At 39.2% G+C, this 71554-nt stretch overlaps 3 protein-coding genes across 3 annotated transcripts; all 3 read right to left on the reverse strand.

Annotated features, from left to right (window-relative positions):
• Window positions 1-403: 403 nt before the first annotated feature.
• LOC116785941 (general transcription factor IIE subunit 1-like) lies at window positions 404-4049 on the reverse strand. The gene is made up of 4 exons (XM_032686145.1): window positions 3533-4049; window positions 2015-2216; window positions 1166-1386; window positions 404-783 (listed from the first exon to the last, which is right to left on the reverse strand). Exons 1-4 carry the CDS (start codon window positions 3996-3998, stop codon window positions 404-406), a joined length of 1269 nt encoding a protein of 422 aa, XP_032542036.1. The 5' UTR covers window positions 3999-4049.
• A 9041-nt stretch (window positions 4050-13090) lies between these two features.
• On the reverse strand, window positions 13091-31228 carry ASAH1 (N-acylsphingosine amidohydrolase 1). The gene is made up of 14 exons (XM_032685433.1): window positions 31089-31228; window positions 25628-25674; window positions 25345-25435; window positions 24003-24089; window positions 23036-23114; window positions 22068-22142; window positions 21182-21227; window positions 19657-19801; window positions 18452-18506; window positions 18153-18234; window positions 17386-17517; window positions 17040-17163; window positions 16413-16469; window positions 13091-15747 (listed from the first exon to the last, which is right to left on the reverse strand). Exons 1-14 carry the CDS (start codon window positions 31164-31166, stop codon window positions 15658-15660), a joined length of 1188 nt encoding a protein of 395 aa, XP_032541324.1. The 5' UTR covers window positions 31167-31228; the 3' UTR covers window positions 13091-15657.
• A 2417-nt stretch (window positions 31229-33645) lies between these two features.
• FRG1 (FSHD region gene 1) lies at window positions 33646-41431 on the reverse strand. The gene is made up of 9 exons (XM_032685434.1): window positions 41305-41431; window positions 40959-41026; window positions 39231-39353; window positions 38204-38261; window positions 37905-38019; window positions 37418-37522; window positions 36579-36670; window positions 35464-35574; window positions 33646-34813 (listed from the first exon to the last, which is right to left on the reverse strand). The coding sequence occupies exons 1-9, from the start codon at window positions 41364-41366 to the stop codon at window positions 34777-34779; spliced, it is 771 nt and encodes a 256-aa protein (XP_032541325.1). The 5' UTR covers window positions 41367-41431; the 3' UTR covers window positions 33646-34776.
• Window positions 41432-71554: the final 30123 nt, after the last annotated feature.

Consider the following 71554-nt stretch of genomic DNA (forward strand, 5'->3'; position numbering starts at 1 on the left):
GTATAGAGCAAAACCAAATCATACTGGACTTGGACTCATCTTCCCTACTGGAAGTAACTGCTACTTTTGAGAGGAAGGTGGAATAACTGATTTCTTACAATAGATTGCATCACTGCTTTTGAAATGTTATTTTAATCAGATCCCAACGTGTCCTAAAATGATTCATGCACCAAAACTAATTACATCACTTACAAAGTCTAAGCATTAAGACAACAGAAAAGACATAGTAATTTTGGGTTGCTGTGGCTGCAATGTTAGTATTTTGAACTGTAGTACCTACTACAGGATTACTATCTTGCATAGCCAAGAGTTCAAACAAAACACTTCAGTGGTAAAGTTTAAAGAGCGTGAGTTAGAAGCCTTCACCCATTCTATACAAGTGCGCATATTCACACAGTAGCATTTACTCAAAGACAGACCGAAACATTTCTTGTCCTACTTTTATATAAGCTTCTCTCTCTTCTTTTGTCATAAGAGAGACAAGCTCTGGATTTTCACTGACTTCACCATATGCATGTGGTTGTCCAGCTACCATTAAAATAGGACCTAGAGTTTCCTGTTCCTCTTGTTCAGAGTTGCTGCCTGCTGCTTTCATTCCTGCTCCTCTTGAGCACTTGGCATCCTCTTCAAACTCGCTACTATCACTGCCTGATTCATGTAGTTTACTTTGGACAACAGGAGCCTGATGTGTGCTAGATGATGACTTCAGTTCATGGATCAGAAGAGTCTTGAGGATTTCATTGTTGTTGACAGTTTCTTCAATTTCTTTAGAAGCATTTACTCCTAATACACAATACGAAGTATTAGAGGGGTCAATAGCTTATAGTTACCACAGACATCCTACATAGATGACTTTTTCTACTCTAGATGTTTTCTACCCACACTACAATTCTGCTGAAAGTACAGACATTTCCAAGAGCTTCCCACTGTAAAGATTACCACTCATGTTATTGCATGGTTAGAGCCAGAAGCTTCAGGACCTGGTACCTTTAGGAATACTACCCCAGTCAGTCTAAAGGCTAGTTTTTAGAAACTCTGATAACCACTAGTGTAGAATTGAAGCATTATTCTATTTTCTAAACCAAGCTCACTAGATTTTCAAAAGGAAGGCTATATTTAAATGCACTTAGGCTGATGAATTTATTTGTTAATGCTTAAAACTTACCACTGTTGTTGCTGGCTATTGTTGCTCCTTCCATGGTGCTCTGTGACAACCAGATAGGTTGCTCTGTAGTTGTTTTTTCTCTTTTCTTTTTGCGCTTTGAGTCTTGGACATCAATAACTACATTTTGGGTGTACGTAATGCTGAAAGAGGAACTTCTGTATGCCCATTTTTCAGGGCAGCTGCAGGATTCCAGCGCACTTGAGCCCAACTTCTGATCAAAGCTAAATGGAGGGTCACATTTTGAACGGGTAAAATTCAGGGAAGAACACCCTCAGTTCCCATAAAAAAAAACCCAACAAAACCCAACAACAACAACAACAAAAAAAACAAACAAAACCCCACCACCACCACCACTAAAAAAACCAAACCCCAAACCAACAACCAACAACCTCAAACAAACAAAAATAACCCCAAAAACATGTTTTGTCAGCAGACTAACAAGTGCTCTGGATTAAAACAATTTGCATTCCCTGTTACCTCATCTCAGAGGCAAGCGGTTCTGAACCATTGATTTTTGCAAGGTTTTTTCAGTAGTGCATCTCAAGATGAAGCACACTGATAGAGCAATGTTACTTTCTCATGGAAAGAGCTATATAAGCACTAGCTGAAGGAGAAATCTGGAAGATAAATCACTTAAAATAAAAAAGGTAGCAAAAATGAAATTATAAATGCATAGCAATAATTTAGAATGCCTTAGATATTACAGACTTCTTCATTAAACAGCAGACTGTACAGAGCAGAGCAGAATGGAGTACAAAGTAGGCTGCAAGTTGAGTATTTCAAAGATTTTACGCTGGAAAGTTGTTGGGGTTTGCAGTGATCAGAAGTTCTAGAGGGTTATGTTTATACCTTTCTGATAATTCTGGTATTTCTGTTGGCTGAGGCTCCAGCAAGTCATATGGCAGAACAATATCTTCAGTCTCACGCAGCAGGACAAAGACAGGTTCCATCTGCTCATTGAACTTCGCTAACAAGGTTTGAGCATCATGCTTTGGAAATGCTGAGGCATCTTCCTCTACTTCAGTGTTGCAGTAAGTGCAGTGGAAAGTCTCTGCAACATTTTGCAAATTGGAAATTCTCATGCTCATAGGATGCAAAAAGATCAGCAGTACTTTGCTAAGCAGTCCACAGCCTGGACAAGTACCAAAACATTGCGGCTTTATTCGTTTGTTCACATTAACTAGGTGAACTCAGTTTTACAGGCAAACTTGAGACAAACTGATATTCAGACACTTTCTATGCAAGAGGAAATGTCTCAGGAGAGAAATTTAAATTTACTAGACATGGACTATCATCAGATAGTAAGGTTTATTTTTTTATTCTCGGATCTCATCTCAGTTCTTAATGTAAGAAAAAAAAAGACAGTTGCAAGCACAAATAGCATCTGGTTTTAGTTCAAAAAGAGTAATTTAGAATCAAGGCATATGCTAAACCCCTATATTTATGTCTTCAGGAAAAACAAAAAAAACCCCAACTTTAAGCTTATTCTATTAAAATATATCACCAGCCTCAATGTTTGCATTTCAGTAACTTGACCGAGTCCCTCCATTTAGAAGAAAGGGATGCTTACTGGCAGCACACTAATTTCACCATTGACATTTCAGTTTAGTCATATAAAGTTCATTCTCCCTGGCTCTGACATCCTTTCCACGACCCAAATGTCAGCACAGTAGCTGCACTTAATGTATTGTACTATGATGCCATTTTAACTCATTTTGAAAATGTACTCTCTGTTTAGTTATTTTCATTTTAGAGAAGAAAAACCGACAAGCTCTGACACCATTTCTATTGTGGATGTGTTGTGTTGACCCGGGAGGAGCTTGAACTTCCCAGCCCAGGAGTGACAGAACTCCTACTGCTGAGCTGCAAGACACTTATTACAGTAGGTGACTGCAAACAGTCTTATCCATCTTGTCCAACTCTTCCATCAGAAGAAGTGAACACACCAATGCATTATCTAACACACTCAAACTAGAGTACTGAACACACAAATGGATTAACTAACACACACCAGGGTAAAGCCAGTACTGTGTTCTCATTCCCATATGAGGGAGTGGGACTCACAACACTTGGATGAGTAATCTTAAACCAGGTTAAGAGTCTTACTAAAAGCAAAGCTGAGGCCTGAAATCTGATTCCCGACCCCAGCTCATATATTCAAGATTATTCTTCCTTTTACTTGGCCTGTACAGCACTTTCTCTGCCACTGACATCCCAGCTTCTCAGGTCCCAGACCCTTGCCCACCAGCAAACAAGAAGCATATCCTAACAAACATGCTTTTATTGCAAAGTTTGCCTAGGAGACAGTTTTGTGTTATCAGAGTTATTCTCTAAGATAACAGCAAATAAACAATATAAGTAATATACCTGTAAATGCATCAAAGAGCTGATTGACTTCAAGGTCTGTGTAAGTGCTAGAGCAAGATGGACATATAAAAGAGGACCTGGTAGTTGAATCCCGCTCATCCGCTTCTATTTTCCGGCGCACATGATCTAGTTTGTATTTTACCACATCCACCAGCACCTTGTAATTGATGTAATAGTAATTGTGCCTTGTGCTCTTCCCACTAGGCCCCGTTTCAACTCTCATACGCATTTTCACCAGCTTGTCTGCCTTGAGCATGTTGAGGACAGTACGCAGCTGTTTACGTTCGTACTTGAGCAGCTGTAACAAGTCATCCTCTTTCACACAGGAGTAGTGGATCAGTATATCGAGGGCCAGGGCGTACTCTACACCATAGAAACCACGCACTACATACTTGGCCAGACGCTTTAGGGCTGCTGGGACCTCTGTGATAACATTTTGCTCCTCCATCAGGAACTGAACCACCATCAGAATGAGAAGTGCTGTATAACAAACAGAAGGGAGGGGAGCTGCAGTGAACCTTTCTTAGTCCTCACAGGCAGGAATAAAGCATGTCATTTGCTGTGCTATGCTTTTGCAACAATCTTCACTGAATAGATTAATGTAAAATCCTTAACCTGCACCTGGGGATTGGGAAGGTATCAATAGATATCAAAGACTGCCTAAACTTGAAGTACAGTGACGACACCTGAAATATTTATGTCCTCTTGTGGAAAAATTCACAGAAGATATCTAGGAAAATAGGTTACAGAAAGCTCATAATAATCCTCCCTACAGAATACAGCACAGTTAACTGGCATGTCTAGGTCTGCCTGAAGTATCTGTTTGCACTCACATCCAGACAGTAAAAGTAAAGCCTTCAAAAATAAAGCTCAGGACAAGAAATCTTTAGCTTAGTTCATAACACCATGTGAAATAGACAAAACTGTATCTGCCTTTGTGGCAAAGCCACAAGAAGTGTTTGAGCACCTGTTCAGGGATTTTTCTGCTGGCTGCTGTGGTCAGACAAAGGCCTTGCAAAGGGGCACAGGACGCTCCAACTTATCCGGCCCTCACTCAGCACAGGGTGTTTGGGGTACCGTATTTTCCTCTTTAGTGCTCTTCTGCCCTATAGAAGAAGGGCTTCTGTCCATAACCAATTCCTAATCCCATTAACTGGAATGTAACTAATTTGCAGCAATCCAACTGTCATAACTGTTTCTTATTTGTAAGGAGTGGAGGGAGAAGAAAAACCGAATTGAGGTGTGTTTCAATAAAGCTACATCCCAATTCCCTTCTTTGAGGCAAAGGAATACATTAGTATTTGATGCTGCAGCCTTTAGCCAGACTGCTTTGCAGAGAGCCATGCAACGTGCAGCCAAATAGTGCTGGTCAGAAGGTGTGCTGGTAGCAGGATGGCATATTATGACACAGTACATTGCCAGGCCTGGCACCCACTGCAGGTGGTGGTAAAGCAATTGCTTGAGCCCAGGTGATTGCATGTTGCTACACAGAGCTTCCAGGAAACCAGTGGCTTATACTTAGCAGTAAGGAAGGATAGACAGTGTCCTCAGCCAGCTCCAGCACCAGAAATGAGGAGCATGGCTTTGAGCTTCCTCAGGGAAGTGCTCTGGAGAGCACTGAGCCTTGTCCTACCACACCGTGGGCAAAGAGCCCTGTGGCCTCCAGTACAGGCCCAAAGGAAAGCAGCCATCACACAATGCTGTAACTCAGCCCAGCCCCACTGAGGAGTGTCCAGTGCAGCCCCAGACCTCTGTTGGAAGCGGTGCCACTCATGTACACTGGTCTGGGCTAACATCTCAGACAGTGCCAGGGTGCCCTCTGTCTGGGTCAGTGTCACATGAACTCCAGTTGGATTATGGCACTGTTAAACAAAAGAACAAAACCATTTCTACATCTAGTCCTTGGCTAATATGGGCAGAATGCTGACTCTTAAAGGACTTGTATTAGGCACAGGTCTCATGACTGTTTCTTCTTACCCTAAGTCAAATACAGAATTAAATTATTTCAAAGGGAGTGTGATAAGTAGATAATATCGTTAAGGAAGAAGTAGGACCTGAACTGTAAGCGTGAGGTTTGCTGACCTATCAATTCTCTGGATGACTCCTTATCTCAACTTGTACTGCCTACTTGTACTTGCGTCTCTAAAGCAAGCACTACTCTGAAGTGCTTCCCAGCACCTTGATGTTAAAAGCTTGTTAGGTCCAGTCTTATAACCATGTCATGGAAAGAAAAAAAAACAAACTCACAGAATTCCCACAAAACCCAGAAAAACACAAACACCCCCCCCCACTACAGTCACACAACAGAACCTCACCTTCCCCCCGCCATGCATAAACACCTACTTTAAATATCATGAACACATCCTGGGAGACAAGGGAGAAGCCTTTTTCAAGAACAAATCCATAGAACCCACTGCTCATTTGCAGGGGAATTTTAGATATGCAAGCCTCTGATTCAATGGAAAAGGAGATGTCTTTCTTTTACAAAAATGACTGAATTCAACCTGAATAACAGACATTCATGGAAAACACAAACCCCTCAAGAAATTTTCCTTTAAGCTACAAAAGAATCGAAATTGTATGTATTTTATAAAAAAACCTACATAAAATCAAAGCAGGGGGGAGCTTTCTCTACTGTGCTCTGCTATATTTGAGGTTTTATTTCTCCACTCCACTTTGAAAAACCTCTCCTGACTTACAAACACCAAATCTGAAGTCTTGCAGTTCAGAAAAACTATGGATTTTTAAAAGTTGCTGTGTAGTTTTCAGTTGACAGACAGCATTTCTCTTTTAAGAGAAGCTGGAGACCACCACTACTAAAGAAAGAAGGAGGAAGTGTAGTAGCTGTTTGCAGAGAGAAGGTCTTTAAAGAGAAATCTGCTCTGCAGTTCAGCTACACTCTATGTTAAGGAGACAGGTATTTTACTACTCATGTAGATTTTTTCCCTTTTTTTTCCCCCAGCTGATGGCATGTATGGACAAGATATTCTAGAAGTCACAGTTTAACTTCATCTGCTTTTAAAGTACTTATTTTTTATGAAGATAGGAACTACTTTTTTATTACATTGATTATTTTTAAAATTATTCAGTAATTTAGATGTTTGAGTGGCCCTATAGTTAATATGGAGCCATTATAGCCTTTATCAAAGAGATAAAGGCTATATAAAATGCAATACCTTGTCTGCCCCACAAGCAGAAACTGCCTTTAGGATCCCCTTTCTTGCTTTGGGAAACCTACACAGAGTTGCTGCTTGTGCCAGCAGGAAACTATTAAAAGCAGAATTTCAAGTTAGGAGGCATCACAATGAGCAAGTTCTGCAAGGTTTCTCTGAAGCCACATGCTTAATTAACATTTTCTTTGAGCTGAGTGAGAAGACAAGTACCCATCTCACAATTTAAAAGGCACTAAACTAGAAAGATTTAGTAGCATTTTATCAGACTTCATATAACCATATCACTTGCAAATCAGTTAAAAGCCTTATCATTACCTCTCTTGTGTGGGCAGAAAACTGCAGGCTGATATTGCAGAAAAATTGCTCCTTTCTTAAGAGCCCAAAGCAACTGCAAAACAAGCTTAAGTATTTCCCAGCCTTTTCCTAGACCTATCTGTGATAAGCCCTAATCATTACCCAGCTGGTGCAAGAGTCCCCAGATCACATTTCATTAGCAACTAAATGAGTTCAGCCTTACATACATTGCGTCATGATAAAGTTATAAATCTTATTGCTCAATGAAATCCACCTACAACAGGCAAGGACTCAAAATGTAGTGACTGCAATCTTTGATTAGTGTTTTCATTAGCATAACTTTAGAAGACTAAAAGTAACATCATCATTAATTCTATTTGTTGTTGTTGCAAACCAAGTATTTAGTATAGATAATTTACACATTTTGCTTAGAAGCTTTCAGAACCAAACCAAACTGGAAACTAATATCTTAAAAGGAAAAAGATGGAATTTATATGTTTAATAGTTTCTGTATTTTTACTTATTAATTATTTTAGGTGGTTTATGTCTTCAAAAGGAAACAAAGATGATTTTTTCACTATACTTCTCTGGAAGATAAAGTTATGGATACTAATATTTTATGGGTTAGACATCTGTGTTTAAAAACAATGTTGAAATAAAGTTGCCAAACACTATACAGTCCAGGGTTAAAATACTAAATTCTATTAGGACTGCAATTATCACATTCCATCTCAAATCTCTGCCTCTTTCAGATTTTTTTATATATATGGGCAGTGGAGGCTGGTGTTTTGCAGTGACGTGACTTACGTCTCCTTGGTACATGTTGCAGCATGCATTGTGGTTTTGTTACAGCTCTGTACTGCTGGAACTCTGACTCTCTGGCTTACCTGGTACATGGGTCCATGGAGAGACCCCAGGTATGGGTGTTTCTCTGCACAGGACAGGTTGTGGGACTGGCATTTATAATGTCACTACAGAAGTCAGTGCCTCAGAAATAGTGGATGCCAGAAAAAAAATCCCTCATATTTTAGCAGCTGTATCAGGAATTTAGGTTTGAAAACATTTGTAAGGTTTGAGACTGCTGCTTAGAAAGTGCAAGAAGTGACTGTAAAAAAAATCCATGAGATTAGCTCTGCTCTTGCTTATGATTTATAGTAGCAGGGATTGGTTTCATGCCTTATTGTGGGAAAACCCTGCTGCTACTCTTTTTTTGTTCCATTGATAAGAAACCATTTGGCAGATACTTACAGCTGAGAAGTATAATTGGCATGAACCTTCAACTATAAATTTAAAATGTCCACACAGGTAAAATTAAACACACATACTTCATTCCATATTGTGGTTCTCGAGCATGCTCCTTCGTTGTCATGTTACACTGGAAAACACAGAGGAGCAAGACTACTTGCTGGTACCTGTTGGGTTTAGTCTGTGGGAAGTGTTTACAATAAATAATACCCGTGGGTTTCCTCACCGACTGTTTTGAACAGGGAAAGTGTCGCGTAACCTCAGTGCTGTTATTCCTGTTACAGCCCTCAGCCTGTGTGTGGAAGTGTGGAACCAAAACACGAGACACGAAACAGCTTTCTAAATTAAGAAGAGTGATGGTGTGGCTGGTAACAGTGCTTTCAGAAACAGGAAATGGCAGTCCACCTGTGCAGGCTGTGGCTGACAATTCCAGGGTTGTTTGGCAGGCACAGCCAACCCCCATGTAGCAGAGGTGCTGGCTCAGCTCTGCACGCTCGGAGTAGGAGTGAAAACTGTAAAGCCAACAAAAAGAAAAAAGTAAAATGTGGTCTGAGAAGGCATTTCAGACTGCAGGTAGTCCTGGCACCAAGGGCCGTGGGAAGCAGGATTTGTGCCAGTATGTTGTTGTGATGTTGTGTAATAGAGACATTATTGAAAGTGGGAGCTTGAGACGGGGATAGGCAAAGTCACCTGGCTCAGTTCCAAACCCATTTGGGTGGCTGGGATGTTTATCTGGAATGGTCTGGGCATGCACTGCACTTGTAGGCTACTTGATAAAATGAAAGCAGATAATCAAATGAGCAGTCTCGGGAGAAATAAATATAGAGTCTGATCAGAGGTTGAAGGCAAAAATTAGTGGGTTGCTGTTTTGGGGGGCAAAGGTATTATGAAGATCCTCACAGAGCAAATAGAGTGTGCCTGGCCCACTGGCAGAGCAGGAGCTGGTGTAGAAGGCCTGGTGGGAGGTTGTGATGCACACCTTGAGTAAATGGGATCTGTGTTAAGTTTCTTTATTGTCCTCTCTGGGCTCAACATCTGCTGCCTCTTCTCAGACAGAGAGGTGGAAGCTATGTTCTGCTGTATATTATGTTCATCTCATCAACTGATACCCAACCTTCAGTTTCAAAAATAAAATCTCTAGCTTGTAAATTCAAGCACTAAAAAATAAAAAACCACCAGGATTATATTAAGAACCTGTATGTAACCTGCTGCCCTGTGCACACAGGGCTCTTAATCACAGTCACCTCTCTTCTTCCCCGTGCTGGCCCTTTAAAGAAGTCTCTGCCTCAGCTAACATGGGAGGTGTCCATGTTCAGCACTCAACATGTGACCCTGAGCCCTGTTTATTTTATGAACCATCCAAACCTTGCATTGAAATGACTCATTTTCTTATCAGTTTCCCTATGGTGCTCTCCCTGCATTACTTACTTCCATGATCCTTGAAGGCCTGCTGGGTTCAAACTAAATCAACTTTGTTTGAGGGCTTTAGACTTTTTGCATTAGTTTATGTTTTTGTCTTCCTGATATTGAGAAAGATCAGAGAATTCTGTGCCTGTGTTACATATGGAGCTCTGAGGTACAGAGTTCAAAATGAAGATTTCTGAATAATTTTGAGAGCCTGAACTGAGAGGTAAAATATTAGGATTCACTTCACAGTACTTTATATGATTGCAGCATAGCTCCCTCTGTCTTGATTGCCTTTGTGATCAGTACTTCCAAAATACAACCCCTGGTATCACAGACTGGGCACCAGCCAGACACCACAATCTACTGGTTTGCCTGGGCAGCACGTGGCAGAACTGGGGTGAGAATTTAGTTGTCCCAGTAGGTACTGAGACCTGCCTGGTCTGTAACACCACCCTTTCTTTTGCAAGGCATTATCTTATTTACTGTCTTGAAAACTGGAACAAAGCAGAAGCCTTTCGCCTTTGTTATGCCATCCTCATTCATCACAGGAACACAGCCTGTCCTATGCAGTGAGTGAAACAAGGGATCTCTGTAAAAGGAATTTTGGGATCATACAAAGAGACTGTATCTGATTCAAAAAGGAAGGGGAATGAGTGGTTCCTATGCTTCTTGGCTTCTGGCTACTTCACAGCCTTAGTATATTTCTAATGCAACTTATCTTGCTTGTAAATCTGAAGAACAGTTGCTTGAGATAACATGTATTTTTAATTTCAATATTCTTTTCTTAGAGGATCAGTTTAGAGCTACTGTCTCTCAGCATAATTTGAAAAAACATCTTGCTGCAGATGGGGAGGCCCAGGCTCAGGCTTCAGCTGACAGGAAAGGAAGGGTCAGTAGAGGAGCATACTGCAGTTCATAGCCTGCCACTACCGTGTCTTCTTGTTCTGTTTTACTTCTCTTTCCTCTGACATTTTCTGACACTTTGGTTCTTGCTTCTCTCTCTCTTTTTTTTCCTTCTCTGTTTTCTCCTCTCCCTCCCGTCACTTCTACTTTTTTCCCACCTGGTTCATGCAGAAGGTTCATGGAACCGGACACAGCTGTCTTAACAGGGGATGGTGCATGTACACCTCTTGCAGGAATGCAGATATAACATTTGGGGGACTAAGTTGATGCAAATTATACGTAACTACCCAAAGGTTTAAATACTGGTGTAATTCAGATAGTGAGTGTAGCCTGAGAAAAGACTATGTCTAATCCAAACTTCTCTAGGTACCTGAATTAAAGTTCTGCTTTGAAAACATGATGGCAATGCAGCACTTTGTGATCTAATTTGCTTTACTACAGAAAAAAAAATATTGCTCTTACTGAAATACAAAGACGGAAAAGCCTAGGGATGAATTTTTTTCTACATTGTGTATCTGCTGAATACAGACAGATTATCAAAATTAAAAGAAAGACAAAGACTAACAGTGGAAAACCTTAAAGCAAACCTTATGACTGGAGTTACCTTCAGTGCAGAATCCCCAACAGAGGCAGTCTTACTACTGGGATCCTTCTATTGCTCATGCATAACCCTTGAGCTAGGAGAACAAACTTTGCAAAACAAATTAGACTGAGATTGTCCCACATGCAATTAATGTAATTCAGAGCTGATTCACCATAGATCAGAAAATGTCCTGAGTACAGTGCTTCTTGGTACGTAAACAGGCTAAGTCCTTTATAATTATTGTCCTCTCTTCTAAGACAGCGTGTGGGAGCAGACATAGTTACAAAAGACCTTTGATTCCACAAATTATGATCCTCTGAAAAACTCGTAAGCAGATCTAGAGGGAACAACTGCATGGTCTGCTTGCTTCTTGATCACAGCTTTTGGTCAGTGGGTATGTTGTGTTTCCAGATTCTCATAACAGTCAAGGCAGCTTCTTATAAAATGCATAAGTATCTGGAGTTTTCTTCCCAAGGCAAACTGTGGCTTCTGCCACTGCTTTGATTGAGCATTACTCCTTCTGGCTCATCTTGTTCTTCTGGTGCAAAGGAGAGGTTTTACTGCTCAGAGAGCTTGGGTGTGCCTTTCTCACCAATTCTGGTCCTCCAAAAAGAGAAGAGTCCATCTGATGATCCATGCCATAAGCAGGTAGTTTGCCTGCTGTTTCCACTAAGATGAAATCCAAACTTTTGAGCTTCTTCTTTGCATTTCTTTCTCCTTACACCTGTAACCTAAAGAGCTAGCTGTGTGAAAGTGGAACGCGTGTTTGTGCTGGGGGGAAAAAGTATTTCACTGATAGCTGTGGAGCCTGCCTAAAGCTCTCAACTGCTCCCTGCTTGTCCACTCTCCATCATACCTGCTCAGTCCAGTGAAAGTCTTTTATTTACTCTTGCTGCTTTCCTTGCAGGTACCTGCGAGGACATCCATGAGCACTGCTCTGGAGTTTTGCTTCTAAGCAAAGCCTTAACATGCAACTGACTCTAATGCAAACTCATTTGCTTGTGTGTCCCAGAACTACTGCTTGATTTTGATAAGATTCAAATTTTTGGATTCTCCTGTCCTCATTAGCTGCAAAAATTTTGTTTTTTAGCATGGGAGATGCCATTCTTTCTTCCTTTTAAATGATATGGGGCTGCACTGCATGGATTCCTGAAACTGTAGAGGTGTAAAATTTTCTTGGCAAACTTGACATATTTTTTTGCATTTAAATGCCAATGCCCAAACAATAATTCATCTTTCCTGTTATACCTTAATCGAGTTTACAGTAAACTGGATTAACTCTTTCTGTTTACATCTGCTAGAAGCTAAAACACTGTGGCTGCTTTTCCTAGAACTACACTATGCAGCAGTAACAAAAAAGTATGTTTGTCTTCTTGCTTACATATGCAGGGGTTTTTTTTGAAACCATTTGATAAATATCTGGAGTTTTTCACAACAGAACTAGGAAAACTGTGTAAATCTCTTATGTAAACTTAAAGAGAAAAATATATATGGCTGCTTTCTTGACCTGGGGAAAAAAAACTAAAAAGAAGTAATCAGACCATCCTCCTGGTGTTTGTGAGGTACCTCAAATATGTGTACAGCAAATTAATAAGAAGAAACACACCTATTTTCATTATTTGTGTCTTTCTCTTTAAAAAAAAGGGCAATTAAATGAAATCCTAACGTTGCAAGTAGCTGCAAACATTTCTTCAGTGAAATAGTCTTAGCTTCCATCACAGTGCCTAGGGCAGCAGAAGCAGGGGGAAGGCAGTAAACTGACATTAAAAATGGTTGTAACAAGAGCAAAGAAATCTGTAAAAAGAGCAAATTAAGCTTTTTGTCTGGCTTTAGAAAACCTTCAGAACAAGTGCTTTCAGAGTTGACAGATGAAGGTTAAATCAATAAGCAGTTAATCACATTCATCACTTTTTGTATATTAAGACAGACACAGTAACACATAGTTGTTGGGGGTTTTGTTTTTAAACAGCTTTGTTTATTTTAGTCAATAGCAGGCATATGCATTCAAGCTCTGGACAGACATTCATGGGATTCAGCTGTGCTTTTGCAATTATAAAGCCATTTCCAGTGTGGAAATGTAGATTTGTCTTGCACAAGGGACATACCAAAAGATTATTAGTTAATGACTGTAAATAGTCTACACTGCCTTGCTCTACATATGCTAAAGTGGGACAGGACTAATTAAGCACGTAAACTTATTTTTAAATTACGAAGTAATTTGATTATGGCTGTTACACAACTTCATTCCAAATAAATCTGAACAACCCCCTACCAGGTTAAGGTCTGCACTCAGAAGCATATGATGTGTTCTCCACAGTACAGACTATAACATCTGACTTGGTTTAACTGTTACATACGAATCAAGTGTCCCAGGAGCTGTGTTTCACACATGCATTTTTCGCCTAATTAAATCATGCTGTTATTTTGATTTTGTTTTACATAGGTTCAATATTCAAAAATGAGATTGAAAATGGACTCTGGTAGTACAATCATGCTAACACACTTCTGCTTGCATACTTCAGTTAAAAAAAATTAGATGTACAACTAGACTGGCCCTTTTTAACATCAGTTTACATAGGGGGATGTTGATTTCTGTGTGTTTTCAATGTGCCATTGTTTTACATCCCTCTGAATTGCTTCTTGCTGTGCTACTACAAGCATTGTTCTAAGGCCTAGAATATCAGTGCTTCATTTTCTTCAACCAGAAGCCATGTTTCTTTATCAGCTACTTGCCCAATAGTATTCCTGCTGTCCCTGCTTCTTCCAATGCTGATGGAAGGAGAACCTCTAATGAGAACAGAGTTTGCAGTAAGATGTAACCTGGCTACTGAAACAAGGGATGATGAAAGGTTGTCTTTTAACCATAAAATACCAGGCTGGAATAATAACGATAATCCGGTCCAACCTTTTTGTCAAAAGCAACAGTCTAGACAAGATGCCCCAGCACCCTGTCCAGAAGACTCTTGAAAGTACCTGGGGAATCCACCATTTCCCTGGGGAGATTATTATGGACAATCACTTGTTTTCCCTTCTCTAGATTTCTTAAATTTGTAATTATGGGGGAAAAAAGTTGTAATATGCTTTAGTGTTTGGAACAGGAAGCTGTAGTATCCTGTGTTCTCAGCTTCTGCACTACACTAATACTGTTCTGCATATCCCATTGTGACTGGATGTCATGAACTTGCAGGTTTTAATCGGAGTGCCTTATGCAATACTGTCTGCAGACACCAAAGAGAGAGCTAACACTTTCCTTACACCAACGGCAACTTAAAATTCCTGGATCAGTGGGACTATGAATATCAGCTCTTTCCTAGGGCGGTTAAGGAAAGATTACAAGGGAACTACCATATATACCAGCCCCTAAGCCTACTCTCCAGTGTCTTCTCTTTGCGTGTTACAAAACACAAGAGCTGGCACTGGAAACTAGTGCCAGCAATGTAGCCAGTGACACAGATGAAAATACTGCTTCCTTATCTGCTTCCTAGGGTATTAGGGTGCTACTACTTCTATTTCCAAATGACCTTTACTTTCTTAATTTGTATTCTGGCCAATGGTGCAGCCTGACCTGGCTTCCCTTCCCCACTTTCCAAAAAAACAATCAAACAAACGAAATCCTTCCAAAGCAACCCAATTACCCTATTATGGTAATAACTTTAACTATCAGTTTAAGGAACAAATCAGTTTTTCAGACACTGTTAAAATCAGTCTATTAAGAAGTGAAAGCCCTTTATGCCACGTGATATGTAACGTGCACAGTGACTTACACTGAAGTATGAAATCAGTGCATGTGTATTTTGGTCAAAGAAAGTAGTTCTTCTTTATTGTATTAGTATTTTTTTTTTTTTTTTTGAGAACAGAAAATTCTGTATTAAAAAAAAATAATTTGTTAACAGGCCAAGAAAGAGCTTCAGCAAAAGAGCTTTAAATCAGTGGCAAGACATTTTTGGCTCAGATCTAATTTTAGATATTTCCCCAAGACCTTGTTTCTGTGACTAAACATGATACTTGCTAGGTTATTTTATAACAGGGTATATCAGACACATCCTCATATTAGACCAGATGCAATTCATCTTAAGTGCTTACAAAAGAATAACAGAACTGTATTGACCCAGATGGTCTTCTTGTACCCAATTCTTTTTCATACTTGGTAGGTGCTATTTTAACTTGTGTGCTTTAGAAGTATTTTAATCTAAATAAACCAAACCAAACAACAAAAATTAACAAACCCACAACCAACAACAAAACAAGAATACTGTCAAGACTGAAGAGATCTAGAGCTAACTGCTGAACTCATTTGGCAGAAATGGCTGAAATCACACCAGACACTCAGAATACATTTCTTGTCAGCAGTACTGCTGTTAGAAAGCAAGGAAGTCCGCTGTGAAAAAGGGTCCTTCATTGTTAGAAGCTCATTGACATTTCTATATAGCCATTAGATTTCTGAAGAATGGAGTTAGACTGACGAATCTCTTTCCAGAAATATTCAGACAAGCAGCTTCCAACATAGGAAAGGTACAGGACTACCAGGGACTACAGGGATCTGGGCATTCCCGCAGGTAAGTCTCTGTATGACCATTATACACCTCCATCAGCGTTGTGCACACAGTCAGCTAACAGGCAGTGGGAGGAAGAAAAAAGAAAAAATTCTCATTACAGCAACTAGTGAAAACCTGTCTCTGATATCAGCTGAACAGTTCAACTAAAATGAGCATTTACCTTCTTTAGTCAACAACATGCAAGTATAAATTGCTTGTGTTCTTAGTCAAAAATGCTGCCCCCACTAAACATAGTAACTAAACTTTATAATCCAAAACCTCTTTTCACTCCTTCCTTCAGTCTTTTTTTATTCTAAACATAAAAACTGCAAGTTCAGACTAAAATGTCTTCTGTTACAAGATGAATGTGCCTGTAGTATGCCTAAACCATGAGGTATATTAACTTGTTTCATGCTAATTACAAAGGCATATATCACAGATTAATTCAGATTAGAAGGGTGCTCACAATGTCTGTAGAGCAACTGCTGCCTCAAACCAGAGCCTGCTATAAGGAAAGGGCTCAGGCTACTCGGAGTTTTAAAGCTGTAGGGCCTTCGGAAAATTGCTATTCCAGCAATTACATTTTGCATTTACAAAGTAACGTGAAATTTGTTTTGTTTTTACATCCATGTTTTCCCCTAAAAAAACCCTGAATGTATTGCTGTGACCTGCTCCTTAGATGTACAGTAATTAGGGATCTGCCCCGTATTCTAAACTTTCTGCAAAAATAGAAGCATTACCTTATTGAGGACAGGCTTTGTGGAGAGAACATCATAAATTGCTGGTAAGGAGAGGTTCTGAAAGAAAATTATACACTGATGTTAAGGAACGTTATCCTATTAGTGTAAATGCTGAAAACAGTAACTTTTTTATGGCTCATTACATAACAAGATATAGCTATAAGAGCACATGATACCCATACACCTTGAGATCAGAAGAATGTAGGCTGCAAAAACTTGAGCAGACCAGATCTCAGTAGAGCATGGGACACTGGACTATATTTGCTGCCTGACAGTGTGTGTTTGAATTTCACTGATGTAAAACTGCCCAAGAAACACTGAAAGTCTTTCTCAAAGTATCTCCAGGTTTATCCCCTGCATATGCAGCTGCTGAAAATACTTGCAGGAAACCTGCCTAGACAAAGAGAAAGCCCAAAACCGGGGGAAAAAAAAAGAAAAAGAAGCATGTAAAGGGCCAGCTGGCACTTTTTACCAAGAAGCAGAGACACGTTACCATAAAACCGCCAACCACTTCTGTCATTACAGCTGTGCTTGAAAATAACGCGAATACTCCTGGCTGTGTCAGGTCAGTACTGTAACGTGGGAGTTTCAAAACAGCAGGATAGGACATATTTGGAGGATTTTTACCTCTTGTGTTGTGTGGTTCAGGCATTTCATTGCAGGTCCTCTACGATTATCCAATACTAGTGGAGGCTTCCAGCGATCGTAGTTTGTTTCTAACACATACCACGTGCCTTTCTTGATATCAAGGCTGGAAAAGACATCTCTGTTTGTGTTTTGCTTCTCTAAGTATATAGTAAGTACATATATACAATAAATACTATATACTGTTTTTTTTAGGCTTGCTGGGGTATTTTTCAATAATGGTAAAGTTTTTGTACAACAGAAGTCACAAGAAATAGCGGACACTATTATTGGTGGAACCTGTACTCTTCTGGAAGGCTGAGTCGGGTGTCAGGTCAAGCATACTCACTCCCAGATATCCAGAGCAGCTGTCCTGGAACGAGTTATCACACATCCTTCTCCAGAATTTTTTCCACCCAGTATAAAGTAAGCTGGAGCCAGCAGTCTTGTTTTGGCCAGTTTGTCTTTTGCATCCTGGTAACTGTGGATAAAATAGTGTTGGACTATTAAATGCTATAAATGGTTCAAGTACTGAAGGACAAGTTACACAGACGCAGGAAAAGTTTGGGTTGTTACTAGTTTGGTCTTTCCTCCCCCTTCTTGTACATATGAGGAGACAGGACCACAATGAAGGAACACATTTAAGCAAAGTATCTCTACTCATTTTGAATCTAAAGTATGGTTGTTTAGAGGTGCTCTTTGTACTTCTTCTATATTAAACATGAATAAAATGATGATGACATACGGTGTCATATTCCACTGAATTAATTAATTGCATGACAGCTTTGTTTCTGCTTACTTCCTATATATACTATATACTTCCTTTAATATAATATCCAACTACCAGTTGGGTGTGTTTTGATGCAGAATGCTGTTATGCTTTTAGATACCTGTGTACCAGGTTCATTAGAAAAAAAAATCTGAGAAAAAAATTGGAGGGATCATGTGTGACGTCTTGGCCCCCGCTCCAGAGTACCAGCAATACCAGAACAATTTAATGCTAGGGCCACTAGGAAGGTATCTGTATCACTGGATACAAAGCATAGATCCATAGATCATGCTAGTTGAAAGCAAAGCAAGTTAAAGCAGTAGAATATTTAGAGGGAGGGGAAATACCTTGTAGCATTCTCTAATACTGTTCTTGTGAGAAAGCCCATCCACATACCGTCTCTTCTACCAAGAAACCATTCGAAGATTCCTGCCAAATATCACTGGTTACTAATTTGTTTTCACACAGTTCACTCAAGCAATTACAACTTTCACAGCTTTTAAAACAAGCTGTGTGTTATCTCACTCATCTGGAATCTATTCATCATTTTTATTAAGGTCAATATTTACTATTTATTAAGGTAATTGGTATGCCCAAGTTCTGGAAGACTTGTACAGAAATAATAAAAGAAATGAGCGTTACTCACCCACATAACCACCATCAAGACTGAAACGCTCATTCATTGTCAGTGTGAACAAGTTCTGAAAAGCATTAAACAAGCCTTCATCCATTGCCAGCTCACTAGTACCAGTAATAAACAAGAGGTAGCACTGCAATTTAGATGTCAACTGAGCTTCTTGTTTGTTAGACTCTTCCTCTTCGAGTAATAGACTGCAAGATCAATCCCATGTAGAGAAGAACCTAATTTATCACTGCTTGAATAAGCAGAAATGATAATTCATAGTTTTCTGACCCGGCCGAGCAATCAGCAAAGCATGTTTTTATGCTAAGCAAGTCAAGCCAAGCCAAGCCTGTGGCCATTTTTTCTTTTGGTCTGTGTTGCATTACTGAGTTACCAGTTTTCCTTTCCCTGCTGTATGTCACCTTCTTCTCAGACCTGTGCGTACTACTCCAGTTTAAGTCCCAGTGCTAAGTACGCCCTGATACGTTACTGGTATTCACGTGGGTGTGCAGCTGCACTTGATTCAATCCATGCTACTTGCAACATGCAATTCAAATTCAAATTCTTCTAATTGTTTCTTTCAGAGAAAAATGGAATTCAGCTACACTGGATCATATCAGAACGGACTCTTCCCAATTTATTTGAGCCGAAGACAAAAATAAATTGACACAATGGAGGGGTTTATATAAGGAATGCTCTACTACAAGAAGGGCTACCTACAATAGAGAATAAAGGGAGAGAATGTAGAAAAGGAGTTGTGGAAAGCTGCAGACCCTGGTATAGTTCTGTACAGCTGGTTTTTAAGATGTAGATAACCCTCAGATTTCAGGTACCTATTAAACAAAAACTCAACCAAAAAAATCTTAAACTTTAGGAGTTCTTTTTCTACAAAGGTTTGGAGAAAGAGTTAAAATAGCACAAGTACACCATTTCACCTCTGAGATTACAGCAGTACCTATTAGCTAGCAAGAAACTCTAACTACTTGAGCACTTTGTAATCACTCCTGTTCGCATTCAGAATTCAATGGTGTTTTTAAGAATTGTCCAAAGCGAAATATTTCATTTAGGCAATCTCTTTCACAGGGAAGACTGCAGCACTGCTTTCTTTTATCTTTTTTCAAGTAGCTATGCTGTGTACCAGAACAATTAAGAGATCATTTATTAAAAAACATCCCAAGAATGCCTGAAGCATTCTTAACAAACTGTCAATGCCCCTTCCCCATACTTACTGGTTTGACTCCAGACACCATGCCTATGTATCCTGCAAAATTTGTAGACCTGAATACTGTTTTGTTGTTCCTCTGGAAGTCCAAGAGTACCACTAAAGGCTTCAGTTCCCGAGTTAAAGTCCAGGAGTTATTTTTAACATCCCACCTGCAGAACAAAGTACATAATTTGAAACTTCCCTCTCTCAGTAGATTTTAAAATCTCCCTTCACAGCATGCAGGGTGTGCTGCGTGTGATGCCTATCCTCTGATCTTACTCATGTCAAGCAACACCACTGCTCCATAGCTACCTGAGTGGCACCAGCAAGGAACAACTAAGAAGTCTAAACAGATAGGCAGGCAGTGAAAATAGCCAAGTTTTGTTTGATGTAAGAGCATATACAGTGCTTAGGATTAAACAGCACCACCACGAGAGCTGGTTTGTTGTGAACACACACAACTTCTTTCTGTTCCTGATGGCAAAGGGAGCTACAGGTACTGCCTATGACACCAAACCTCGAATTCTAACTTTTCAAAGAAGAGAAACCACATACTACTGGATTTTCTCTACATGAAGGGAAGTCCCAAGTTGACTTTGTACGATAAGCCAGACCAGTTTGTAGGCAAGAGAGTGATAAAGATCACTTAGCAGATCCTTACATTTTCTGAAAACAATCCGGGCTCTGGGAACAGCTTTGAAGTTTCTTTAATTTTCAAGGAACATGTTCACATGTATTTCTGACAAGTGAGAGAAATTCAACACATGCAAAACCAAGGGACTGGTGGAGTTACAGTTGACAACAAGTGAGGTTTTGATAGGCAGGTGAGAATTTTAATGAAGATGAACATTTAAATTCCAATTGGGCATTGAGCATCGTCTGGATGAGTGATGTTAAAAAATATACTGGGGTAATAAAAGCAAATGCTGAACTACCTGATCATGGGGTGTGAAATGAGAGCTAAAAGACAATGCAGTGCTGGGCAACAAACTACAGTGTTTGTATCCAAATGAATGATGGTGTTAGATCAGTGGAATATAAATCACTGACTCCTGAGTGGAAATGATGAGTCACGGGAAGTGCCAGTAAAGTACAGTACAGTAACGAGGGGAATAATCCGAGAAAAGAAAAAAGAAAAACACATAAAAAAGCCAAGCCTCAATCTAATCCCCATTTCACTGCATACATTAAAATTGATGCTTCATCCCATCATGTAAAGAACAAGACATACTGTGCCTCAGAGATAAGGCACACACTGTGCCACAGAGATAAACCATTCTGTGGTTTGAGACAGTTTAAACTAGAGCTGAGAAAAAACTTAGTGACACAACTGTTCTGGATGCACTTGGGGCAGTTTGACATAACATCAGCAGAATAATCCTTTTCATTTTAGCCTTTTTGCATAACACACAATGCAGAATACTTGTCACTGTCTTATCAACATCCAGTTCATCAGTTAGACTCAAAAAATGCATGTAGAAATTTCAAGTTCAGTTAGCTTTTTCTTTGGGTTAAAAAAAAAAAAAAAAGTCACAAGTTTAGGTACTTACCCTAGAAAGAGTCCAAAATCCAAGTTTCTGGCATGGTACAGTTTCCCTATACAACAAACAAACAAATAAGATTTTTTAAAGAAAGAGACAAATTTCAGTTTAGAAATGCAAGAAATGACTAAGCAAGCAAATACCTGGGAAAGTAAGCAAGGAAAATACCATTTCTAGTTGCCTTTTTCATAAGCACAGAATAATAGTGGGGGGTTTTTTGATCAGAGAAATGTTTTGCCATAACTGAGATCAATTAATCTTGCAGACTGCTGTCCATCTGGGCCTCAGATGCTTTCCACATTATCTTAATGCAATGACAACACATTGAGCTTCCTCTAAAAATGAGACATTTGTAAGCTGTCTGAGAATCCCTTAGAAACTTCCTAAGCTGGAACAGGTGCAGACAAGGGCTGCAGAACTGAGAAGGAGAATGAAAGAGTCTATCTTCTTAAAAGAGAGAACTATTTTGTCAATCTCTAGCGCCATATATATGCAATAGCTAGAAACTAGATGCAAAATCCCACATGGCACTGAGAAAGTTTCAGGTGTCTAGCTGGTGTTTCTTTCCCCTAGAAAAGCAAACACCACGTACTAAGAAAACCCCAACCAACCAACCATAAAAAAAACCCCAAAAGACTTCCTAAACCAACAAACAAAAAAATTCAACAAAACCAAACCCAAACCATCTTTGAAAGTATTTCTGTCCTTTTTTTTTTAACCTAAAACACCTGTGATATCTTATTTCCTTCTCAAGGAATACCTTTTTATTATCCTTGCTTTTAGTCTCTTTACTAGACCTTTTTGCCTGCAGCTGAGGAGGACTGTATTTGTATAATTGAGGTGGAACCTCTTCTACATAAAAGAAAACTGTTAAAATTATTCTGGGTTACATTACCTGTTTTATCTTCTGCCACTATTGATGTACATACAGTAAAAATTTCATAAAAGATGTTAAAAATAACAATTTCCCCTAGAACAAAAAGAAACAAAGTTCAATAGTTTTGAAACTTTTGCCATGAACAGGAAAAAAATCGGTTAGAAACAAGCATACTGAAAAGTTCATTATCCTGTCATATTTCTATTTAGAATTCCTGTTTAAATCTTATTTGATCTTTGAAATAACTGGTTCAACAAAATCAAGAGCTCTCTGAAAGGCAAACAGAAGGATCAGAATCTCTTGGCCTTCTGCCTTACCACAAAGAAAGACGACAATCATTGCTATTTCCTCCTCTGGAAACTTCACAAGAAGCTATAAAATTCACTTAAAAGAAGAAAGTTGCTATATGTACCCCTACTCCCATATAGGAGCAGCTGCCTGGCACCAGGTGTACTGCTCCTGTATAAGGGAAGCAGTGGGAACAGGTCAACAGACCTTCTCTGTCTCAATTCTGGAAGAATTCAGTGCCTAGTTCTCACCTGGAATGGCATTCTTCTGCAGGAGGTGCAAAGGGAAGGCAGAAGGAAGTAGCAAGGATCACAAGGGAAAGAAATCACAGCATGAGACTGAGCTTGCCCTTTGTATGTCAACAGCAGACACACAGCTGAACGATGAGAATAAAGGATTCCCCCAAATTTTGGTGCACAGGAGCTGAGACCTGCTCCAGTTCCCAAAACTTAGGAATGAGAAACCACAGCTCTACAGAGAAGTCCCAGCCAGATGAAAGGCTTATGTGATTTTATTTAGTTCTCTAAAATATTGTTTTTATTTAGTGTGAGATGCAATTTATTGCTTTACCTACTTAATTAATAATTTGTTAAGGTCTCAGATGACTACAACTAACTGCAGACTGGTAAACATACTAATTTTAAACAAGTCTGGATTCCTAGTTTTCCACTATGTTAATGAGTGTTGAAAACTATTACCCAAAGGAATCCCAGAGGAATTTGCAATCCCTTGGAGTTCTTCATTGAAAGGATAAGGAAGTGTGGCGGTCAGATGAGCCTGAAAAGAAAAGTTTTGTATGACGTATGTTTAAATTAACACTATTTTGTTACTCCCCAACAGGTACACCCTTCTCACAACTACTGAGTGTGTAATTTCTCTGCAGCCAGTAGAACTTGAAGATGTTTGCAGAGTCCTTTGAAGACAAGCACATACTTAGGAAAAGTAAAAACTATTACTTATCAAAATACTGACGTGAGCAATGGAGACTAGCACAGTATCTCAGCAGCAATAGATGGAACAGAGTGAAGTAGGACTTGTATATATTAAAAGCTCAACTGGAATTTAGCTTAATGTCAGTGTTTGTTGGCATCCCTAATTTTCCCACATTGGTGTGACTACCTGTATGTGCTGCCTTTATGTCAACGCCATTCAGGCACACAGGGATATGCTGCAAATAAAAATGGGGAAGAAATCTGACTTTATGATGTGCCTACTGCTACACTGCTTTCCCCGTCCTGATTCCATGCCAAAGCTTATTTTAATCTGAATCAAGTTATTTTTTAAGATGAGGCCTGGTCAAAGGGCCTTGTCCCTGTAATCAGACCCTTATTACAGTTTACAAAACCTGATTTTATGCTACTGTTATATTAACTAAGTCATATTTGCCTAGCATGACTAATCCAAACTTGAAAAGATCTTGGGAAAAATTAGAGGAGGAAGAGGCACATGCATTTTTTGTTTGACGGTTTCAGAGTAATTCAGAGTTGACAAGACGGTAAAACTTCAGAGTGACTCTTTAAATAGCATTTCTGTTCTTTTCTGGAAGTGGAATTAAGAACTTGTAAATTAGGAACTTTTGAAGTTCTTATCTGCCAAATTTAGTAGCATTTTAATTCTGGTAGTCAGAGCATACAGTAATAAAATAATTAAGCTGAAAATACTTACTATTTTGTTATCCACTATGTCAACAACTTTGCCGCTGGGGAAGAAGGTATTTGCTATATCTTTAATATTCTGGACCACAGTCTTCAGCTAAAAAGAACAAGAGCTTTTACTGAATAGAAACTCTTAATCATAAGAATTGCTAGAATATTAACAGAACCCCTTCACAGACCTTTCAGAAAAACATTATGTTGAGAAAATATGTATTTAAATAAAGTGCTAAATGTGGTGTTCTTGGTGAGAAAAACACCTCCAACCCCCGACACTCTTGAAGAGAATCACTCTTCAAGCTTTGTTCAAGTAACTTTCTAGATTAGTTCCAACATGTCCTTCTACCAGAGAAAATGGATTACAGGAAACCCATCCTCCTCTTGTGTTCCTTTGATCATATTTTAATACTCTGCCCCGTTCTATCTTTAAAAATGTTAATTACAAGCTCTTTGCTTAAGCACTGGTACTTCTGAAGACAAAAATACTTGACAAAGTTCTTATAAAAGCACATGCTTTCCATTTATGACATGTGAATGGCCACAAATAACAGTTCCTTTCCATCTAACTCCAAAGTACACAAGAGATAAAACCTTTCAGAATTTAAGGTGCAACCTGAAGCTTCCAACATCCACTGGTTTAAATGAGACTTTAAAACTAAATATTAGCATGTAAGTAGAATTTGTCTGGCTTTCAGAGTTGAAAGCTCAAGGTCAGCAGGGGTATAGCAAAAAGCCCTGGCCTTGTTTGAGAAAGTAATTATTACTGAATTGAATTTTTAGCAATCTTCAGAAGAACAGCTGTTTTAAGTAGTTTGAAATAGGCTCAAGTATTTTAAAAAATATTTTTGCTGTGTAAACACCAGTGCTACAACCAGCATCCCTGAAAAGGGCAGGAAGTTCTTAATTTCCCCCTTGCCATTTCACCATCTCATGCAGTGTTTTAAGAGAAGCAGGGAGGTGCAGAGGAGAAGGGATGCTGCCTCAGTTTCACTTCAGTTTACTGAAGCCGTCCCTTTGGTGTACTCCTCCCCCTTCATCCTGCACTGCTTCATCACTAAAGAGATCTGATAAATCAAATGGCACACACTTGCTCTGTGGCACACTGTATTTTATTCCTCTACATCCCAAACATCAGTGCCTCTATATTTGATACTGCTAGGTCAAGTGTTGAACAGAAAAAAAAATTTACTCAAGCATTATTTTAGGCTAGAATCATATTAAAAAAGCCAACTCAAAATATTATCCCTTTCATATAACTTTAGCAGCTGTATTCCTTTCCAAAACCTTTCTGAAAATAAAAGGCCATGTGCTAGCTTTATACCTGCTAAACTTCAAACAAGCTCTGCATATCCTACCTCTGTCTTTTTGTCCTGCATCAAGTTATCCCATCTTTTGCTGGGAGGTAAATCAAGATTTATGACATATGTGGGTATATTCCCTTTGAACCTGAAACATAAACACCAGAGATCAAATTTAAAGAAGGCTCTGAAAAAACATTTGACAAAATAGGTGCTCCCCACCTGTAATGAGCATTGTCTACATCTGCAACAGGAACGAGATTCAAGAAAAAACCCTGTTCAGACTTGCAAATCACAACTTCTCTGTAATTTGCTAGACAAGTTGAATCAGATTACTTACGTTGGTCCAGAAGGAGGGTACATTTTACTCCTGCACTCTTCTCCATACTGTAAAGACAGTGACACATTACTATTTAGCTTCTTTGTTAAAACAGTATTATTCTAGCAGACTTAGTTTTGAATTAAACCTTTGGGACTAGTCAGTTAATTCAAAATCTTGGGACTTTGGAAAGGGTGCAGAGGAGAACAGAAGAGGTGGAGACAAGCAGCAACTTCCCCATGCTGTCTGACAGACCTTCAGACAACTTGCCTAATGTAGTCCAGGGCAAGCACAAGTTCATGATAAAGATACAAACCCACTTTTACTCAGTGTGATTTAATGAAGAGCACTTTATTTACTTACTTTATTTACTTATTACTTTATTTACTTCTTTATACAAGTTCAGAAACCTTAAATCTCAGGATGGACCAGTTTGTTCCGTTTGTCCAATTCATAATCCCATTTTATAGCACCATTCATCATTATGTTTAGTGTTCAGTTTCACTGTGTAGCTGGGGTAGGGAAAGCACACTAAACTTTGGGCATATTACTCAGCTGGCATAATGAGCTAAAAGGCAGGACTTTTGATTTAGTGTGGAAAAATGCTGCTGAAGTGGTGCTAAACATTATGAGAGGTGCATTTCAGGAATATAACTAAAAATAGTTATCTTCATTACTGCAAGCATGGCTAGTTACAAATGAAAGTCTGAGAACTATTTTAGGTGTACTCAAAGTGAATGCAAGGGTGTTTTCCCATCAATTACATAAAGCATGCATATAAATACATAAACATATGCATATATATGCCACAATGATAATTGCACGTTTTACCCAGTGAAATACAATCAATTGCCTACTAGGTGCCTGTACTTCTGCTTCAAGCCAGTTGAGAATAGACCAGATTTGGTCCCTTAGCTATCTGAGAAGTTCAGTAAGCTCCTTAAAGCACAATATGTCCCACTAAGAAAAAAAACAAAGGTACATGTGCTGTTCTGGGAGTCCATACAAAGGCTGCCAAAGCACAAGTGTTTGAGAGACAGAACAGAAACAAAAATATGTAGGAATCCTTCCACCACTTCCCTTCCTCACCACCCTTGATTTTGAATATTTATTTGGTTGTATTAATTAGATTACTTTACAAGTGTGCCCTTATAATACATTCTGGCTCCAATGAAAACTGGGACAAGATCTCCAGCAGTGACCTAACTGAACAAACTAAACTAGAACAAGCTAAATAATGTCCATGTTCTCTTTGGTCTAATCCCATTATCTGGTTTTAATGCATTAATATAGAAAACACAATGTCTTACACAACGCCACGGACTTTAAACACTGGCCTAAATTTGTTACAACTGGAAACAGCAATTCTGAATTGGGATTGCTTTCTGTGTGTTATCATGTGCTTCTCTTTGTATTGTTTCAAATTGCTGGGAGAAAGCACGAAATGAATTTTGGCTTTCCAAGATGTGAGACGAAGGTATAGGACCAGCAGCGAAGTGTTTCCTAGATTTCACTGCAGTGCTGTTATAGCCTTTGCATAGCTGGAACAAAAGATCAAATGCAAAAGGCCATTTAATTTTCAAAATGAAGAAGTGTCAAAACAAGGAGGGTAGGGAAGGATATCAGATGACTAATTAGGCAACAAAAGTCACAGGCTTTGTGCAAAGTCAGACAAATGCTTAACAGTATTAATGCAATTGTCTTGTGAAATTTTCCATCCTGCAATACTATAATCAATTCGAAAAAGTGACATTACTCATGCATCCTACTGCAATGGGTGCACAGATTTGGACCTTCAGGAGAAACCTGCTCTCAAAAATATGCTTCTTGACAGATAAAGCCTGTAACAAAAAATTATCTCAAAGGGATGAAAGTTCAGTTAATCTGTCAGTATAGCCCATGAGCACATGGAGGAAACAGTGGCAATCATGCAAACAGATTTCAGAGGACTGCAGGTGATGTTCCTGGTGCTAAACGTCACCTGTGCTAACACTCTTAAATGTGACAGAATGTCACTCCTGACACTTCATCCTGAGACTTTAATCCTGTATTTGCAGCTATTTTTATCTTCCCAGACCTTTGCAACCTAAGTCACAAAAGAGGTGAAGAAAGCAACAGTAAAAGGGGGAGGTAACAGAGAAAATGTTTCCTCCTTACATGCAGTAATTTTAGATTCCTCATCTGTCTATGGATAAAGCAAGCTAAAGGAACCAATAATTCCTGAAACAACACATACATCTTTCAAAACTGCTTGATTGAGGTATCTGAAGAAAGTCAAGATTATTAGTAGTTTCTTTAGATAAACTATTATATCATAGAATCACAGAATATCTTGAGTTGGAAGGACTCACAAGAATTATTGAGTCCAACTCCTGGCTCTGTGCAAGACACTCCAAGAATTCCACCATGTGCCTGAGAGCATTGTCCTGATGCTTCTTGAACTCTATCAGGCTTGGTGCTGAGACCACTTCCCTAGGAAGACTGCTCCAGTGCCCAACCACCCTCTGGGTCAAGAACACCTTTCTAATATCCAACCTAAATCTCCCCTGACAAAACTTCAGGCCATTCCCTCAGGTCCTGTCACTGGTCACCAGAGAGAAGAGATCAGTGTCTGCCCCTCCTCTTCCCCTTGTGAGGAAGTTGTGGACTGTGATGAAGTCTGCCCTCGGTCTCCTCCAGGCTTAACAAGCCAAGTGACCTCAGCCGCTCCTCACATGGCTTCCCCTGGAACATAAGCAATAACTTAAAAAGGCAACTAGAAAATTAAAAGTGTTTTGGCTTCTGTTTTTTACATGAAGTTTTAACAACAAACAAAAAGTTGTTCCCTTTTGCAATCAGCTAAAGAGTAACAGTAAATCTTTCTGACAAGGTAAAAAGAAAAAAAAGACACCTAAAGGATTTTCTTGCAGCAACAGAAAAAACCATCAAGAACTTTTTCAAAGTAGAATGAAACAAGAAGCTATGAAGTTACTGCTGTGGTCAGCAAGATTCTCCTCTCTGCTGAGGCCTGACAGTAGAGGAGGAACAATAAATGCTGTGCAATAGAAGAAGAAACATTCTTCCAGCACAACAGAATTGCTGTCACTTTCCAATGTGACAAGCCAGAGGTGGTCCCCTAGAAAACGTCAGCAGAAGCTGGCTCCAAACAGGAGGTTATCACTATAAATTTGCTTTTCAAACACATATTGAACCCCCTAGGAGGAATACAGCTATTCGTGAATGGTGATTTAATGCCTTTTTTGTTTAGTTTGGGTTTTTTTGTTTGCTTTTTCAAAAAAACCAAACAACCTACTGTTGCCGGTAGGTTGCATATTTTCATTATCTGATGTACTGCTGACTTTCAAACTTGGATGTACATAATGAGGCAAAACCAGATGTGCGGCAGCATAGGATTAAAACACTAAAAGGAAGATAACAGAGTGGAGGAGAAAGAGAACATGATATGGGGAAAGACAGAAATAAAAAGAAAAAAAAATGGAAGTGGCACAGAAGATTAATATTACGAAAAACGTAGAGTGGAACAGGAACCAATAGCTAGAAAATTGTTGAGATGAACTCCTAACTAGGAAGAAAAAAATCAAGTAATAACAGTTATTAATCACTGCAGTAAAGCAAATTAATGCAAGGTTTAATGACTGCTGAGCAACTATTTTGACACCTAGCCTAATTTCATTAATATGAAATAGACTGAATGTCGCTTTTCCAGTCTAAGGAATGCCAGCACTTTTTAAATTACCCTCAAATATATTTTTGAAGTGGACCATCTGTGGCATCCTTCCTTAATATTCAGTGTTTCTGATCTTCATATGTAAGAATAAATATAAAATTACCTCTTTGAGTTATTAAATACAATTCCATAGTTTAAGGACACTGCATTCAGCCTCCTTCAGTCAATCTGTTATATTCAGCATCTTTTGGTCTATGAACTCTGTGGTCTAACACGTTTTTCTCTCTGCTCCCCTTCCCTCACAGGACAATGCCAAAGCAGCACTCTTGTTGTGCTGCAGCAGTCCCAATGCTGTTCAGACAGTTTAAGAGTACTCTTGCAGCTCTGAAGGAATGGTGACCAAGCCAATTTAAACTGCAGTTTGGACAAAAAGTTCAGTATGGTTGAGGGGGCCTAACTGAAAGCTAAAGGGACTGACAGTCTGCTCTACTGAGGTGTAATTCAAGACATTTAGCTGCCATGTTCTCTGTTAATGAAAAGAAACCAAACAGCTGTATGTAGGAAGAAAAAAATTGTTTATTCTCCAGCAAATGATGCAATCCAGTACATCAAACAAAACCAAAATATCCAAGCCTGATATCTGGCTGCACAGCAGCACAACTTGCAATCTGGACACAGAGTGGATTAGATGCAAGTGCAAAGATGTACCAAGTACAATCCAATGCAAAAATCAAGCTCTAATGACTAGACTTTGCTGATAGCTGGCATTTTCTTCTACCACTCCATACCCCAGGATACTTTTGGCTAAAATTCTGAAAGTGTTTTAAGCTAGAGATGGCTTATAGTATTGGGAAACTTCTCTGAGATGGGTGGGATGGGACTGGAAGGAGAGAGGAGAGAGGAGAGAGGGAAGAAGAGAGAGGCGAGAAGAGTGCCCAGTTCTGTGTAATCAGGAAGCTAAGGGAACATGGGTCATCCAGATGTCTACAGTCCTTTCCCCCTCTCACAAATTCCATACTCATTTTCCTGAAATCAATAACATTTGCTAGAAAAAGTCTTAGAGTGAAGGAAGTAGATGTTCCCAAAATATTTAAAAATAGATTGCAAAATATTATTTTGAAATCCAGAGATATTTAAAACCTGTCCTCTTTACAGAGGAGGAGGAGATTCAGGAACTGCTGAGATTAGAGTGCTTCGCTACTTCAGGAATAAAAAATACACCAGGAAGCAAGAGCAGCTGTTTACATATCCAGAAGATGGAAGCCAGCCCGTTCCAAGTAACTACCTCTGCCCCATCCCAACTTCACAATTCCACTAAAAGTTAAATATTTCACTTATTCAGCTTAAAAAAAACCCAAACAACAAAACAGCCTAAAGAACAAGAAACGACATCCCAAGCTCGCCTACTCTAACACTTCTCCTTGGGTGAGCTACAGCAAATACCCTCAGCAGATTCCGAGGTGTCCCTACTTTTAGCAAGCCCGTCCTAAGTTTCCTTTGGGAAATCGCCGCTTTGGCGTAAGAGGGCAACACTGACCTTACAGACGCACATGAAACCGAGTGCAGGAGCGAGCAAGGACTTGTACAACACACCCGTGGCACAGCCCGTCCCGGTCGCGCCACAGGAGCCATTTGGAAGCCGCCGAGCCCGTGGGGCAGCGGGACACCCCGCACATCCACACGCGCGGGTCTGAGCACTCGCTCGGCCTCCGGCGTGGGGAAGAGCGGCCGTATCCCCCCCGCCATCCCCCGGAGAGGGCTGGGGGCGATCCCACCCACCGCGCCGTCCCGGCTCCCCTCCCGCCCCGGGCTCACCGGGTCCGGCGCCCAGGAGAGCTGCGCCAGGACGAGCAGCGCGGCGAGCACCAGCAGCGCCCGGCCCCAGCTCGCCATCCTCCTTCCTTCCTTCCCGGCCCCGCTCCCTCGGCGCTTCCCGGAGCCGGGGCCACATGACACGGCCCCGCCCGGCAGGGACAGAGTCCTCCCACCGCCCACACGGCCCGCCTCTCCATCTATAATACAGCAGCAGAGCCCATTTTCAGCTGCACTTTCACGAGAGGGAAGCTGGGCACAGGGAAATCCGAAATAAAATCTCGTCTCTTTGAAAACACTGAGAGCAAACCCGTGGCACCAGTTTTCACTTCGTAAATGCTGGGATTTTTAATTACTCTGTGTCCTTGGGAAGATTTTAGGCAGGCGCCTTCTTTAGGAAGACCTCTCTATCTTGCCTGCTTAGGAGTGCAGGAAACAGGCAACGGGGCAGACTGATGAGAAATACAGGACATGAGATGTATCCAGCCATAAGCAGCTTGCGTGCTATTTGTTCATTACTATACATAAATGGTATCTATTTCATAGAATCGTAGAATGGTTTGGGTTGGAAGGGACCTTAAAGATCATCCAGTTACAACTTCCCTGCCCTGGGCAAGGATACCACCCATTAGATCAGGTTATTGTAATATTTGTTGTAATATCAAGTACAAGTCAGCAGCCAAATAAAGTGCATACTCCAAATAACTTACAATAAAAGGTATAATTTTAGTGTGAGCAAATAAACATTTAATGATCATATACGTTAGCAACAGTTGTGGGAAGCACTATGACAAAATACTCAAAACCTTCTGGCATTGCCTGTGTTTTACCTTGTGTCATGTGCTTTATGTAGTGACCAAGATGTGTCATGTGTTCTTAGGCACGCAGAAGAAAACTGATACAGTCTTTAATATCATGACGTAATTGACTGTGCAATTAACTGTCTTACAAAACAAACCGGGGGTGTCAAGAAAAAGAAGGGAAGTCCTTGGCAGAAGGTTGATTGGAAAGCTGCAAGGAACTGCAGAAATTAAGAAACAGGAAGGATAAAAGAACTGTATTGTAATGTGGGAAAGCCTTGGGTGAAGGGAGGGAATGCAAGTATGTAGGAAGGAGCCAGCTCAGAGCATAAGCTGGGAAATTGCACAGAGCTTTAGAGACCAAAGCAGAAAAGCATTAAGCACTGGTGAAAGAAGATAGAGAACCAATCTGTGGATTTAGAAAACAAGGAAAATTACAGCATAACAGGATAAACCTTGAGATTTTCACGGGAGTGTTCTTTCAAAAACAGGAAATCAGGCAGTTTCTATAGGATCTGGAAAATATTTTCAGTTGAAAACAAGTACATATAAGACAAAAATCCTGTATTTACTTGCAGATATCTGAATATACTATTATGGACTATGGTAAGAAGGAGTGTGATTAAGTTGGTCCTGTTATTTTCTGCAGCCCCTTTTGCTCATCTTTTATTTCTGGAGTAGACAGCTTTTAGGGATTTTAGTATCTTTGTCTAGATTCTTTATCATCTTTAGTACATTTTGAAGCCTCTTTGTGCTTCTGGTTTAGTTCTTCCACTGCTAAAGAAACTCTCAGTTTAAGAAATAGTTAGCATCTTCCAGTAGCCATGTTTCTCTGACTATGGATGTTCTGCTGTATTCCTGTCAGAATGCCTTGTCTCCAGGGTCCACTCCAATACTTTAGGCCCTCGATTTTGTTGTCTAGGTTTCTTCTGGCTGTTTTCAAAAGTCTAAGTCAGAAGAAAAAAGCTTCTTAAGATGTGCAGTTAACTCACTAACTGTACTAAGACAGCTGGTGTCACTCATACCTAGAACTTATGTCCACCTTCTGCTTTCTCATACTCACCTATCCAGTACTGTATTACCACTCTCCAGATCTCTTCCTTCCTCCAGAAGCAGAGGCCGCACAAATTACTTCCCCCTTTCTGTTTTAGTTAAATTAAAGCTCCTTGTGTTAACAGTACTGCCAGGACACATCTCCAAGATGACTCCATGAATATCTCCAACAGGAAAATATCCCAATGGGATATAGCATCAGTTAAATATACGGATCTTCACTGTTGTGTCATACCTTTGATTTCATTTTCCTGGGATCAGATTTCCAGTGAATTTCCCAGATCACTGTTTCTGTGTATCTCAGAACATGTTTTAGCTAGAATCTAGTATATCATTAGTCCCAACACAGAAGGCACCCCCATTGCTACTATAATATCCTTATTCCCTGCAAGGCTGCCAGTCCCTCCCCAATTCTAGTACTTCCTCCTCTACTCGGGGCAGTCTCATTTCATTTGCTCTGCCATTTCTTTTTGCTTCACTTATTCCAGCCCTATAACAAAGATGCCTCTCAGTTCTGTTTCTTCTTTACTAGCACTTAGAGCACCTGCACCTTGCATCTCCTATTTGCACTAAAATGAAGGGAACTTTCCATTTACAGGGGTAATTCTCAGGCTCTTATTCAGCTGCTGAGTACTCCTTTCAGCACTCTTCTCACCAGCATAGATTTCTGTTTCCAGATGCATCCACATTTGAAGTAATCATCTTTTTGAGTTCTACCAGACAAGTTTTTATTCAAACAGTAGATTCTTGAAAGAAAAACAGATGCTGTAATATCAATCTACTTCAACCATCAACATTCACTTCAGATGTATTTAAGATTCACAGTGACTGTGGATCAATGACACCTGCAATGAACTGTCCAATAAAGTAATTTTGGCCTGCAGCCTGCTCCTTGCAGTGCTGCCTCTTGCTCAGTGTTTCTGGGAGTAGTTTTGGCACTTGGCCACTTCCAGGTCCATGATGTTGTAATAGTTGTACATCAGATTACTTACATTTCTGGGGAGGGACATGTAGCGTAGTACCTACAACAAGAACTAGTTAATGAGCCCTAATCCCCAGTCCTAAGCCAAACTAAGGAGTGCTGGAGAAAAATTAATTATGGTTTTGTTTTTTTTTTTTCTCTGATAGAACAGCTCACAGCTATGCTGCGTTTTCATCCAAGAATTCCTTAGACTGGCCAGGAACATTTGCCAACAATCATCTATTTATTTCTAGCTCTTAGCTTTCTCCCCATAAATTCAGCACTCACACCTCTGTCAGACCTAAGCATGTGCAGTGTATCTTTACCAACAGTACAGGAACTCAAAATATGGCCTTTACACAGTGTGGAAAAGACAACATAGCCCTCTTCTTTACATTAAGTCACAGAGCACATGGACACACACAGCAACTGAAAAGCCCCTAAGCTACATATACAATCAGTTCATGTACTTGACCCTTTCTGCTGTTGGTAAAAAGCTATGCCTACAGGGCTCACCCATTAATGAGGTGTTGATTTTTATCTGAGGGCAAGATCACTAAAAGCCAGGGAACTTTCTCTCTGGACTAAATCAGTGTACAGTCTGTCTCCCAGGGCTTAAGGTATATGGCAAACAGTTTGCCATTGGTAATTGATATACCTTTAATTTTTTTTGAAGCCATTCCCTTAATACAAGTCAAATATGCACAAGTGATACAATTAATAAGACTTTATAACTGGGTTATCAATATGTGAGAAAATTTTAATACAATTCTGAAGATACTTAACAATTACTTAAATAAAAAAATTATAAAATATTTTACTCTTGCTTTCAATTTGACCCTGTCAAAGATGCAGAAGAAGATGGACCAGCTGGATGTCACTTGCAGTATCTATCCGCTTTCACTTTTGCTCTCCTATATGAAAAGAGTGAATGAAAGAAGATTTACATTAGGACCAAATACAATTATACCTGAGTGTTTTAGCTGTCTCAAAACATTAATAATAGCCCAGGAGTGTTCTCACATCACCTGCAATTATCAGAAATAGTTTTCTGCATTCTGCCCACTGAATTAATGCAAATATTTATACCATATACTGGTACAAAAGGCTTTAAAAATTCAAGGCAGTTTCTAAAGCCTCAGCTCAGGGAGAAAGAAAAATATTCCCACTAGATAATACAAAGATAGTCCTAATAAATGCTATTTCTCTTTAAAATCCAACTTCTGTCTCCCCAAAATGTTCTGGGGTATTGAAAAATGTTAAAAATTAGCTTAATTTTTAGGATTAAAAAGATTAATCCCTCAATAACTCTTCAGTAAACCCACTGAGCAACCTGAATTAATTTACAGTCCCAACCTGCTAACTTCAGCTAAAGAAGTGAAAATTCAGATTTAAAAAAAAAAAAAAAAAAGGCAACCCCAGAACTCAGGCACAACACTCACCACAGAAGAAATGCTCAACAACCTGCCTGGAATCTACCCCTCTTTTGTACCCCAGGTTTACTGTAATTCCATCTCCCAGTAGTTTTTTTAATCAGTACAATATTTCTTGTATTTTGAAGTACCTGTCAAGCAGCATTTCATGAAAAGTGCCTTCTTTCCTGGCTTTTCTAAGAGCTTTTGTGTCTTCTTTGCTTATTTTAAGTTTTTTGTCTTGAAAACTTTGGAATTTCTTTCTGTAAGGGGGAGAAAAAAAATAAAAACGAAAATGTCTTTAAAATTTTGTGTTTCAATAAAACAACAGTGATAAGAGTCTTAGTTTCTATTATGCAGCAGACAACTGGCCTAATAAAATTCAGCAAACCATCCCAGTACTACGGTTGCACTAAGGCTCCTGTAGTGAAAACTATTCAGGTTTTATTTTTTTTTTTGGCAGTCTAAATAGGAATGAGCCCCTATGTGGTCAGGAATTCTAAAGAGCCCCTTCTTCAACTACTAGCATAAGAAATCAGGGAACAAAAGTGTATTGGATGTAGGTTGCAAGGTGCTGACAGTGGGGGAGCTGCAGGGAGTTTTCTCTGTGAGAAAAGGCCAGGAGCTGCCCTGTGCTGTACAGAGCTGGCTCTACAACACACCCACTACAGGACACAGCCAAGTCCCATCAGCAAAGCTGGTGGCACCTCTATGAAAATGTATTTAAGAAAGGGCAAAATGCCACACAGGCAGAGGAGAACAGAAAAAAAACCAAAAGGGCAAAATGGCAGTGTGAACATCAAGGACAGAGAAAAAGAGGGAGGAGATGCTTCAGGCACTGGAGCAGATATTACCTTTCAACTCATAGATAAGACCATGACAGAACGGGGAAAAGTGGGAAAGGAGTGGCTGAAAGAAACCACTTCGGGGTGCACGTAGAGGAATCTGGAGTGAGGGTAAGCTTGGGAGATGGGGAAGAAAAGGTGGTATTTTTAAATTTTGTCTTTCTTAGTACCAAAATCCATTTAGCAGGCACAAATTTAAGTAATTTTTCACTGTTGAGTCTGTTGCCTGTGACAGCATCTGCTACATGATCTGCCTGTCTTTATCTCAACCCATGAGCTTTCTCCTCCTATTTTCTTCCCTTGTCCTGCTGAGGGAAGAGCAAGTGAAAGGCTGGGTGGGAGTTTGGCCCTTTCACCAAAGATAGCCCCAAAGAGAAGTGAAAAAAGGTACTTGAGCCTGTTACCAGCTCTAAAGTACGTACACATAATTGATTTCACACTGTTTAACATTTCCTTTGTCTTCTTGTGGAACTTCATCTTTCTTCTTAGCTTCTCTTTCAGCACAAGTACGAATCTAGTAATTGAGAAAAAAACCCAAAACAACCCAAACAAAAAACACCTATATTATAAAATCGTAAGCTACAGGTTAAAGATGACAACATATCCTTCATGACAGAATGAGCCCCAGTGACTTTTCAAGTTCACAGCTTTCTAACTGGTTAACTAGAGGCTACTGCAATCAAAGCAAGAGCTGCTTGAAATATGGGGAATATTAAGTGTAATCCTTAATATTACTCTAAGACATAACTGCCTTCATCTCAAAGGAGCACCATTACAGTTCTTAGTTTTGGCAGAGACAATTCAGAGATTGATCTAAAAATATTATTGCTCTGACTAGTAGACACCTACCTCTGTGTGGAGAGACACATATATTTTCCACGTTCAGATAAAGTCAAGATAGTCTTTTTACATTTTCCTAAAAGATCTCCCCTTCTGCATCACTCTGATAAACCCTTCTCTGTCCCTGATTCAGTCATAATTCATCTCTTCCATACCAAGCTAATTAGAACTACATGGAATATCACATAGACTGTCTTTCCCTTTAAAATCTTGTTCTTCTGGAGTGGTAAAATATCTTCCTATCTCTACCAGAAGTACTGAGAATTTATGCAGCCTTGGTGCTCATTTATCTTTCTTGTGGCCAAATCACTTGACAGCTTACAGAAAGCAATTATAACTGTATTAACAGTAAATTGTTCAAACACCTGCTTGTTTGAATATCCCTCCCAATCCTGTATTAATTGTAGAAGTTAGTGATTACCTTTATCATTTCTTCTTCCCCTGCAGTTTTGCTTTTGGCTTCTATATCTCCCTCTTCATTACATCTAATAAAACGGCTATTTGCTGCTAGTAATGCCATTTTCTTCTGCAGAAATAACATCCCACATTGTTAGAATAATGAGATTGTATATAATCCTTGATTCATAACATTTATCCTCTACAATACATCAAAAATCTCTGTAAATGTGTTTTATTCTTTATGTATGGATACTTCAATAGCTAGCTAGCAGACTTGCTGGCTCCTCCATTCTTAAGATGCTTATAGCTGCCAAAAAGCAGTAACTTGAAATATTTTAAGAACTTCCCATTATAGCAAATGCACTGCAGTTGGGAAAACATATTAAAAGTTGCAATATGAAAGAGACTGCCAAACGGTTTTACTTCACAGACAAAAAATATCAGCATAGATTAACTCAAAATACAGTCAAACACTGGGAATGTCAAATGAACTTTTCCAAATAGCTTACATCTTGGAAGACAGGTTCCCATTGCTCTCTTGATCCTATTGCATCGGAACGTCCAACAACGAGTCCATCTGAGTTTATACCAAGATATTTGCCATAACCAGATTTCAGAGCAATCCTCAAAAAGAAAGTGCAGGAAAAAAATACAGAATGTTTTTAATTTATGCAATTCCCAACATCCAAGTTACCACAAACACATTTATTATTAGACAATGTATTTAAAGAGAGTATTAAAACATGTATTAACACAGAAAACAAAGACAGTTATCAAACAAAACTTGAAACACTGTTAAAGGAATTACCTTGTATCAGACAACTTTACTGCTGTAAACTGCTCAGGAGGACTAGGGCCTTCATCATCTGAGGAATGCATTTTCCATTAGTTAAGTATGAAGTATTAAACATAAAATATTTTAGCCTATTAATACTGCAGTTTCAAAAGGAATTAAACACTGACCATTGCTAAATACTATGGAATTAAACATTGACCATTGCTAAATACTATTCTTTAAAATTCTCCTTTTTTGCGAATTCACAGTTAAAAAAGCAATGCAGGTGCTCATTTATGTTCATGTATTTAGAGTGCTTAAAACAAGACATAAAATAAAGATGATCCTTGCATAAAGAAATTTGAAGCTGAGAATGTTTTGTAATTCTCCTGGTGGCTTTGAAAACCTTAACTTCCTTGTAATGTTACTTTTTTCTTAACAAAATGCATTATGGTTCAAGCTATTGTAACTCAGCTCAGTATCCTAAAAGCTACTAGCCTCTCCATCCCTCAAAACCAAAATGAGAGAATATTGCCATCACTGGTTTGATCTCATCCTGGAGGTGAAACATACACACTGGCAGGGTTCTGGAATAGTTCGTGCCTGAGTGATGGCTCTCAAATTCAAAGAACAAGCTAATTATCCCAGCACATTAGTAGCTCTCTTGTGCAGTGACAAAACAAGCATATTGAGAGAAGATGCAGCAATAAGCCTTAAAACTCATCTGCCTTGAATTTCACTCTTCAAATGATGCCATAAAGATTTTATAGGATTTAATAAAAATTATACTGCTTTTTATCCAGCAAGTGGTATGGCCTTTAACAGGTAATCATCTCCAATGCACTTCAATTTATTATACACATAAACCATGGAGAAACTAGATGAGTGAAACTGATTGGTAGTCATTAGGTTTAAGTCATCTGCATGCTTCATCTACAACTACTGCATTGTAGTAAACTGCTTTTAGCTGTAAAACTGCTTGCCTTTAAGTGATGCTAGTTTTATGCTTTTAGGCATTTCATTGTTCAAACTGCTTATTTTCAAATTTTCTGGAACAAACCTTTATGTGGTGCTCCAAGTGTAAACAAGCCATTGTCAAGGGCGTGGATGTAAGCTCCTTTATCCATTTCTATAGCTATAGTTCCTGTAATTTCACCAAAATTACTGACAGCCCACCAATTTCCTGTAATACAAAACCATGACAGTTTATTAACCAAGTAATCCCAACTTCTGATTACAGCAGTTCAAGAGATGATATATATGTGTCTTCTCTGAAGAATCTGAAATTCTAAAGATAAAATTTCTATTTGCTATCTTGAGATCTGTGTGCACTATTTTATAGTCCAGAGTCAATTTAATGGTGAATGGTGTTGCTGCTGCATCAGAAAGTCCTGCTCTTATCCCCACCCTGTCATCCCTAGTTACAAGCTCCTGTGCTTTATCACTTTTTTCTGTTATTCTACAGAGCAAGTTGATTTATTCAGATGACACAGCAAAGAAACACCTTGCAAGGAAAGTGTTTGTTTTGGTTTTTTTTCCCCCTCTTGATCAGTCTCCTGCAGTTTTGGGGTCATATCCAATCATTATTAAGTACTCCAGCAAAACAGAAGCAAATACACTATTTCATCTTGCTTTTAAATTACTTCACGTGAGCTGTAATCCTGGGACTTCAGTTGTTCAAGCCAATCTGTGTTTGAACATTTGAGTCCCACAGAATCCTACCAAAGTTAAAGGTAATCCTAGCCACATGCATTACTCAGAATTATGATTTTTATATTTTTTTGAACAGTAAAATTTTCTCCTTGTATATTGTCTTACAAATATTTCCTACCTGATTAAGATAATAAGTACTTTCAATTATTCAATCTGAATATGGTGTCTTTTTTCCACATGATAAGTTTGGCAAGTCAATCTGCTATAAGCAGAAATAACCTTTTCCTGTCTTTATACAATACACAGAACTATTTGTCTTGTCCTACATAGTCAGGGATCACAGATCAATGTATGAATTTTCCAAATTTCTCCCACTTTTTCAAAATCTGGTTAAACTAAAGAATACAGAATATCTGTATCATTCTTCTAATGTAAGGCACAAGAGCCCATTTTCTCATAATTTTTTTTAACACAGGAACAAGGATGACTTCCCCCTGCCCTATTTTATCTTATGCTTATATAGACATAATAAAAAAATTATCTTTATCCCATAATGTGCGTTGTGCTACAAAACACATCTGTATCTCTCATGATTCTGTAGTTCTTTCTAGCTGTTTTTGTTTGTGAACTGTCATCAATCAACATGATAGTGCCAAGGGGCAACACTGTAAAGTTATTGTTCATGGCTATACACACTTTGATCATTCTATTTTATGAAAAAGTAGTTATGAGGAATAGTTATATTTTATTACTGTTTAATCTTTGTGTCTTCAGTTGCAGTTTAACTCAATAAGTAACTGCATTACAGTGCTTAAAAGTCTCTCCTCCTGCAGCAAATACCACTGGGGGGTGGTGGTACTGGAGGAGATATTCAAGCTGATAAGCAGTTTCGGATTATCTAAGAATATATTTAGCTAAAAAAAAAAAAAAAAGTGGAAAATCCATCCTGTTGGCATCAGAAGTTCCATTTGGAGTCTAGGAAGATCCCAATATACAAATAATATGTTGTGAGAAATAGTTATAAATCTCTATAGGAACTATACTTAGTTTACAAAGTCCTATAAGAATCTCTTTAGCTTCTGCTATATCCCCTACAGCTTCTATTCCGTCACGTAACTCCCGGAATATTGCTCACCAACAATATCAAGCTGCTCTGCTGCATCCTCCTCCCTTTTCCTTTTCTTCTCCTTGTGCTTTTTCTTGCTGCAAGGAGAGATGCAAAGAAATGAGAACGAGCCTCCGGCCCGGCACTTTCGCCCCTCTCTCTCACGGCCTCCCGCCCAGGCCCTGACCGCAGCCGAGAGCCCAGGGCCCGACCCCCTGTCCCGGCCGGGAGCCCAGGGGTTCCCGCCGCCGGGGGTCGGGAAGGGGCGTGCGGGGCAGCACCGCGGGCAGTGCGGGGAGCCCCGGGCTCCCTGACCCGCGCTGCGGCAGCCGCTGGCCCCGGGGAAGGGCGGCGTGGCAGGCAGCCCGCTCCTCACCTCTTCTCTTTCGACCCTTTAAGAACGAGCTTAGTGGACTTAACGCAGGAATACTCCGCCATGTCGGGAAGTGCTGGCCGACAGCGCCAGCTCCGCCCCGCGCCCGGGCGGAAGCCTTCGGGCCGCAGCGCTGCTTCCGCCGGGCTGTGGGCGGGGACCGGCGGTGTCGCTGTTCCCTCGGAGCGTGTTCGGGGGGCCGGACACGGAATTTGGGAGGCGGGGGGTGGTGGCAGTAAAACAAGAAGAGTTTAAAATTACGTTTAAGAGCCTGTCCCTCAGCACCTTCCCTTTCTGAGTCTGGTTTGGCTGCCCGAGTTGCTGCAACACTTTGCAGGACTGCAGGCAAAGAGCGCTAAGGAGCTTAGCGCTCAGAGCTTCCTCTGCAACCTGTGCGTGTGTGTTATAAAGCACGTGTAATGGGCATCAGCGGAGCCCTGGCTTGTGATCCCTCTGCCGAGGGCACCATCCCTTGCCTCAGTGGCGGTGTTACACGAGGTGGGGTGCCTGGCAGTGCTGGTGCGGGAGCAAAAGCTTCAAGGGAAGCACATGAAGACAAGCTGGGGAAATGAAGCTTGTAAATCAACAAAGTGCACCAAGCTAGGGGCAAAATGAGGTTTAAGACTATTTTTTCCCCATCCTGTTAGCTACTTGGTATTCCACAGAATAAAATCTACCTCAGGCTTTCCCCTGGGGATATAACCACATAACCATTTTTCTCACATTTTTAAGATACCAATAATCCTTCTTTGGGGAGCAGCCTTACTAGCACATGTGTGATTAGAATCCCTATTACAGCAGTAATTTGTGTTCAGTCCTCTGCTGTTTCTACTTCACACTAGTGAAGTGGGATTTGTGCCCAAAAGGCTGTCTGCTGACTACCATAGCTGGTCAAATGAAAAATACCATCCCTATCAAATCTTGTCTTACAGGTACACATACAGAGATTGTATTTGATTGCTTCCTTCTGGTTTCTGAGTTAATTTCCTATCTATGCTTGCAAGTTCTCAGTACCTAAAATGTATCTTCTACAAATAAGAAATGAGAGTCTTATACATGGCTCTGTAAAGGCTTTCAAAATCACTGAAAGCATGGCCTGGTGATAAAGCTTGGCATGTATGAAGTCCCAATGAAACTGACCCTGCAGTTGGTGAACGACTGCAAGTCATTCCACAGATACTTTAATTGGATCCAATAATCTGCCTTTTCTCACCAAAATCCTTTGAATTTCTCTCTGCATGCTTAAGATGATGAACCCCATATTTTTGTCTGTGAAGCTGGAGTGGTTACACCTGCCATATTAAAATGAAAACAACAGTAATGGACTTGTGGGAGTTTTTGGCAATTCCCTCATTTTGGAGCTTTGGGGAGAAGGTGGTTGGGAGTAACCATTGGACTTGTCAGCAAAAGCAGTACCTGAATCAAGCTGCTGGTGCATGTGAATTCAGGATACTTTTTTTGTGTATGTCTCAGGCATGCTACTTCCCTACTAGTGTCTTCATCCCTTGCGGTTTTTCACTGGAAGACAGTCATCTCCTTGATCAGTGTTTCGGAAGTGGATAACTTGAAGCGGTGTGTTGCTGTGGTAGACAATATGTTACTTGACTGATTTATGGACTTTCCAGTCCCAGGAACTTGCATCTTGCAATTGTTTATTCAAGTAAAAGCTGAAAAAATAGGTAGAATTGAAAGCTGCAGACAGTGATGGACAGCTTGCTGGTCTCTGCATGGAGCTGTAATGAGGGAAGTATTGCATTAGCAAAGTCTTACATCAAATCAGATTGTGAAGGTCCTACACATATTTGTCTATGTGAAGGATCAGAGAAGATCCAGATTTCCAGTACAGGATTGAATATATAGCTGGACTATTAGCAATCTATTCTTTTATTTCAAACTCACTCTCAAGTACATTCTGTTTTCTAGTCTCATGTTTCTAGAGATTATTGCCTGAATTCTTGAAAACTTTTGATAGTGTCTTAGAATTTTGTAACCAGTAATAGAGTGGTTGTTGGTTAGTTTGTTTCCTTGTTTTTGTTGGTAGATACAATGGCTTGTTCACTGATGAAACATTTTATAATCATAAAATCATAATCACATGGTTTGGGTTGGACGGGACATTAAAGATCATCTAGTTCCAACCCACCTGCCATGGGAGCAGGTGGCTCAAAGCCTTATTTGACCTGACCTTGAACATTTCCAGGGCATCCACAACTTTTCTTGGCAACCTGTTCCAGTGTCTCACCATCCTCACAGTAAAGAATTTCTTCCTAATTTCTAATGTAAACCTATTGTCTCTCAATTTAAAACCATTACCCCTTGTCCTATCACTTCATGACCCTATCCATGTCTCTGGTAAAAAGTCCCTCTCCAGCTCTCTTTAGGTACTGGAAGTTGCTCTAACGTCTCTCTTGAGCCAACTCTCTTAGCTTTTCCTCATAGGAGAAGTACTCCTGCCCTTTGATTGTCTTCATGGCTCTCCTCTGGACTTGCTCCAGCAGGTCCATGTCCTTCTTATAATGGGGGCCCTGGAGTTGGACGTAGTACTCCAGTGGGGTCTCATGAGATCAGAATGAGAGGGGGAGAGGTACCCTCCGTGACTTGGGCTGTGTGGCTGGAGCACTTGCTGGTGAAGACCAAGGCAAAAAAGTTGTTGAATACCTCAACCTTCTCCATATTTTGGGTAACCAGGTCTTCCATTTCCTTCTGGAGAGGGTCCACATTTTCCTTAGTCTTTGTTTTATCACTGATGCACCTATAGAAGCTTTTCTTGGTGCCCTTGACATCAGTGGCCAGATTTCATTCTATCAGGGTTTAGATTTCCTGGCCTGATCCCTGACTACTTGGTCAATTTCTCTATGTTCTTCTCAGGCTACCTGTTGCTTCTACCCTCTATAGGCTTCTTCTTTGTGTTTAAGTTTGTCCAGGAGCTCTTTGTTCATCCATGCAGGCCTCCTGGCATTTTTGCCCAGCTTCCTCTTTGTTGGAATGCATCGCTCCTGAACTTAGAGGAGGCAATCCTTGAATATTAACCAGCTTCCTTGGGTGCCTCTTCCCTCCAGGGCTTTATCTCATGGCACTCTACAAAGCAGATCTCTGAAGAGGTGAAAATCCTCTCTCCTGAAGTCTGGGGTAACGAGCTTACTATGCTCGTTCCTTCTGGCTGCCCTGAGGAACTCGAACTCCACCATTTCATGGTCACTGCAGCCAAAGCTGCCCTTGGGCTTCACATTCCTTACCAGCTCCTCCTTGTTGGTGAGAACAAGGTCCAAGCACAATACCTCCCCTTGTTGGCTCCTCTGTCACTTGGAGGAGGCAGTTCTCCTTTTAGCCAATATATTTGTGTCGCTTCAAGCTAGTTGCTCAACACTGAGCAATTTTAGCAAATATGATTGTATATGACTCTTATCACTAAATACCTGTTTTGCTGATTCTAAACAGATATGCCTATCAGGCAAATATTTTAGTAAAGGGAATAAGAAAATGGAGAAAGCAATTACATCAGAATTAGAAAAAGCACAGAGGAGATGAGTGAAGCAAAAAAGAATGTCTGTCAGCATGCTGATCACTCAGCAATCCTAGCATACTGACTTGCCATTCAGTGCTTATTTTGTGGTTTATTTTGAATTCTTTTTAGGCTTTGATTCTGTGGAGAGCAAACCTGCAGGAATTCTTTATTGTTTTCTTAACTGTACTGTAACTTTACAACTTTATTTATGATAGATTATTATTTTTTGACTGCTCAACTGTGCAACCTTATTATTTGCAGAGTATTTGTACACTTTTGTCAAAGTGGACCAGTGTCCACTGATACACCATGACTAACACTTCATAGTACACAAGTGGTTGCCTGAGAGGTCATATGAGAGAGGAAAAGGTAAGAATATAAAGCATTTATAAGAGATTTAATATCTTAAAAGTTATTAGGAATTATCTAAGTTAGATATTTAGGTTTTTATTGTTAACTTTAAAAAAACCAAGAACAATTAAAGCAGTTTAATGTTTATTGTATGATGGAACTACATTTTGCTATTTGTCCACCAGATGCTGCTATAGCCCCAAAAATAAATGCAGAGTGAGAAATCTGAAAAAAATAAGAAGTAGTTTTTATTTTCATTACAAGTCACCCTTACATATTGTGATGCTGGAAAGAATTACACACGTGCTTATATTTTGTGTAAGGAATAGTCCCAGTGAGTTCAATTAAGCAGCTCATTCTGTGTAAAGTCAGTTTTGGTTGTAAGCTTTCTTAGGATGGGGATGTATCAGTTATGTTTGCTATTTTCTTAATTTGCTGTTTCCCCCATTATGAAGATAAAGAGGGAAAGACAGAAGGACAGAGACAATACATTTCTTATTTTAATAGAAATGTGGGGTTTTTTTCAGGCTTTCATAACGTAAAATATATTTTCTTGTTGATGAATATAATTTTATTTAAAATTCTTAAATTTAGTGACTACAGCAAGAAATAGGCAGCAGTAAAGTATACGCAGACGGTGGTAAGACCTTTCCCTGCATGGCAAAGCAATGGCATCAATCAGAAAACTGTATCTAAAATGGTACCACTTTAGAAAACTATTTAAACTCTAATTTGCTAGTTAGTATTTTTGAAATTAAAACATTTCCAATATGTCCTGGCTGTGATTGTTTAAAAAAAAAATAACAGTTTTTTTTCTTTATGGCAATGGAAATAAATGGAGCCTTTGTGTTTGCAATTGTAGAAAACAAATCACTTTTTTAATGACTAGATTTTCCTGCCAGCTTGGAATTTGCCGCATGTGCATTTTGTTTTGAATGCCTAAAGAGTGAAATCATTTGCCATCTCTCATGCAGATGGGGCAGATTGGTGAGGTGTCATTTGCAAAATGTGCACTTGCATCATTCGCATTTGAAGGGGATCATTACAAGCAATGTTTTCCATAGACACTCAGGATTGATGGAAGTGGAGGGCTGAGACTCAGGCGTCCATGAATATAGTCTAGTGTCATAAAAGCCTGGACCAAAACTGGGGTGCTTTGGAGTTTTATTTCATCTTGTTTATTTATGCTAGGAGATATTAAAATACCTCCCCAAACCAGAGAAACTTGAATTAGCTCTCTTGATAGCCAAGTTGGCAGATTATATGTTTTTTTCCCTCTTTTGTTTATAAGCGTGGGCCCCATGTGAAATATTGAAGCTCCTGACTAATGTAGCAGCCAAGATCGATATAGTTTTGTTTACTCATTTACATAAGGAGTGAAATCTGATGTGAGTTAGAACCAGAGCAACTATATTTTAATTTTTCCCCAGTGGGACAAAGTACATACGCTAGAATGTTGTGGTGGTTTCTCATAATGTTCAGTAGCAGTTGTGTGAGAGTGTTGAAGCATCTCCAGGACATGATGGTGCATACCACACTGTCATAACAGATGTAAATAAAAGCTAATTTGATTCTTAGCATTTTTAATGCTGCATGCTGAAAATGCTTTTATTATAACTTCCAAATTTTAAGTGTGATCAGAAATTACCTTTTTTAAAACAACCAAAGATGTTAATGTTAGAGTTTTAGCACAAGTAAATAGTTATTCTCAAAATTTCATTTTTCCTGCTCATCTTATCAGGCAGTACTTAGATTATTTGGAAAATATGAAGGGTTTCTCAGCCTGTCAGGAACAGGGTGGAGCCTCAGCTCAGATTCCCCAGTCCTCAGCATCCCTTATACAGAGGGGTGGTGTTGGTTCTAGCTTCTTAGGTGCTTCTGCTTTGCCTGATCACTCCCTCACTTTCCTCTGCTGTCACTCTGTAAAGGTCTGTAGTGTCGTTTTTGTAGCTGGCCAGATCTTCTCAATATCTCTTTCCCCAGACATTGAGACCCTGCTCTGCAATTTGGCAGTGAGAGACAGAGCAGTCACCAAAATCCCTTTCAGCTGGACACTGAGGGAATGCAAAAGAGAAATGAAAAGGCAACTGCAAATGTTCAGTGGTCTCATGCAGATGCCAACTCTGTGTGGTGTTTACTTGGGCTCAGACCTTCTGGTTTCTGCTTGTCATCCCAAATGCCTTAGCATGTGTACCTCTTCAAATTCTGCTATTCTTTTCTACTAATTGCTCTGATTTTTATCCTGATGTTCTAAGGAAAATTTTTGTGTGTGAACACCTTTGTCTCTTTGCCTATTAGTCTATGTTTCTGTATCAATTTTTTTTTAACTGGCCAGTTTTGTTCCAATTTAACAGACACAATCACAACAATGATTGGAATCTGTTGAGTTCTGAAACTATTGTTAGGTAAGTAGGAAAAAAACCTGTAACTTCCCTGACGGAGGAAAAGGTTGCAATAAGAACTTCCATCTTACTAGAGATAGGAAGAGAACCTTCATGCAGAAAGGAATCTATGAAGAAAAACTCCTAATAAATCATTGGACACTAATGAGTGACAAATCAAACTGCATTACTTCCAGTGCTTAAAAAAACTATTGCTATGTACTGTAATTTCGATTTTTATGGTATGGAAATTTGATTCTGTAAGTTGAGTGTATGATTTTTGACATTTCCTGAGAAATAGCTATCACGTTCAATGCAAATGTGGTTGAAAACCCCTTTCCTTATTCACTGATACTGTGTGGCAAATGCAGTCTCAACTATAAATTAAAGATGATGAATTTTTGTGGCAAGTTACCTGCTTTGTGCTATGTGTTCATATGCAGACTTTTCCCTCTCTGGGACATGCTTTTTTTTTTGTCTCCAGTGAGCCTTGTTTCCCTTGTTATATGTGGCTGAGTTTGTTTATCTCATTAGGAAAACCACAGGATCCATGGGGGAAAGATTTTCTGTTTCATGTATACGTAGCACTGTTGTGGTTGTTCTTTGTTAGCCTATAACGAAGTTTAATTTAAACACAGTTTTTAACTGGTGCTTTTATTTTTTTTTAATTGTGTACTTCTAAACCAGTTTCTTTCTTTTCGTATTTCTTCTGTGATTTAGTAAGAAATAAACAGGTGGTTTTGCCTAGTTTTGAAGGGTGTACTCACATTCACAGCGTTCCTTCTGAGAAGGGACTTTCAAAGGGTAACCCTCCCACCCCTCCCAATAATCTGTGGCTCCCTTTTGGGTTGTATATTTTTCTTACTCTGTTTCCTCTGAGACTACATGGGTGTCCTTTATAATTTCAATGGAGATTTGAGTTGGCAAGACTTAAAAGAAGAATGAATCTGTGGCAGGGTATTTCTTTTCAGTGCTGCTGTCCTCCTGGCCATAAAACTGTACCCTTTTCCTTTGTAAATTATGTAAAATTCTTGTAAAATTTCTTTCTGCATTTTTTTTCTATCAGGACTGGAGCATTTACCTGCTATGATTGTTTGCATTGCCCATTTGAATTTGAAGAGCTGTTGTGATTTTCTTATCGTATCCTCTTCTCCAGTCCTCCCGATTCTGTGTAATTTGTCCTGAATGCAGATACTCTCCCATAAAAAGACAGTTTATACTAATGCAGTAGCAGGGGATCTCTTGTAAAAAATGCTTTTGTGTGGACAGCAATTGTGGAGGTGGAAGGGAGACCTGTAGACTCTTGCATATAGAAAAGGTATAATCTAGGCAAAGATAGAAAAAGCTTTTTGCTCTGGAGGTATTTCTGAGCTATTCATTATCCTTGTCCACTCACTTCCTTGTAAATGTGTAACATTTAAGTTACAATGGATCTACTTGTGGTTTTTTTTCTCTCCTTGGGCCAAATATAAAAGAGAAATAAGTACACGTAACTCTTGCTCATTTGTGAGGGCCTGACTCAGACTGTCCTACTTGTTTTTTCATCCAGAGAGCCTCCAAATGTTGACAATATTTATTAGATTATGAGGAAGTTAGAGATGAAAGGCAAATGTAGAACTTCCTGATCTTTGCCCTTATCAGGACTATCATCAGTATCTCGTTGTACTTTTGTTTTTAATTTTGCCCATCGCATATCTAGTAAGTCTGATTTGCCCAGACTTTTGTGTTATACTTTCTAAAAGCAGCACAAGCAGAACAAAACAGGTTTACAATCATCTCCTTCTTCTTGACATTAGGAAAATAAAGTTTTTAACCCATAGCACAGTACATATGGGAGCTGTTTTGAAATATGGCGGCTGGAGATGGCAGCATTCACCATCCTAATGCAGCTTGCCCTTCCTTTAAAGCTTCAGTAACTTGAAGGAATGAATGATGCCAAATTTTTAGCTTCCGCTGAAAAAATACAATGCAAACTAGAATTCCAGTCCCTCGTGGATATGACAAAGAGACATAAAACCTGATTGTAAGAGTTTAAAATTTTGAAAGGCAGAACAAAAACAGAGCACATTATATTTCTCTTATATACAGCATTTAAAGCCATTGTTGTGAGTTTTGTAGCCTGACTAATGATTGTTGAGTGTTTTGGGTTGGCAACATCTGTTCACTTGTGTCCTGTCACATTAAGTAAGTGGGAGTTGAAACTGCTGATCTTCCCAAGTTCTGATCCTGAGAGAAAAGGAGAGGAAACATTTCAGTATGCATTACCTGCTTTCAGACTGTTTTCCCCATAGCACACCCTTGGTGTACATCAGTGTTTTTCTTATAGTCTAGATGCAGCACAAAATATTTTTTTCCCAATTAAGCTTTATTTTGCTGAAGGGGTCTCTCCTGCTCCTGAAATCCCAACTCTAATTTGCCAAAGATAAAAATAGCCTTTTTGCTGTCACAGCTTCATGAAACTATGTTGTGACAAGGCATGATCTGGTTTAGATCTTAAAAGGTGAGATCTGTGAGACTGGCTAAGGTGTTTCAGTGCATCCCAGAGTACTGGCTGGAGTGCAGTCCTAGAAAATAATCCACGAAGGATTTCTGGCATGTGCAGTAGATGGGGTGTAATTTATACAATTAACTTCTTAATGGAGCACTGAGCTGTATCCATAGTGTTCTTTGGCCTTTTAGGGTGCTGGAATCCCTAGGGGGTGTGTTTGAGGATTTGCTGTAACCAGTCAGCACTAGACCTGAAATTCTCCCAGATCTGCTTCAGGTGTTTAGCCCTGTGGCAGTTAGGAGTTGGTCTCAGTTCTGGTTACATCAGTCTCCAGGGGAATAATTCAGCATTGGCAAAGTACGTTGATGCCATTGTCTTTGTTTGCAGATGGCCAAGATCTAGCTCAGATTTCATCACTGCCTGAGGTGTCCAGAATTGCCTTATCTAGGAGAGACAAAATGTCTAGCTCTGCCAGATCCATGAATGCGACGTATTTTTTTCCAGTATCTAGTGGAAAGCAACAAGTGGTCTAGTTAAAAAAAACAAAGCATACTTCCCAGAGCCTCAGCAATACCAACAGGCAATCTGTGGATCTATGGTCAGAAATGTAGGCTGTGCACACCATAGCATTGCACCTCACTTTCCCCTGGAGACGGGAAAGACAGATTCCTTCTGTTCTGAGCAAGGGAAACAATCTGCCTCAGCGCGTGCAGAGGCCCCCTCACCTAGGGACAGGATGCAAGAGGATGGCAATTGCATCTGGCTGAAGTTAGAGTGAAAAAAGAAAAGAACAACAGTTCATTCTCCTCCCCTCCCTCTCCCCCCCCAGTGTCATGAAATTCAAGGAACATGGTCATGTTGTTTAAGTAGAGCAAGTTTTTTAGTGTAAAAATAATGTTGGTAATCCTATGATGTGAAGCAAGGAGGGAGCCCTGCAAGGTAGACCACTTAATAATCCTTCAGTGCTCTTTTGCCGTGCTGGGACATTAGAAAGAAGAGAGGATGTTTATGAACAGGTCAGTCTTCTCAGGGGTTGACAGAGTGTGTAAAGGACTGTCCTTCTTGGTAGCAGTGTGTAATAGTCAAGATCACATCTTGACATAATATTTTCAAATATTATTTGAAACACTGTTCACAGTAGTTTACTGCAACAGTCTGGAAAACTTCAGCATCAGTTCAGACTTTTTGTACTTCTATGTTGTGCTTGGGTTATGGACAGAGACAGATTACTGACAGGAAGACAACAAACACTGATCACACTGTGACATGAAATGCTAAAGGCAATGAGAAACAAAAGTAACCTGTGGGATCAAAATGAGTCCAAGACATTACATTTATTAAAAAGCAAGGGTTTGTAGGAGTGTAAGACCCAGCTCACCCCTACCCACACCTTCAAAAAGAACCTTTGTCCACGAAATGACAGTGATAACTCTAAGAAGATAAAAATAGGAAGAATCTTCTGGATGCTGTGTGAAACCCCCTTCCTTGCTTTACCTAGGAACTATCTTGCCCCTCTGACCTGGTGGTGCCAGGTCTTTTCTCCCTCTGCTTCTTAGAGTGGTGATTAGAGATGCTAAGAAGATTTGCAGGCATCATCTTTTGTTTCCTCTCCTACATGTGGAAGTGTGTGACAGAACTCCCCAGACTTGGTGCCAGTGATGTGTATGTTTGAAAGAGCACCTAAAAAGCAGTTGTGGCTTCAAATGTGATGCTGGATTGAGCAGCAGTGATCCATTTGATTAGTTCTGCTCTCTCCAGCAGGTAGATACATGTTAAGACAGGATACCGAATTTACACTGTCTGTGTTGATGCTGGTTTGTCTGTATCACTTACTGCCATGACTACAACTTCTAACAGGTTGACTGCCTGAGTATTTGCCTGCTCTTGTGCCTTACTCTGCTCTTCTCTGAAGTTGATGAACTTAAGAGTAAATGATGTTTAAACCTTCACACAGGGGCATGTCAGTGTGGGAGTGCAATTCAAATGAAAGGAACCTGGATGTGGTGGGCTTTCCTAAAGGTTACTCGTGAATCCCTTGCTAGCGGAAAGAGGAAGAACAGTTGAAGACAGTCGTTTTTTTCAAATGCCTCCTTGGATGTTGGTGACAGAGCACTGATTTTATCTGGATGCATAGTGGTGTCTTATGCCTCCACAAAGTGTCTCCCTACAGAAAGTCTAGGGAATAATCCTGGCTGGACTGATGTCATGGGTTTGCCTACTGCTGGAATTGTGGTCTACTCTTGGCATGAGAAAGGCGATGTAGCCATCCTCTTGGCTGATGTCTGAAGGGTCAGATCCTTGGGGTTTCCTGTTTCTTCCTCCTCTTGAAGTGCAGTAAGATTCCCTGTGCAGGCTGCATGCCTTCATTCATTCCTGAAACATAGTCAGCTCATAGAAATTTTGCCTTCTATGGCTTCCCATATCCCATAAAGAGCTGTAGAAATCTCTCTTTTATTTTATTTTTTTAACATTAATTTGGCATGGATTTTAAATCTGTTACAAACCTGAGAATGGAATCAGGCAATTTCCTCAGTTGTGTACCAGTTTCTGGAGACTGTGATGTGTCCATCTGGCTTGGAGACAGTTCCCTGGTGCTGGGATCATACAGTACCTCAGACTATTGTCTCAGAACAGTTAAATGGTATTGTGAGTTTGTTTCTGAGAGGTTTTGTACTTCGTATGTAGCACAGGATGTGATGGACAGATGGGAATGGAATCAGTGTCAAAGTGAATCCACAGCAAGCTCTATCTTGAGCAGAAGATATTGGCAGACTTTGAATTCTGAAGTTGGGAAGCAGGTAGAGAACAGAGTTATGAGAATACTAATGAAGGTATATTTATGGAGCTGTTTAGGTTCCAGTGAAATATCAGTGATCTAACTAGAACATTACATGGAGAGGATTTAGCCCTTTAGTCATACCAGTAAAAATGATGTGGATCTTGAGGCAAAATCTTTCAACCTAAAATAGAAACAAGGAAAAGGACAGTATGTGATTGGGTTCATATTGTTCATATTTATGAGTTTCATCTAGCAGCAGAGAAAGCTCATATGGATGTATTTTCTCTTAAAGAGAAGTTGTAAAGGCAAAGAAGTATTTTCTGAAATGTTTTGAAAATTTGTGTAGAAGCCTCGTTCACCTACTCTGTAGCTAACTTTCTAGCTCTAATTTTATGTATCACATTGTGACTAAACAAGATAATGCAGACCTATGGATCAGCCCTATTTGTCTTTTCCTTTATTTCATTGACTGCACAGAGGGGATGAATATGCTGGAAAGTTCAGATCGAAAAGCTATTCTGTAGCCTGGTTGGAACCCAGCCCTCTAGTAAGCACTCAGTATTTTGCCACTAGTGCGTGTGACTGACAGTTTGCTGGTTGGTTTGTAGTTCATATCATCTTCCATTACCTCCTTCAGAAGGCCACTAAGGGCATTATTCTGTTTTTTTTTCCAGCGTTGTGCAAAGCAAAACAATGAATGCTGAATCAATAAAATAATCCACGGTTTAGCTGCTCTAAGGCAAAGAAAAAGCAATTTAAAACTATAAATTATTTATTTTTATTAAGGCATTTTATTGACACCATCTTTTTGTGTTTTACTTGAAATATTATTTGGATCCCATTTATGTGAAAGTCTTTATTTGAAACTTTTTTTCAGACTTAAATTAATAGATTAGTTTTAGTAGTGAACCAGTTGGAGTTCATCAATTGAGAACAACTGTAGAGAGTCTCTAAGCTAGGCTGGATTTGAAGGGTTTAATTTTAATCATAGTCTGAGAGCTACAGCTGCTTCATGTTTGTTTAGTAATAGAATTGATGAGCAGCTAATTTGAAAGGAAAGCTCAAGCACAGGTGTGAAATTCCTCATGGGTATAAGAGAACTGGCCCTGAAAGTAGGAAGATGGTGCTGAACATATTGCTCTACAGTAAGGCAAAGAGGTTTTTGTTTAAATATTTCTAACCTAGCACACGTGGCATAAATCCCTTGACCCAAATATCCTTCACCTTTTTATCAGAGCACTTAAGTGATTATCCAGTATGTCAGAAACCAGGATTTGATAACCTACTCTGTCGAGTTTTGAATATGTATCTTCAGCTTCCAGGATTTGTGTCTTAGTGATAGCAGTGTTCTGAGCAGGTCTTTAATTTTTTTCCACATGATGCTATTACAGATTGCCTAGAAAAACTAATAGCAATTTGATTTGAGTTACTACTATCCATTCTATGTACACACAGAGGATGCAGAGGTGTGAGTCCTCACCTGGACTAGTTGCCTCCTTGGACTTTGGGGGAGGGAGGATGTAACTTCTGAAAAAAGTCATAATTGAAAACACCTTCTCTGGCATTTCCTACTAACCAGGTCATGACTCTGTAGGCTGTTGTGTTTAGTCCTAGCAAATTCTGCTTTTAGTAAAAGTTCTGATTTGTGATCCCTGTCATACTTGCTGTGATTAGCCCAGTGCCCCTGTAGCAGTTACTGTGAGTCAGAGCTCACAGATGAGAATATTGACTTTGACAACCGTCTCCTTAACATCGTGCGAACGTACAGGCTACTGAGTTATGAGAGCTGAGGAGACAACATGTCATTTGCTCTGTTCCCTGTGCTACAAAATTGGTCATCCCTGTGGCAGGTGAATGGGCTGCTGCTCACAGATATTGTGGTCAGTGTTGAACACTTCTGCTATTAGGCCATGGGTGATTTCCATGGGGCAGGATTCCATAGGAAGGCAGGATGTGTGAGACAGGTGTTGTAGTACAATTGCTATTGCAGTGTTGGAATTCCTTCATGCATCCAGTCCCAAAGCTCCAGTTTACAGCAGGCTAGCATGGAGGAGAGAGCTGTGTGAGATTCAGGAAAATGTGAGGAGACATTTAAATAGTCCTAAAAGATTTTGAACAGAGTATATGTATAAAACCCCAAGCTGGTTCTCTAGTGCTGCAACCTAGGGACAAACTCATGTCAGTGAAAGCATTCTCCAAATTCACATGAAAAGCAATAAAATACCTTAAAACCTTAATTACACTAATGACCTCTGCATTTTCTTGGTAAGATCATAAGCAGAAATACTGTGCATTGCTATTGGTTCAATGCAATCGCCGGACTGTAGGGATAAAAAATTGTTTCTCTGGCTTAATTAAAAATTAGGATCATAAAATAGTTTATTATTAGTGAGGAATGTTACCAGAATTCCTGTTAGGTAATTAGATGTTAGTATTCATCTTATTGCAGATGGTAGTGAAATGAAGGTATACAGAGATATACAGATATTTTGAGACTATGCAAGTCAGTGACAAGGGGAGAAAGTAATGCAAAAAATCTTGAATTTGGTCTTCTGTGAAATAATCAGATTTGCTGTATTTCCAAGTGCAAAGTCATGCAAATCCTTTTGGAGTTAATTGAACATTATTATTAACTATATTTGAGATGAAGATCAGTGAGGAGAGAGACATACTTTTTCAATTATAGGAACCTGAGTTGCTGCTGCTAATTGATTTTTCCTGCTCTGTAAGAGGAGATTCTATGATTTGAAACATGTTTAGATACTTTTATAACTGTGGGTTAATAAGGCAAATCATGGATTCCACAGTGCCTTAATATTGTCCAATTCTGATAGGATTTCCTGTTGTTATGGTTATTGTGCTGGCACAGAATTGATTTCATTTCACAAAAATGGAGTAACTGTTTTTTCTGACATTTTAGTTTCACAATACCTGTCTTAGAGAAAACCACTGTGTTGTGAAAGGCATTGGATGCTGTAGTAAGAATAACATCCTGTGCCTGGAAGGCATTGTGAGCCACTGGAATCAATCCAAGAACCTTATCAAGTACAAGTAAACAATAAAATGAAACCCACTTATCTGAACTGGCAGTAGAAATGGACAATATGAGGAGTGCTCACTTAACCCTGTCAGTACCAGCACAGTAGCAGGAGAAAGCTTTCCTCCTAGTTTCTCTTGTATTCTGTAGGATTCTAGGCTTGCAGGGGGGGAGGAAATGTGTGCATGTGGGTATCTCTATGCACAGATACGCATGCAGGTGAGCTTACAAACCATCTTCTGTTTCAAATAGAAAAATCAAAACTTTGTTTTTGACTAAGATTTAGAGAACTAATACACCAACATGAAAAGGTTGTTTTTCACATGATTTCTGACTACTAATATAAAAATAAAATACTGTGTCTTTGACACAGTCTTAAATAACCCTGTCTGTATGAATGTACTTTACAATAAGAAAGACTAGACGCAGCCTGTGTAACTGTAAAAAGCAGTTATGCTTTGAATGTGATGCAGAATAGAGTAGCAGTCATAATTTATCAAGGGTTGGACTTGATGATCTCAAGGGTCTTTTCCAACCTGATTGATTCTATGATTGGATCAGTTCTGCTCTCTCCAGCAGGTAGATACATATTAAGACTGGATATGGAGTTTACACTGTCTGTGTTGATGCTGGTTTGTCTGTGTCAGGCTTACTGCCATGACTATGACTTCTAACAGGTTGATTGCCTGAGTATTTGACTGCTTTTGTGCCTTACTCTGCTCTTCTCTGAAGTTGATGAACTTCAGAGTAGATTGTTTAAGTTAGTTGCGATATGATTTACAGTAACTCTGCTTTTATAAAGCCCCAACACACACAGATAGGTTTTTAAACACAGCACAGAGTAGTTGTTTGGCTAGAGGCTTCAGGGTCTGAAAAATTTTTTAGCTATTACTAATACTAGTAAACATTATTAATAAAAGTGAGTTTTATAGTATCTTTTATTAGTACTTGCATTCTAGGATCTTTATTCTGCCTGATGGCACTGCAGCAATAAGATGTTGTGTGATTTTAACTTGTTTTCATTGAGTAAGAGGGCATTGTGATCCCGGCAATGTTCTCTAGCTGACCCTGATTGAGCATGTGGGTTGGGCTCAAGGGGCTGGATCTCAGGAGATCCCTTTTGACCTTAGTGATTCTTGGACTGTAAAACAGGAGGTGAGAGAAGGTAACTATGCATTAAGTCATCATAAGTAAATTTAGTTTAAATTCAATCATAGAATAATAATGGGTTAATAAATTCCAACAGAAAATACATAGTATATTCAGCTGTAGAATCATAGAATCATTTAGGTTGGAAAAGACCCTTAAGATCATCAAGTCCAACCATAAACCTAACTCTGTCAGGTCCATCACTAACCCCCAAGTGCCACATCTACACCTCTTTTAAACACCTCCAGGGATGGTGGCACAACCACTTCCCTGGGCAGTTTGTTCCAATGCTTCATAACGCTTTCAGTGAAATTTTTCCTAATATCCAGTTTAAACCTCTCCTGGCACAACCTGAGACTTCTTCTTGTTGCCCTCCAACCCGTTACTTGGGAAAAGAGACTGACACCCACCGTGCTACAATCTCCTTTCAGGTAGTTGTAGAGGGTGATAAGGTCTCCCCAAGCCTCCTTTTCTCCAGGCTAAACAACCCCAGAGCTCAGGAACTTGAATGAGAACACTTGTAAATTGCTAACCATATGAGGAAAATTTGTAGATATTTAGCTGGATGAAGCACATTGGAGAGAAATTATAAATTAAGAAATTAGAAATTTCTCCTTAGAAATTAGGGAGAAGAATTTTGTATGTGTGAAGATAAAGGATACTGTAGGTCTAGCACCTCAGAACTATCTGCATGCTTTCTCACTAAAAGTAATGAAATTGAAGTAAGAGGGATGATGGAAGATAGGTGTGTAAATCGCAGTGCCTGTAAACAGTCTAGGAACTCGATAATGCACTCAAATGGGATTGATGAGGTAATTTCCATCTCAGAATTCTCAGAATTGTTGTAGCTTCAGTTGCAAATATTTTAAACAAAGCAAAGAGATGTTCCAGAAGCCAGGAACAGGGTTTTTTTGAAAGGTAGATTGCACAAAATTAATGTATTACTTTCTTTGATTTGGTACCAGATTTTCTAAACAAAGGTATATATCAAATTTCATCTATTTGGATTTCATTACAGAATTTGATATAGTGACACATAATAAATGATGGCTTAAATTAGAGAAGGAAGTGGAGAACTTGAGAAGTGTTGCTAATGTAAAAAAAAAAAAAAAAAAAAAATTCCCCAAATATTTCCAGGAAAAATAGGGAAGGATGGTTATCACTGTGGGGCTCCTGAAGAGGTCTTACCTGAAACACTATGTGTAGTTATGGTCACTTGTATTCAATACAGAGGAAATGAAAATTGAAGAAATGCAAAGAATTCCTATTAGAATAAAGAAGAAAATGGAGGACATATAAGAAAAGAGTGAAAGAGCTTGACTTGTTTGGCTTAACAAAGGAAGGCTGAATGGGAGATTTTATAGTTTCCTATGAATATATCAGATAACAAGCAGAAAAGAATTATATAAGGTAAAGTTATGATGAGAATAGATGGTGATAAGGTGGATAGTAATAAATGTAAGTGGAATTCAGAAGAAAAACTAGCTTCTTTTAGGATGGAGTTTGACAAGTTTCTAGGACAATTCCTGGGTGGGACACCCATGGTATCAAGGGAATGAACTTAATGACCCTGGGTAAGTCTTTACCCACTTGTGTTCACGTATCTGGTTCTGATGGAATACTGACAGAGAAATATCTCATTTTGTTTTCCAAATCAGTACCAGGAGACAAGTAGGCTGTTAGGCATTGCAGTTTTGTTCTGTAATTTTCACAGTTTGATCAACAATATAATTTTGATCTAGTACCATCTACATGTATGATTTTAAATATTTTATAACATGATTTCTTCAGAAAGCAAAATAGCTATAGCACAAATTTAGTTGTCCCAGCTCTAGTAGTTATTGTTTAAAATGACATATCTCACTGTGTAATAAATTTTGAGTAGACAGTGGTAAGATGAGAAGAGATTTTCTAGTTTTGTTTCTTGGTTATAACCAAGTCATAAACACTTGGAATGGGGATTTGGAACAAATAAAACACCTTCTAAAATTTTTGATACAGATGAGAAAAATGCTATATATCTAGAGATCACCTATATCTAGTTACAGAAATTACTTAAAAAATTTGGATGAAATTTCAGATCTTCACTATTTTATCTCCTCAAAGTAAGCAGTAAATGTAACAAACATGTTTGATGGTGCAGCCATGTTTAACATGTGTGTAGATAAAGCTACATGGGAAATAATGTTTGTCAAATGATGTAAATCAAGGTAAATGCCGAATATGTTCCAAACAGAAGTATCTAGTGAATGAAATAATATGGTATGTGTAAGGAACATGCAGTAATTGCCATTTCTGGGGTTATTCTCTGCTGCTAATAGGAAAAGAAGAATCCATGAGGGTGACGTGTCCCAAGAACCTAGCCTGTAAAAGTACTTAAAGACCAGTGACAAAGTGACCTTGGGTGACTGCCAGATGCCCTCCCAGGTGTTCCTTCATTCCACCTTCTCAACAGAACAGCGGATGAAAAAAAGATGGAAACCCTTGTGGGTTGAGGTAAAGACAGGATCACTTACCCATTACCATCACAGGCGAAACAGCTTGGAGAAAGACAAAACTAACATCACCTTCCCTTGCCCACTCTCCTTGCCAGGCGGAACTTCACTCCATTCTCCTACCTCCTCCCAGCCCCAAGCTATGCAGGGTGATGGGGAATTGGAGGGTTACTGTCCCTCTGACACAGTTTGTCCCTACCATTCCTTCCTCCTCACACTTTCCCTTCCTGTGTGCTAAAGTCCTTTGGTAAGAGTGTGCTACAGCCTGGGACCCTCATGGGCCGCAGTTCCTGCAGTAGCTTGCTCCAGTATGGGTTCTCCATGGGCTGAAGTTTTGTTCAGGGCATATCCACTCACTACAGTGTGGTCCTTCATGTGCTACAAGGGCTTTTTGCTTCACTGTGGTGCTCTTCACGGGCTGCAGGGAATTTCTGCCTTACCATGGTCTTCTGCACAGGCTGCTGGGGAATCTCTGCTTCGGCACCTGGAGCACCTTTCCTTCCTTCTCCACTGTCTTCGTTGTCTGTGGGATTTTCTTCTCACTTCCCTGTCTGACAAGTACTTTCTTGTCCTTTCTTAAATAAATTATCACAGAGGCGCCTGCAGCTTGGCTGTCCTGGGGTGGGTTTGGAGCTGGCATTGGTTTCTCCTCATAGAAGCCACCTGTTGCCATGTAAAGCCAATACTGGACACCTCCTCAGGCCTCTGACATCTGCAATAAAACCAAACCAACTTGAAATAACAACTGGAAAAAATTGTTAAAAGGCAATACACTGAATTACTGAAATTTATTCCAAAAATAAGGAAATTAAATACTTTCCCTGGTCTTTATTACTAACAATTTTTGATGTTAGTCAGTTTCCATTCTTTTCTTGCCTGGCAAAATTAATAGGTGATTTTTTAATTTCATACGCAGAAGTAGTTTTGATGACATGTTTTATGTAACACTCTCAGAAATTACTTCACAATTTGCAGTCTCTTCAAGTCTGGACTATTCTCTCTCTCTCTAGTGCTGTTAGTTTGTGGCACTTGAACATGTAGGAATAGTAATAAGATGAAGGATTTGAGTTTTCTTCATTTGAAAGCTATTACTTTGCAAATGAAGTTCCATTCTCCTCCTGGTAACTTGTTTTGTAAATGGGAAACAGCTGAGACCACTGCAAGTATGGCCACAAACACAGTATGTAGTATCTGTTTTCCCAAACATACTGCATATTGAAAAAATGTATTTTCATCCTTTTGGTAATGTGTGTTTCGATGACGGTGTTAGAAGGCACTTAAAACTAATACAGGCAAACAGTGAGGATTTCACATTTGGATAAGCTCTGTTTGGGAAGGCAGTTATCATACTTACGTGTCCTAACAGTTTGAAACATGGCTTTGGTCTCTTATCTACTTAAAGTAAACTCTAGTTTAAAAATTGCTTTTCATGCAGCAGTACTAAGTATACAAATTCTGAGTTAAAAGGGAATAGTTGGTATTCTCAGGAGGATTACCCCCGAAAGTTCTCCAAGCTCTCTGCTATCTTATGACACATCTGATTTTTTCAGTCATGGGAATAAACTGAAATGTTTGGGCAACAGTTTATTTTTCAGAATGATTTGTGAACCTGAACTGTGGAGTTCAAGTATCATTTTTATCTTTCAGGCTTTTCTTGTGCAAAAAAAAAATTACTAGTTAACTTTTTTTTCTGACCTTCAGGTGAAAATACTGAAGACATACACAGGTATATTAAGAGGCTTTTAAAAGATGTTTTAAAACGTTATTTTGCAGAATTTTCACCCCTAACAAGTTCATTTCTCCAAATTGAATGGTTGAGACAGAGGTATTTCCTTTGCTCTTTATCAAGATAGGTGGAGGTGATTAGAGCAAAATCTGTCATAAGTTCCTAGTATACTTTTATCTTTAGTCCCTAATAGGTTGGTTGTGTCAGCACACACTCTAGGTCAGCCCTTGATCTTTTCAGGAAGCTGTAGGCCACCCAGGTGCTCAGAGAGATGAGGTGAGATAGAAAGGTTTTTTGAGACTGATACAGCATTTCTAGCTCCCACCATGTCTGGAATTTTTCCTAAATTTCCATCTTTAGAAGTCTTTGCAATCAGAGCTTTAATTTTAAGTGAAACTTATAGACTTCTAGTCTCAGGAAGAAAACCTGATTACAAGTAAATTCCGTGTGTTGATAATTACTGCTGACCATATCAGAGGACCACAGTCCTCCTTTGAGAGCTGGGTCACACCTTTTCAAAGGTAGAGAATTTTTCATGTCTTCTGTTTAAAACTGTAGCTCTCTAGAGAAGAATGGGTTTCTGTGGCACTCAGGAGGATTCCTGGAAAGGGAAAAGGTGCTTTGGTCCCATGCAAGATCAACTAGAAATACATATATGCCTTACAGCTATACATACTGGCACAAGATTATGCCTGTGCAGGAGTCCTGGCCTGGACCAGGTATTATTATCTGCATTTATTGCAATTTTTTTTCTTCAGTGGGCACTAAATCTTGAATATAAATTGAGGAAACCTCATTATGTTGCAATATTGCTGAAAGCAATTCAAGACAAGAAAAGTAAATGTTAGAAAAGAATGAAAAGAGAGCTTGTGCGAAAGACTTGTCTTTGACATTGCATTTACAGTAGAATTTCTGCAGCTCAGTATTCTACAGCTGACTACTGCAGCTTTACTTTTCTATTAACCTACAGGTAACTTCTGTCAGAAAATCAAATGGGGAAGAATGAGCGTTTAGAAAGAAATCAATTTTAAAGATTGAATGTTTGTACTCATCAGAAGTTAAGTAAATAGACCATCCATTTCCAAGTCAGTCTTTTGAGGACTTGCATTTAGGTATACATTAGTTACAGGTTATTGATATTAGTAGTTGAAAGCCAACACTGTACAAAGTGCTTTGACAACAAGGACAAAAAGTTTCTTGAAATGCTTACAGTTTTGTTAGGCAGTTTAGCTGAGAGGATAAAGGAGTTATATTGAGAAGCATTGTAAATGAAATTGAGCAAATATTGCTTTAGAATTTTATTATTTACTTTAGATTTTTATGTCTTTTTTAGTGTTGAAGGCTTTCGCTTGTCTGCTGGTTCCATCTTAACTTTCTTCTGTTCTAGAGTGTTGTAAGGTACAGAAAAAAGGGCAGGTGTTTATGTGAGCCTTGTGAAAGATAAATGATAAATATAATTTTGTTCGTAACTTTCATCTAGTTGCAGCCCACTTTGTCAAATATACACGTATTTGCTGAACTTCAACATTCCTGAACCAATTTCAGCAAATCTGTGATAGGAGGCAACTTAATTTAAACAAATATAGACAAACAAGCCACAGTAAACATGGTATAGATTCAGCTTCTCTTCCTGAGTTCTGATTTACAGCCAGTACCAGCACATACTTAGGTGATAAAGTGAGGAAAGTTCACTCTTTAATAAAAGTGATCCAGGATTGTGTATGTAAGGAGATTTCCTTCAAAGACTAAAAATTTCATTTCAGAGCTAATTCTTGCAAGAAATATGAGAAATTGTCTCTTGCTTTTTTCATAAAGGCTTTTTCTTTTGGCAGTGGATCATCCTTAGAACAACCTTCTTCTAGTGCTGTAGCTATCCTTGGGAGTACAGTTAAGGCTTCTAAAATAATAAAAAAAGTGGATTTCCAAAATATTTGATTACTTAAACACTAGCATTTTATTTTTTGCCAGAGAATTGTATGGTCCCATAGCATATTTAACAGACCATCCCTGTCAGAGTTAAACGTTGCCAACATTTGCTTATGCTGGCAATCCCAGCTGTGTGCTTTCAAAATGGAACACACTGTGGGCCAAATCCTACTTGCTTTGCTTGATGATCAGCTTTGGGCCAACAGACAGAAGTTGATAAAAGGTTTTTCAGAGTTAAATGCATGAACTGCTGCATCTTGATCACCAAGGCACGATTCTGTTAGTTCAACTCATCTTTGGATGTGATTGATGTGAATCAGGCACAAAAGGGCCTGGAAAATACACCCTCACCACTCATCCAGTAACAAGTATTTTAAACTGTTTGAGTAATACAAACAGGGTTTTGTCCATTGTTTACTTTTGTAGGATAATTTGAGTTAATTGATGTTAAAATCTCCCAAGGGTACCCAATTAAGGCATTTGAGGAAGCTGCATAGGCATTGCAATAGGCCACAGGAGGGCTGTGGACTCTGTGCTTCCACAGCTGAGTGTGTCTGAAAACAAACAAGAAAAGGGGCAATATTTTGTAAGTGTAGGAACACAGACAAGCTGTTAATATTGTACCTTGAAACTCATGTAAGACAATTTTATTTTGACATTAGGAGATCACCTCTATAGCGTAGATCTTGGGGTACAACTGTGTTATGAATAGATACTGTGTAGCTGCTGTTGCCCACTTTAAGTTTCCACACAAATTTATTCTGTGGTAATTAGAGAATGAACAGTACCTGTATAAAGGATAATGGTATGGATCACAGCCTAATAACAGCTAGCTCTGTGAAGACCTTCTCTTTATCCCAAGCCCTCCACGTTTCCTTTTGCTATATCGAAGACGTTCTGCTACTTAAGCTTTGTGCAAAGTAGATTGAGCTTCATCCCCTGTGATCAGAAAAAGGCTATTCAGCCTATCCAGGTCTTCCAAATATCACTTAAAAAGCAGTGCTTGAGAAACTGAGATAAAGCAGTGATTGCTTCCAATTTATTAGTTTTCGCAGCAGCCTGCTGCTGCTCCCTGTTATTAGTTTCTTAGGCATAATTTGCTATTTGACTCTGCAAGATGAATAGATCATGGGCAGCCCTGCTGAGAAGGACTTGGGAGTGCTGGTGGATAAGAGGCTGAACATGAACCTGCAATGTGTGCCTGCAGTCCAGAAGGCCAACCATGTCCTCGGCTGTGTCCAAAAAAGTGTGGCCAGCAGCTTGAGGGAGGTGATTCTGTACCTCTGCGCTGCTTGTGTGATACCCCACCTGGAGTATCGAGTCCAGCTGTGAAGTCCTCAGCAAAGGAAGGACATGGACCTGTTGGATTGAGTCAAGAGGAGTGCCACAAAGATGATCAGAGGGATGAAGCACCTCTCCTAGGAAGTCACTCTGAAAGAGCTGGCAGTGATCAGCATGGAGAAGAGAAGGCTTTGGAATAATCTAATTGGACCCTTTCCGTGCTTGAAGGAGACTTATAAAAAAGAAAGGGACAAACTTTTTAGCAGGGCCTCTTGCAGTAGGAAAAAGGGTAATAGTTTCAAACTGAAGAAGGGTTGATTTAGATTAGATATAAGAAAGAAAACTTTTACAATGAGGATGACAAAACACTGGCACAGGTTGCCCAGAGAGGTGGTGGATGCCTTATCCCTGGTAGCATTCAAGGTCAGGTTGGACGCGGCTCTGAGCAATCTGATCTAGTGAAAGATGTCTCTACTCAGTCCAGGGGGGTTGGAGTAGATTACTTTTAAAAGTCCCTTCCAACCCAAACCCATTGTATGATTCTATGACTCAGGAAGCAAAAGGTAAGTTCTCTAATTTAGCTTGATGCACTGCATTTAGATGCACATTTACAGCAATGTGCATGTGCCTGTAAGTGTGTGCATATATCCACAACCTGTAAATTTGTGCAGGGCACTATTTCATGCGAACTCTTTACCAATTTAAGATTACACATGAGAAACATGGAGAGGGAGACAGTTTTCTGTATTCATTTATTTATTTATTTAACTGGAGCATAAGGGTTCTTTGTCTATGGTAACTGTGCTTGACTTACAGAAGAAAAAGCTGCAGAGGGGGAAGCTGGAAAAGGGGAAAAAGCAGGATGACATCTTCTCCTTGAAATATGAATAGAATAGAATAGTTCAGTTGGAAGGGTCAGCAATCATCTAGTCCAACTGCCTGACCATGGGGATGAACAAAAGTTAAAGCATATTGTTAAAGGTGTTGTCCAATTACAACTTAAATACTAACAGTTTTGGGGCATCAACTACCTCTCTAGGAAGCCTGTTCCAGTGTTTGACTATCCTTGGGAAAGAAATGTTTCCTAGCATATGAAGATTTTCCTTCCTAACATATGAAGATATGTTTCCTATATGAAGATAGAAATAATAACTGGATACCTAGTGCTTTCACTGAATGTTTTTATAGAGTTGAAAATTGTCAGGGAAGCTGTTTCCAATGGAGTCCTTAGAGAGCTTTGTATTCTGTGAACACATGAATAATTGCTCTAGGTTCCATAAGCATAAGCTATTGTGTGGAAAGGAGGTGAGGCAGTCAGTATAATGGTATTTTTCGCACTGAAAACATGTCCAAGTACTTTTGCAAGAAACAAGAAATATTAAGAACAGTCTGCAGCACCAAAATCCTGTGTTTGTGTTCGCATGAACAACTTTGGTTTTATTTTTTTTCCTGTGAAACAAAGATTCTTAGTTTAAAAAACTGTTGGAAAGGAGATCTGCTCTTATAATCCCCAAACATCTTTTTTGGAAGACTTCTGGGAGGAAAGTGTGTTGAGGTTAGAGTTGAAATAAGAGGGGATAGATGACCTAGTGCTCCAATTTGACAGAACAAGATGGAGAAAATTCTGAGTAATTGTGTGTGGGAGTATTACACATACTCTATATGCAGTATGAGGGAAAACTGCTTAAATGTTGCAGTGGCTTTGTGACTTTGACCATAACTTAAAGTTTCATCGTTTGTGATGTTGAGAAAGTGGTTCAGTTCCAAAGGGACCTTATGTGTAGCTGTGTTGTTGAGAAACTGACTTACGTAATTGTTTTTGAGATACTTTTTTCTGGTAAAGTGATGATAGATAATGAAATCCATTTTAGTTTGCTTTATAGGTGGCACATATTAGAAGGATAATGGGAATCTACTCAGTGAGAAATGCATGTTGAGTAGAGAAATCTGATGGTAAAAGTGTGGTAATGTAGTAGATAAAAATATAACACAGGATCTACTTTCAAACAGAGGGTAATGGGATATTGCAGAAGAAGAAATTGAAGAAGAACTTCTATTTCCCCGCAGTATTCCCAGTTTTCCAAGCACAGGAGCAGTCCTCCCTGACTGACTTGTATTGTGTCCCGTGTTTTGTTACTCTTCTCACCTGTTTCCCCTGCTATATGAGTGTATAACGATTGATAACGTATGAGAAGGTGAAAAACAGAGCACTAGCAGCATGTAGGGAAAAAATAAATCAGGTATGAATGACAAGGTATGTCAGCTTTTTATTGTTCACTTCCCCATTCTGAGTCTTCAGTCCAGTATTCCTGTTACACTCAGCAAATCAGTGTTCATTTTTATTTTTGCTTTATAGTCAGTTTTCTTATATGGTGAATATACCAACAATCACACAACTTCACAAGCCCCTCTGATTTTTAGAAGTGGCAGGGGGATGCCATGAGGAGTCAAAGCAATCTGTCTTCCAGCTGCAGAGTTTAGTTTTATATGTCAGGGACACTTAAACAGTTCTCTTTACTGCTTTTTCTTCCTCAGAACAATTCAAACATCCAGATTTCTCATATATGGTACTTTAAACAAGTCCAAAGCTGTTATCTGACAACCCTTGTTGACAAAACCAATTATTCCCACTGTTATAATATCACCTTGTTCTCCTCTTCCTCTTCTCCCCCTGCCTCTGTGCCTTTTGCAGCTCTTTTCCTTAGCCCTTGCTTTTCCCTTCTGTTTGTTTCAAACCAGAGGTAGGTCTGAGAGTAGAATGGGATGCTTTCATTTCTGTTGAAGATTAAGCCTTGGGTTTGCATGGGAGATGATAGAAATAGGCTTGGTGCAGTTTTTTGGTAATAAGTTCAGCACTTGATGTGCAGACATGATCCTACACTCTGTGGTGGAAAGATGAGCCATAGCTTTTTTTATAACAATGCTAATTTTTTGGGCACTGGGGATCCTAAGACTGAAATAGAGATAGTGAAGAAAGATTCAGATTTAGGCTAATCTTCCATTGTGTGAATTGATGTGCATGCTTATATGTACAAGATTCTTGTCATTGTACTTTTGGTAACTGTACTTAATCTTACTTCCCTAGCAAGTAATTTAAGGTAGTTACCTGCAGCTGTAAGTGTCTGATTGCTTTCTTCCCTGATGACTGTCAGAACAATATAAACCAGAAAGCAGAAGCTGCTTTTGGCATTAGATCTGTACTATAGGCAGCTCATCCAGTAGTGTCAGGAAATGATTTAAGAAGGATGTCCAGGAGCTCAGTATCTAATTTCACTCTGAGAGCTCCCATATCAACACTATACCAGTGTAGATCCATAAGCAGAGGCAGACATGACAAACAGATGTTTGGTGAAGAAAATAACTTCTCAACCAGATGGAATGAAATCACAGGGGCATGAAGTAGCTAACCTAGTAGCCTAGTGTCACTGTGAAGCTACTGCACCCTCTTTTCCCCTTTGCGCTGGATCAGTCTGAGTTTGGTTCCAGATAACCTGTTGCTTATCATGGTTGGGTGTTTTGGCTCAGTCCTAGATAGCGAGGCTATCAAAGCTCTGACTGCCCACTCCTGCTGCTTCAGCAGTATTCTTTTGTAGTTTGCCCAGCATCTGTTGTCTGCGCTGTCTGATTGCAGGTGCTCCTGCTTCTTCCTTCTGTCATGAATAAATATTGATGCCTGGTGTTGTAATGTGCTCAGTGAGACAGAAAAAAGTTTTTCTCATACAGAGGTAAGTTGGGTCCACTAGCATTTCTTTGGTGTCTTACAGTCTACTTGCAGTTGCAATAAGATGTTATGCGTTATCTTGGAGTTCAGTCTCCAAACCCCTTGCAATCAATGCAGTCTTGAAGAGACAGGAATTTGAAATGAGAGAATACATGTCTGATGCAAATAACATTACAATATTAATTGAATCAGCAAATATGCACAGGATGCAGAAAATATTAATAAAATATACAGAGAAAGTTGCAGGCTTAGTTTCTCTGGATTAGGTGTTATGGTGTCTGCACTCTAAACTGATCTCTGGGGTGGGTTTTGAAATGCTGTGTTTTTTCTTTGAGGTAGATGACAATGTTCTTTTCCATGGGAGAAGTTACTTCATTGTACCTTTTTTTTTTTTTTTTCTGTTCTTCAGTGGTGATTGGCAAACACAAATCTGTACTTTTGGCCTTTTGGCTTCTACATAACGAAAGATAGATTCTATATATATAGAAAATAATATAACAAATGGTAGATTTGTTATATTTAAAAGCAATGTCTTTTAAATTTCCAAGGAAGTGAAATGGTAGAATGATGTAGAGACACTCAATTCCCTTCACCTACAAGAAGCTTTGTCCTCCTCAGGATGTTAGGAGGAGCTTTGAAGTCCTGGGAAAGATTATCCTGCCAACAGCAGAAAGAGAATGGTATTAATCTCCTGCAGAGATGTAATTCTTTAGGTACTAATGAACTGCTTTCGTATTATAATGCAAGTAACAAACAGATGGTCTTTCCTTTTGTAAGAGCTATTTTAGGGTTTTCAACATTACATTGAGATAAGACCTATTAAAAACAATCTTATGTACAGATTGAAAAATAAACCTTTCTCTACAGCAACCATTAATAAATGCATGCCGCGTAGTCCTTTTTTCTGTATTTTGTGAAATTCTGAAACACGAGAGGCTGATGAAGTAGAGTGGAGGATATAGTGCCCATAGTGGAAACAACAAATGAAAGAACTTGTTTTTTGAGTAAGAACTGGAGAGTCTGTGTACATTCATTTTCGACTTGGCCTGACAAGCCATGCTGCAGCTGTGGAGTGATGTCTCAGTGAAAGACTACTTGCTAATTCACTGACCCGTAACCTGTTCATCAGACATGATGCTTAAATGACTGTCTAGATGAAGATTGTTAATGAGCTCCTGGGAGCTTGGCGTTATTAACAAAAGAAGAATAAGTTGTACTGGTTGTCTACACAGTTGTAGTTGTAATATCCAATTAATATTTAGAAAACACTGTGGTCTTGGATATTTGCCTCATGCCAAAAATTAGTTAGCCAGGAAAAGTACTGTTTATGTCTGGTATCAAGAACAAAAAAGCATAAAGGCCAGACTGATGCTGTCTGAATGTTCCCATAGTTTGATATGCAATTTAATTTTTGCAAAATTTCTTCTGTAAACAAAAATGCTAAGTAAAATCCAACAAGAGCTAATAATATGTGGAAATGTGTATCAAAACGCTGTTAATATACATAATGCTCTCCAGGAAAATACACACGGGGAGTTACTGGTACAAGGACAGAGACATGATTCAAGGGTCTCAGTACATGCTTAGGTGAAAGGATATTCTGAGAATTAATGCGTATTCTGAAACTGAGCCCCTTTGAGTCCTACGTCAGGAGTAGTGGGTTTTCTATCCTAAAATTCTCCAGAATACGCGCCTTCCTGAACAGATGCATGAAAGTGGAGTCAGCACTTTACACAGTGTCTTGAACAGGATTTTTAAAAGAGAAATCATAAGAATGGACACTTCCTTGATGCTTTTTTTGCCCCTTCTGCTTTTGTCTCTTCTCTCCTCCCTCCCTGTATGGGTATCCCCTATACCTTTTTTCTTCACTCCTTTACAATTTCATCTTTCTTTTTGGGTATGATTTTCAAGGGGAGGGTCTGCTTCTATCCTTTCCTCTGCCTTTTCCTATTCTTAATAATAATAATAATAATAATACAGAGGGTTTTAACAGATACAAGTTGGAACTGGCAGTGTATAATGCAGTAAACTCACACCTTGCTCTTTTTACTCCCTTAGGTAAGTAGTGTGTCTAGAGAGAATACAATGGCAGATAATTGGGATTTATTCTTAACTACTACTCATGTTTTACTATGCATGTATTTACAAATATTGAGCAGTAGAAACTGTGAGAGAAATCTTTCCTTCATTAATTACCATTGACTCTTCTAAAAAGAATAGTTAAAATCTTCATGCTCAGATTGCTAGGAATTGGACTCTATGATCCATTCTTATCAATACTATTATTATTATTATGGTCTGTTGTGTTGCTGTGAGGGTTGTCTCCAACACCACCAAGATGTGATAAGTAAAGAAATAAACTAATTTAGGAAATGTGAATTTGGATGCTTCAAAAGAGTCATCCATAAAACTTGTATGCACTATATTTGTAATGCAGTATATTTGTACACAATTTTGGGGTGCATAGTATCTGACAGATTTTTTCTGCTTCTTAGAAACATATTCAGATATTGCAGTGTTGATATATACTAGTATATAAAGTAGAGGAAAAAAACAGCTTTAGTTAAATTTTAAAAGATGTTGTACTTTTAAAAGCGACAAAGATCTGTTGCAGTCACCCGCTAGAAATAAATGGTCTTCATCACTGATACTGAAAGAATGAAGTGTTTGTGGTGATTGTTTCACTTTCTCCTGTGGTGGTTTGCAGTGGGTCTGTAAAAGTGCTTCTCTCTACAAAAAGAGTGATTAAGGTTGTACACTAACTTGTGAGGGAAGCTAAACCCTATACTTTTTCCATGGTTTCCATGTTGTGAATGCTTCTGGCCTCAACTTTAATGGACACTTCTCATTTTACATCTGGACCTGCACAGCTGTATACATTAGTCTAACTAGATCTAATTGAGCTATGTATGCTAACAGGGCTTTCCACCAGCATCATATGTACCTTTCTACAGTATGTTATTGTCACAGGTGTGCTAAAAATGACAGGAACCTGATGGAGTCACATCAATCAAATCTGACGTCAGTATTCCCTATTTTTAGAAGTACATGAGAGTATGATCTTGCAAACTAGCATGCTCATTCCTCTGTTAACCTAGTACTGCCATAGGAATACTGTCATGATTTAATGCCAGTATATGTGACCCTGTGCTAAGCCAGAGGGACGTACATACACCCAATGCCCACTGGTGGTTACTATGCTCTGTAATTTAACCCTGTAATTCAGTAAGGTTTAAAAAACAGCTAAATAGTTACCACATGGTGCAAAATTAGCAATAGGGGACTCAAATTTTCGTGCGGTATTAAATCTGCACATGGAAAATGTTAAATATCATCCTCAATGCTATCCATGTGTTTAGTCACATTGAATGAAAAGCTTATAAAGCATGACATTATTTAATTTTTATAAGGTTT

The sequence above is a fragment of the Chiroxiphia lanceolata genome, chromosome 4 (assembly GCF_009829145.1).
Source record: "Chiroxiphia lanceolata isolate bChiLan1 chromosome 4, bChiLan1.pri, whole genome shotgun sequence".
Classification (NCBI taxonomy): Eukaryota; Metazoa; Chordata; class Aves; order Passeriformes; family Pipridae; genus Chiroxiphia; species Chiroxiphia lanceolata.

What these genes read in the sequence shown, in the direction of transcription:
- FRG1 (XM_032685434.1), bottom strand. Translation starts at nt 41,366, where the DNA reads ATGGCGGAGTATTCCTGCGTTAAGTCCACTAAGCTCGTTCTTAAAGGG. An exon ending in ACTTGGAGCACCACATAAAG is followed by an intron (nt 38,262 to 39,230) that starts GTTTGTTCCAGA and finishes TGCATTCCTCAG; the next exon opens with ATGATGAAGGCCCTAGTCCT. An exon ending in GGGAACCTGTCTTCCAAGAT is followed by an intron (nt 37,523 to 37,904) that starts GTAAGCTATTTG and finishes TTATTTCTGCAG; the next exon opens with AAGAAAATGGCATTACTAGC.
- LOC116785941 (XM_032686145.1), bottom strand. Translation starts at nt 3,998, where the DNA reads ATGGTGGTTCAGTTCCTGATGGAGGAGCAAAATGTTATCACAGAGGTC. An exon ending in ATACCAGAATTATCAGAAAG is followed by an intron (nt 1,387 to 2,014) that starts GTATAAACATAA and finishes CCCTCCATTTAG; the next exon opens with CTTTGATCAGAAGTTGGGCT. An exon ending in AATAGCCAGCAACAACAGTG is followed by an intron (nt 784 to 1,165) that starts GTAAGTTTTAAG and finishes ATTGTGTATTAG; the next exon opens with GAGTAAATGCTTCTAAAGAA.
- ASAH1 (XM_032685433.1), bottom strand. Translation starts at nt 31,166, where the DNA reads ATGGCGAGCTGGGGCCGGGCGCTGCTGGTGCTCGCCGCGCTGCTCGTC. An exon ending in GATTTTGGACTCTTTCTAGG is followed by an intron (nt 19,802 to 21,181) that starts GTAAGTACCTAA and finishes TTTGTTCTGCAG; the next exon opens with GTGGGATGTTAAAAATAACT. An exon ending in TGAACCACACAACACAAGAG is followed by an intron (nt 16,470 to 17,039) that starts GTAAAAATCCTC and finishes ATTTTCTTTCAG; the next exon opens with AACCTCTCCTTACCAGCAAT.